Consider the following 72,089-nt stretch of genomic DNA (forward strand, 5'->3'; position numbering starts at 1 on the left):
AAGTAAGTAATGTCAATAATCTATACCAGTAATAAATTAAATTAGGCTTATTCAATTTACTACTGGTACAGTATATATATGGTAAATCAAATAAAATTACATCAATATTCTAAACTGAATTGGATTATATAGTACAAATTTAATAGAAAAAAAAATCTAAGCTATTATTTAAATTTAAACAATATTTTTTTCTATGTATCAATTATTTTTTAGATATCTATACGTATAAACATTCTATTAACATTATTTCTGAGAAAATTTTTCAAAAATATGAGACTTATACATTTAGATATATTAAACTATATATTAACGTATTAAAATTTTAAAATAAAAATAAATTTTATTTTAGAACGTAGAATAATAATTTTTTATTTTTTCCTTTTGAAAAATATTATCAAACACCTATCTACTAAAATTAATATTCATTTCAAAATGTCTCTTTTAAAAATAATCTTTTGGATTTAAATTTTGTAATTTTTATAATGAATTTTATTTACTAATATTAGAAATTCAAAATTTAAACTTAATTATAAATGACTAATATATGAAAAAATTATTTAAATGAATTAAAATAATTTTTTAATTTTCAAAACAAATAAAAAATCTTTAATTACATGAATCCATTTTTCTTTTGGGAGGACACAGATCATTCAAAATTTTGGTGATTTGCTAGACTTTTTTTAAATTTTTCTATTTTACACTATATTTATTTTTACTCTTTTTTTATTCTATATTTAAATGTTATTATAAAAAATATTAATGAGTATAGTAAAATAATTATTCAATAATATTTTTTTATAGTACTTACTAATATATTTTATTGTATTTATTAATAATTTTTATAGTATAATAAAAATATGATATAAAATAGAAGAATAAAATATTATATATGTTAAAATTTTAAAACAGAATAAATCTTAAAAGATAAAAATAAAAAAGTTGTTATGGAAACAATAATTTTTTTTATTTTATTTCAATAAAAAAATTAACACTAATAAAATACTAAAATTAAAAAAAGCGTTGCTTAATAAATAAATAAAATTGAGAGATTAATATTTTATGATTATTTTATATTTTTATTTAAAAGCATAATTTAAGTTAGTGTTAATTTTTTAAATATTAACTTTTTAAAAAGAATATAATTTTTTGACATTAATTGTTTAATAATGTTATCAATGTACAATAAAAGCTCCATTAATTATTCTTTAGAATATTGTGCCAATGCATATTATAACACTAATAATGTAAAAGAGTTTTAAAACTCCAAATAAAATAGGAGTATTGTAACATTCACCACCTATCTTCTAATAGTATAGAAAACATGAGTTACACAGTTAGTGTTGGCTCTTCAACTCTTTGGAACATAAAATACTAACGTGTCGGCTGCTCATTTTTTTTTTTGAAATAAAGTTAAAGGATAACGAATAGCATCCCTTGTTATCCCGTATAACCCAATTTTCGTTTCAAATTTAAATTTTGAGAGTCTCTTTTTTTTTTGGACAAGTTTAGGTCCCAAAACCAAGTTCGAATTGACAAAATCCGTAATTCAACTGGCTGAATATGAAAAAGAAAACGATATCTCTCCTTCATTTTTTTTATGGCTGCCGCTGCTGTTCTTTAAAGGAAGAGACCACTACTCGTCGCGCTCGTCGCCTCCTCATCTCCTCCTCGCGTGGCTAGCTTCCTATTGTTGTCAGTCGTTGTCTTTACCGTTGGTCTTCACCTTTGCCAATCGGTGGTGGGACACGGTTTTGCGGTGATGTCACGACGTCGTTGCTGAACTTGTCTCCGATGCTACCTTTAATACATCTGCCGTCCTTAGATTTAATACTTCGACTGTCGTTATTTAGTAACCATCATCGTCGTTGCTTGAAGTTAATGATCGGAACAGTTTTTTGCTGGAGTTTGTTGAAGATGATTCTGCCCTTTTGTTGCAGCACTGTTTTCTTTCTCTGCCTTTCTGCACCTCATTATTCTCTATTCAATTTGACTTCTATCCTTGTTCAACTCTCTAATGATTTTTGTCGTGGAACTCCAGCTTCAAGAATGATTTAGCCTACCCTCTAGCTCCATCACAGCAATTTTATGTGCCAGCTGATTGCCCCCTCTTGGTATCCAAGTGAACCCGATGTCGTCGTCATCTCCCTTCATTTGGAGAATATCCATGAGGATGGGATCAATGTCCGCCACTCTGCTTCCTGCCTCTAGCGCTTGCACTACTTGTGAGTTATCTGACTCATTTATATTTTATTCATTTCCAGATTTTTAATTAGAATAATTGCTTCCCTAATCGCCGTGGCTTCAGCTGCCAGACTTGAAGCAACTATAATTCTTGATGTTGAACCTGCCATCAGCTTGCCCTCTCCATCCTTTACAACAACTGCAATAGCTTTCTCTCCAGTGGTTGTTTTATAGGTTGAGTCAACATTGGCTTTCATCCATGGTTGAGGAGGAGCATACAGGTAATTTGTCTTTTTTTTTTTTTAACATTTACTCTATGTTGTGAAGTTATTTGTTCATCCTGAATAGATTATCTGTATTCCTTTTTCCACTATTCCTGCTCTTTTAATTGTTGTTGTTGGATTGACTCCTTGTCTCTGATAAATTGCAAGGTTCCTTAATTTTTATACTTTCCAAACTAGGAACATCACCTTACATATTAATCTCTCTTAATCCTCTTTGACATTCTCTCTAATCTTCTTAATGCATTCCTGTAACCATCTTCTGAAGGAAGTTACTAATTTAGCAGTAGGTAGTAATTGAATCTGTGCTCCAAACCATAATGCTCTTGTCCATGGACATAGCAAAATGACATGTTCTGTACTTTCAATTTATGATTTGTAAATCTGGCCAGTTGGTTGTGTCACGATCTTCCTTTTGGGTAGATTCAGATTTATTGGAATGATATCCTGAGACGCTTTTCATAAAAATAATTTATTTTTCTGAGGCTCTTGGACTCTCCATATTTCCTTCCATAGCTCCTTCAAATTCGTACTTGTAGATGCCGAATTGGTTTGTGATTCCATCATCTCTTTCTTAGCCACATGATAGCCAGTCTTAATTGAATACTGCCTATCTACTCTATAAAGCTAAACTATTGAGTCTTCTATATTGATTAGGCCTAGGGGCGTTTTAATGATTGTTTCTTACTTCCTGCGAAAAGATTTGATCAATTTTTGCTGTATCCCAACCCTTTCCAAGAATAATTAAGTCAGATACATGATCAATTGTATGGTCTCTGTTGCCTAACAGTTTTTTCCCCTAAAATCCATTGATCATCCCACACCCTTATGTTCCTTCTATTGCCCACTGATGATTGGATTTTTGATAGCTTAGAAATTCACTAATGAAATCTCGTTATAAAGTATAGTTTCTAAACCAAGCAATAATCCTTTCATACAAAAGATTGTTTGTCACAAGTAACAAACCCCTAAATTTATAAACCGAAGTATTGAATCTTGGGTCGTTCTCCCTAGGAATTACAATAAAGTGTCTTGTTATTGGTTATGAGTTATTTTGGGGTTTTTTGAGATTTTAGACAAGAAATATAAATGGCAAAGAAAATAAACTAACAACTAACAAAGCTCTTGGCAAGATATGAGAACTAGAAGTCCTATCCTAGTTATCCTCCTCAATTGTGACTACAAATTGCTCATTGCTACCACTTAGTTAACCTCTAACCATGAAGAAAAGTCAAGTGGATGAATCAATTTGGTTCCTCAAGTCCTAATCAACTCCTAAAGGAAAGACTAGCTTTAGAGGCATTCAAATCAATTAGCAACTTCTAATTATCAATCAATAAAGGAATTAGATAACTCAAGAGTCACTAATTACTCAACCAAAGCCAAGAGGGACAAAATTTACACTAAAACCAAAAGAAGCATTTTATCAAACACATAAGAGGCATAGAAGGAAAGCACATGAAATCTACAACAAGAATGAAATCTAACAATAATTATTGAAAGGAATTAACAACAACAATCAAAAGAAGCACAATTATTATGGATTACCTTGATTGAATTGAAAGAGAGTAGAAGAAACAAAAGTAGATCTACAACAAAACACAAGAACAACATAAAAGAGATTACAACAAAAGAATGGAAGAAGAATGAATGTAACTACAAAGAATTGAGAAGATAGAAGTAGAAGAATATGAATTAAATTCTAGATCTAAGAACTAAACCTAATCCTAATCCTAATCCTAGAGAGAAGTGAGAGCTTCTCTCTCTAGAAACTAATTCTAACTACTAAACTAAGCTAAACTAAACTAATGGTAACTAGATGTTAAAGTATGTTGATTCCCCTTCAATTCTTGGCTTAAATAGCATCAGAAATGAGTTGGATTGGGCCCACAAGGTTTCTAAAATCGCTGGCCACGAGTTGCATTAAGTGGATCATGTGCCAACATCGGCGCGTCCGCGTACCGTGCGCGTGCGCGCCCCTATGCGCAATGCAACTATGGCAAATCTTACATCATTTTGAAGCCCCAGATGTTAGCTTTCCAACCCAACTAAAACCGCATCATTTGGACCTCTGTAGCTCAAGTTATGGTCGATTAAGTGCAAAGAGGTTGGCTTGACAGCTTTTGCGATTCCTACATTTCTTCATGAGTTCTCCATTTTTACATGCTTTTCCTTCATTCTCTTGATCCAATCTTTGCCTCCTAAATCTAAAATCACTTAACAAACATATCAAGGCATCTAATGGAATCAAAGTGAATTAAATTTAGCTATTTTAAGACATAAAAAGTATGTTTTCACTCTTAAGCACAATTAAAGAAGTTATAAAACCATGCTATTTCAATGGATAAATGTGGGTAAAAGGTGATAAAATCCCCTAAATTCAACACAAGATAAACCCTAAAAATGGGGTTTATCAACCTCCCCACACTTAAACCAAGCATGTCCTCATGCTTAAACCAAGAGAAAGCAAAGGGCATCAACATTTATTCAATGGAAACTAACTAAATGCAATCTACCTATATGTAACTATCTAAATGAATGCAATTGCTTGGTCAAAATAAATTAATTCCCAAGAAGCATATATGCACAAGGGCCAAAGGTATTAACAACATGTCAAACCATAATTGAATTGGGCTATTAAATATTTTTACAAACTTGCATGAAAGGAGATGATCATTGGTGGAAGCATGTAATTTGAGCATCAAACCCTCACCGGGTGTATTTGCACTCTATTCGCTCAAGTGTTTAGGGTTGATTCTCTCAATTCTCTCCTAATCATGCTTTTCAAGATTTGTTCTTCTTCTAACAATCGACATATATTTCATGCATGCATACAAGTATCATGATGTCTTTTCTTTAGGTTGTAATGGGGTTAGGGTCAAGGTAGGATGCATATATGATCAAGTGAGCTTGAAATTTGAATCTTTGATAAGCTTAAACTTCCCACCTAACATATGACATCCTATACCATTAAATTCTAACCTAACTACCCATTTTCACCTTTTTAACATACTCATGCATTTTCTTTTCATTTCACAACACTTATGCATTGATCCTTATTGAGCTTTGCTTTGGGACATTTTGTCCCCTTTTTATTTTTCTTTTTCTTTGTTTCTTTCTTTTTCTATATTTTTTTCTTTTCCATATTATTTTTCTTTTCTTTTTCTTTTGTTTTCCTCATTTTTTTCTTTCTATATACAAGAACATCAATGCATAAGGTTTTACATTTGATCAATACATGAGCATGTGCCCAATTCCCAATAATTTCAATAAAAATACAAAACTACTCTTTTATTCCCCCAATGTCCCAAGATTCCCACACTTGAATGATGCACACACACTAGCCTAAGCTAATCGAAGATCCAAATAAGGATATTTATTGTTTTTCGCTTTAAGGCTTGTAATGTGCTAATTTAAGAACAAAGTGGGTTAATCGTAGACTCAAATGTGGCTAACAATAGAAGATAAAATGTAAGGCTATTTGGGTAAGTGAGTTAAATGAAATGATAACCTCAATCATATAAATGCATAAATACACAAAATAATGGAAATAGAGAATTAAACAAATCAAAGATCACAATCATAGAAAGAGAATAATGCACACAAGAAGAAAAATAAGTGGTTATAAGATGTAACCACACCATTAGGCTCAAAACTCACTTGCTTGTGTTCTTAGCTCAAAATTCATGTTCCACAATATATATAATTCAAGCAAGTTCTATGAAAAGTTTTCACTCAAATCAATTGGTGCCCTATAGATAGAATTCTTGAAAAATTTTATTATTTTGACTAAGCTTATTTTGTATATATATGCAAAATTAAGAGAATGCAACAAAAATCCTAAAAACCTAAAATGAAATGCAAAAGTATTGGGATTAGAAACTTGTCACCCAAAATCACCGATCGGTCGGACTACCTCCCCACACTTAAAAGTTTGCACCATCCTCGGTGCACTCAAAGATGAGCAAGGGGGTACGGTGAATCTCCGGATTGCTGCGTGTTTTTAGTCTTGCTTCCGTTATTGCTTGTGGTGCATCAATCATGAAAAACAAAAATATAACACCATAAGGTAGGGTAATACAAAAGCAAGGAAGCATAATTGTTGGAATGAGGTAAATCACTAGAATTGAGTGAGTGAATTAGTGTGACATGAAGAAATATTAGGTGTGTGAATACTAAATTGCACGGTTTAGAGCACACATCAGCATAAAAAGCTATGTCACAAAAGAATCATGCACTTCACTTATCCTAGTGTGCTTGAGATGCTTTAAGTAAACTTGTAAGGTAAAACAAGCATTAAAGAAGCATGAAAGCATTCAAGCTAAAGCATATGGATGCATATAATCATGAAACACCATGCACTAAGGTAAATGCACAACATCATCCATCAAGAAGTTGCCTAATCACAAAATAAGGCTCAAATCACATGGTGGCCAAATCATGCAATTCAAAAAGAGTTACAAGCTCGAAAGCAATTCTCATCACTTGGTATTCTCAAAAGGTAAGCATGAAGAACTCAAAACCAAGTAGCAAAATATAACCTCAATCATAGAATTCAACAAGGATTATAAACATAGTGATGTTAAGAAAACATCCCTTTTTAATACTCAGCAGCAATTAACGGTAAACAAGAATATCAATCCAACACTTACAATGAAAAAGAGAAAATGAAATGAAAACTAACTAAACTAACTAATTGACTAACTAACTAACTAATTAGTTAACTAAAATAAATGGTTATCAATGGTGTTTGGGAGTGTTGGATGAGATGTAGAAGAAGGGAAGAAGAAAGGAGGAGGAAAGAAATAGAAAGTGGAAAAGAAAAGAAATGTGGTGAAGGAAGGAAATCCGCGCGTACGCGTGCATGGTGCGCGCGCGGATGGTGGTGTAATGGACGCGACGCGTACGCGTACAATGTGCGTTCGCATCGATGGATTATTCCGAGAGTGGCTCGTACGCGTCATGTGCGCGTACGCGCGAGTGGGGTTGTGCCAAAGGCACAACGTTGGCGCAGCACAGGCACAACTCTCTGAAAAATGTATGGAATGTAGAACTTCTCAATCCACGTATACGCACACATGGCGCGCGCGCGTGGATGGTCGAAAACGCTTGATGCACGCGTACGCGCACAGTGCGCGTATGCGTGGATGATGCTCTATTTTTCAAAAAGTTTTGCTATATTTTTGCACCAATCCAAGCATTCCAAACCTCCAAACAGCTACCTAAATACCTTAAAACCTTATTTAACATACTAAACTATCAACTATACTCAACTAACTAAACAAAATATGAAATCAACTAAATTCTACACTATTTACAAAAGAGAAAATGAAAAAATGTTACCATGGTGGGGTGTCTCCTACCTAGCACTTTTGTTTATTGTCCTTAAGTTGGACTTATGGGGAGCTCCTCATCAAGGTGGCTTGTGCTTGTATTCATCTTGGAACTCCCACCAATGCTTAGTTTTCCATTGTGCCCCAAGATTTCTCATGGATTGAGCCAAGTATTGATGGAGTTCTTCACAAGCTTGGGGCTCCCAAAGTTGATCCTCTTTTTCTAATCCGGGATCCCATACTTTATTTTCACACCCGTCTTGAAATTGATCATCATTATTAGTCCAACCGGGTGGTGAGTAAGGTGAATTCTCTATATAGTGGCCAACAATCCTTCTAGACCCATCTATTTGAGCACTACTCCAACCTTTATATTTCATGTTTGATGCATCAACCATAATGAGCCTTGATTTGCAACACCCACCACAAAACCTTTTCCGCTTACGCTTCATCCCACAAAGTTCCCTAAGTTTGCCATCCGTTTCAAGCAAACCATATTCAAGTAGGATAGTAAAGCTAATAGAAATGAATTTCACCCACTCAAATGAAGGTGTAGATGGCAACCTAGGCAAAGATGATTCCAAGGTTCTTGACAAAGCGTATTTCACTCCCATCCTTCTATTTCTAAGGACTTCCACCTCCTCAAAAGATCTCTTAATCTCAATCCTTTGTTCAATAACTTTATCTAACTCTGTTCCCTTACTCAATTCATAAATGGGAGGGTGAGAAAAATTTACCTCCACATTACTTTCCATCTCATCAAGAGAAGGTTCTTCAAGTTCAAAGGATCTACCACCACTAGAATTTGATGCTTGCCCTTTGGTGCACGAAATTGTGATCATCAATGGCGCCATCAACATGGTACACTCAATTGCAATCTCAACTCTTTATCACAACTTTGCACAACTAACCAGCAAGTGCACTGGGTCGTCCAAGTAATAAACCTTACGCAAGTAAGGGTCGATCCCACGGAGATTGTTGGTATGAAGCAAGCTATGGTCATCTTGTAAATCTCAGTCGGGCAGATTCAAATGGTTATGGATGATTTATGAATAAAGCATAAAATAAAGATAGAGATACTTATGTAATTCATTGGTGAGAATTTAGATAAGCGTATGGAGATGCTTTGACCCTTTTGTCTCTCTGCTTTCCTACTGTCTTCATCCAATCCTTCTTACTCCTTTCCATGGCAAGCTGTATGTTGGGCATCACCGTTGTCAGTGGCTACAGTCCCGTCCTCTCAGTGAAAATGTTCAACGCGCTCTGTCACAGTACGGCTAATCATCTGTCGGTTCTCAATCAGGTTGGAATAGAATCCAGTGATTCTTTTGCGTCTGTCACTAACGCCCAGCCTTCAGGAGTTTGAAGCTCGTCACAGTCATTCAATCCTTGAATCCTACTCAGAATACCACAGACAAGGTTTAGACCTTCCGGATTCTCTTGAATGCCGCCATCAATTCTAGCTTATACCACAAAGATTCCGATTAAGGGATCCAAGAGATATCCACTCAATCTAAGGTAGAACGGAGGTGGTTGTCAGGCACACGTTCATAGGTGAGAATGATGATGAGTGTCACGGATCATCACATTCATCAAGTTGAGGAACAAGTGATATCTTAGAACAAGAATAAGCTGAATTGAATAGAAGAACGATAGTAATTGCATTAATACTCGAGGTACAACAGAGCTCCACACCTTAATCTATGGTGTGTAGAAACTCCACCGTTGAAAATACATAAGAACAAGGTCTAGGCATGGCCGTGAGGCCAGCCCCATGATCTAAGATAACATAAGACTACTCAAAGATAGCTACCAAGATGATCTAAGGACTAGACATCCAGAGATGAAAATACAATAGCAAAAGGTCCTATTTGTAGAGAACTAGTAGCCTAGGGTTTACAAAGATGAGTAAATGACATAAAAATCCATTTCCGGGCCCACTTGGTGTGTGCTTGGGCTGAGCATTGAAGTTTTTATGTGTAGAGACTTTTCTTGGAGTTAAACGCCAGCTTTTGTGCCAGTTTGGGCTTTTAACTCCCATTCTTGTGCCAGTTCCGGCGTTAAATGCCAGAATTCTTGAGCTGACTTGGAACGCCTGTTTGGGCCATCAAATCTCGGGCAAAGTATATACTATTATATATTGCTGAAAAGCCCAGGATGTCTACTTTCCAACGCAATTGAGAGCGCGCCAATTGGGCTTCTGCAGCTCTAGAAACTCCACTTCAAGTGAAGGGAGGTCAGAATCCAACAGCATCTGCAGTCCTTTTTAGCCTCTGAATCAGATTTTTGCTCAGGTCCCTCAATTTCAGCTAGAAAATACCTGAAATCAGAGAAAAATACACAAACTCATAGTAAAGTCCAGAAAAGTGAATTTTAACTAAAAACTAATAAAAATATAATAAAAACTAACTAAAATATACTAAAAACATACTAAAAACAATGCCAAAAAGTGTATAAATTATCCACTCATTACAACACCAAACTTAAATTGTTGCTTGTCCCCAAGCAACAGAAAATCAAATAAGATAAAAAGAAGAGGATATGCAATGAATTCCAAAAATATCTATGAAGATCAGTATTAATTAGATGAGCGGGACTTTTAGCTTTTTGCCTCTGAACAGTTTTGGCATCACACTCTATCCTTTGAAATTCAAAATGATTGGCATCTATAGGAACTCAGAATCCAGATAGTGTTATTGATTCTCCTAGTTAAGTATGATGATTCTTGAACACATCTACTTTATGAGTCTTGGCCGTGGCCCAAAGCACTCTGTCTTCCAGTATTACCACCGGATACATACATGCTACAGACACATAACAAGGTGAACCTTTTCAGATTGTGACTCAACTTTGCTAGAGTCCCCAGTTAGAGGTGTCCAGGGTTCTTAAGCACACTCTTTTTTTTTGCCTTGGATCACAACTTTATTATTTTTTTCTTTTTCTTCTTCCCCTTTTTTTCTTTTTTTTTTGTATTCACTGCTTTTTCTTGCTTTAAGAATCATTTTTTTATGATTTTTCAGATTCTCAGTAACATGTCTCCTCTTTCATCATTCTTTCAAGAGCCAACATTCATGAACAACAAATTCAAAAGACATATGCACTGTTTAAGCATACATTCAGAAACCAAAGTAATGCCACCACATCAAAATAATTAATCTGTTATAAAATTTAAAATTCATGCAATTCTTCTCTTTTTCAATTAAGAACATTTTTCATTTAAGAAAGGTGATGGATTCATAGGACATTCATAACTTTAAGGCATAGACACTAAGACACTAATGATCATAAGACACAAACATAGATAAACATAAGCATAAAAATTCGAAAAACAGGAAAATAAGGAACAAGGAAATTAAAGAACGGGTCCACCTTAGTGATGGCGGCTTGTTCTTCCTCTTGAAGATCTTACGGAGTGCTTGAGCTCCTCAATGTCTCTTCCTTGCCTTTGTTGCTCCTCTCTCATGATTCTTTGATCTTCTCTAATTTCATGGAGGAGAATGGAATGTTCTTGGTGCTCCACCCTTAGTTGTCCCATGTTGGAACTCAATTCTCCTAGGGAGGTGTTGATTTGCTCCCAATAGTTTTGTGGAGGAAAATGCATCCCTTGAGACATCTCAGTGATTTTATGATGAGGAATTTCCTCATGCTCTTGATGAGGTTCTCTTATTTGCTCCACTCTTTTCTTGGTGATGGGCTTGAGGTCATGCCTTCTTAGTTGAACCGGCTTCCCTCTTGAATCTCTCTTTCATTGAGCGCCCTCTTCACAAATGTCTATGAGGACTTGGTCCAATCTTTGATCAAAGTTGACCCTTTTTGAGTTTGAAAGGGACCTCGGGGATCACCTTCTTCTTGGCCACAACTTCATAGAAGTGGTCTTGATGCACCCTTGAGATGAATCTCTCCATCTCCCATGACTCGGAGGTGGAAGCTTTTGCCTTCTCTTTCCTCTTTCTAGAGGTTTCTCCGGCCTTAGATGCCATAAATGGTTATGGAAAAACAAAAAGCAATGCTTTTACCACACCAAACTTAGAAGGTTTGCTCGTCCTCGAGTAAAAGAAGAAAAAAGAGAGTAGAAGAAGAAGAAATAGAGGAGATGGAGGTGGCTTTGATTTTCGGCCAAGGGGGAGAAGTAGTGTGTAGGTTGTGTGAAAATGAAGGAGTGAGGATGTGTTTATATAGGAGTGGAGAGGGGGTGTTTGGTTCGGCCATTATGGGTGGGTTTGGGAGGGAAAGTGGTTTGAATTTGAATGGTAGGGTAGGTGGGGTTTTATGAAGGATGGATGTGAGTGGTGAAGAGAATGGTAGGATTTGATAGGTGAGGGGTTTTTGGGGAAGAGGTGTTGAGGTGATTGGTGAATAGAGAAGAAGAAGAGAGAGAGTGGTGGGGTAGGTGGGGATCCTGTGGGGTCCACAGATCCTGAGGTGTCAAGGATAATTCATCCCTGCACCAAATGGCGAGCAAAAATGCTCATTCTGCCAATCCTGGCGTTAAACGCCGGGCTGGTGCCCATTTCTGGCGTTTAACGCCAGCTTGATGCCCATTTCTGGTGTTAAACGCCAGTTTGGTGCCCCTTTCTGGCGTTAAACGCCCAGAATGGTGCCAGACTGGGCGTTAAACGCCCATTTACTGCCCTTACTGGCGTTTAAACGCCAGCAAAGTTTTCCTCCAGGGTGTGCTATTTTCTTTCTATTTTTTATTCTGTTTTTGCTTTTTCAATTGATTTTGTGACTTTCCATGATCATCAACCTATAGAAAACATAAAATAACAAAGGAAAATACATAAATATAACATTGGGTTGCCTCCCAATAAGCGCTTCTTTAATGTCAGTAGCTTGACAGTGGGCTCTCATTGAGCCTCACAGATACTCAGAGCAATGTTGGATCCTCCCAACACCAAACTTAGAGTTTGAATGTGGGGATTCAACACCAAACTTAGAAGTTGGTTGTGGCCTCCCAACACCAAACTTAGAGTTTGACTGTGGGGGCTCTGTTTGACTCAGTTTTGAGAGAAGCTCTTCATGCTTCCTCTCCATGGTAACAGAGGAATATTCTTGAGCCTTAAGCACAAAGGATTCTTCATTCACTTGAATGATCAATTCTCCTCTGTCCACATCAATCACAGCCTTTGCTGTGGCTAGGAAGGGTCTGCCAAGGATGATGGATTCATCTATGCACTTCCCAGTCTCTAGGACTATGAAATCAGCAGGGATGTAATGGTCTTCAACCTTTACCAGAACATCCTCTACAAGTCCATAAGCTTATTTTCTTGAATTGTCTGCCATCTCTAGTGAGATTTTTGCAGCTTGTACCTCAAAGATCCCTAACTTCTCCATTACAGAGAGAGGCATGAGGTTTATACTTGACCCTAAGTCACACAGAGCCTTCTTAAAGGTCATGGTGCCTATGGTACAAGGTATTGAGAACCTTCCAGTTCTTTGGTGAGCAAAGGGGTTTCATCCTCCCAAGTCTCATTATCAAATAACTTGTCATTTAGCTTCATGATTGCTCCAAGGTATCTAGCAACTTGCTCTTCAGTGACATATTCGTCCTCTTCAGAGGAAGAATACTCATCAGAGCTCATGAATGGCAGAAGTAAATCCAATGGAATCTCTATGGTCTCAGTGTGAGCCTCAGATTCCCATGGTTCTTCATTAGGGAACTCATTGGAGGCCAGTGGACGTCTATTGAGGTCTTCCTCAGTGGCGCTCACTGCCTCTTTCTCCTCTCAAAATTCAGCCATGTTGATGGCCTTGCACTCTCCTTTTGGATTCTCTTCTGTATTGCTTGGAAGAGTACTAGGAGGGAGTTCAGTAACTTTCTTACTCAGCTGACCCACTTGTGCCTCCAAGTTTCTAATGGAGGACCTTGTTTCAGTCATGAAACTTTGAGTGGTTTTGATTAGATCAGAGACCATGGTTGCTAAGTCAGAGTGGCTTTGCTAAGAATTCTCTATCTGTTGCTGAGAAGATGATGGAAAAGGCTTGCCATTGCCAAACCTGTTTCTTCCACCATTATTGTTGTTGAAACCTTGTTAAGGTCTCTGTTGATCCCTCCATGAGAGATTTAGATGATTTCTCCATGAAGGATTATAGGTGTTTCCATAGGGTTCTCCCATGTAATTCACCTCTTCCATTGAAGGGTTCTTAGGATCATAAGCTTCTTCTTCAGATGAAGCGTCCTTAGTACTACCTGGTGTAGCTTGCATTCCAGACAGACTTTGAGAAATCATATTGACTTGCTGAGTCAATATTTTGTTCTGAGCCAATATGGCATTCAGAGTATCAATTCTAGAACTCCTTTCTTCTGATTCGTCCCATTGTTCACAGGATTCCTTTCAGAAGTGTACATGAATTGGTTATTTGCAACCATTTCAATGAGCTCTTGAGCTTCTGCAGGCGTCTTCTTCGGATGAAGAGATCCTCCAGCAGAGCTATCCAATGACATCTTGGACAGTTCAGACAGACCATCATAAAAGATACCTATGATGCTCATTCAGAAAGCATGTCAGAAGGGCACTTTCTGATTAATTGTTTGTATCTTTCCCAAGCTTCATAGAGGGATTCACCTTCCTTCTGTCTGAAGGTTTGGACTTCCACTCTAAGCTTACTCAATTTTTGAGGTGGAAAGAACTTTGCCAAGAAGGCATTGACTAGCTTTTCCCAAGAGTTCAGGCTTTCTTTAGGTTGTGAGTCCAACCATATCCTAGCTCTGTCTCTTACAGCAAAGGGGAATAGGATAAGTCTGTAGACCTCAGGGTCAACCCCATTAGTCTTGACAGTGTCACAGATTTTCAAGAATTCAGCTAAAAACTGATGAGGATCTTCCAATGGAAGTCCATGGAACTTGCAATTCTGTTGCATTAGAGAAACTAATTGAGGCTTAAGCTCAAAGTTGTTTGCTCCAATGGCAGGGATTGAGATGCTTCTCCCATAGAAGTCGGGAGTAGGTGCAGTAAAGTCACCAAGCACCTTCCTTGTATTGTTGGCATTATTGTTGTTTTCGGCTACCATGGGTTCTTCTTGTTTGAAGATTTCTATTAGGTCCTCTACAGAGAGTTGTGCTTTAGCTTCTCTTAGCTTTCGCTTCAAGGTCCTTTCAGGTTCAGGGTCAGCCTCAACAAGAATGCTTTTGTCTTTGCTCCTGCTCATATGAAAGAGAAGAGAACAAGAAAATATGGAATCCTCTATGTCACAGTATAGAGATTCCTTGAGGTGTCAGAGGAAAAGAAGAATAGAAGGAGGAGGTAGAAGAATTTGAACTTTTCAAGGGAGATAGAGTTCGAATTGTGCATTTAAGAGGAGTGTTCGTCCATAAATAGAAGGATGTGAGAAGAGGGGAAGAAATTTTCGAAAATAAATTAAAAAGATTTTAAAAATAATTTGAAAAATACTAATTGATTTTCGAAAACTAAGAGTGGAAAAGAAATCAAGTGATTTTTGAAAAAGATTTTGAAATTAGAAATTTAAAAAGATATGATTGAAAACTTATGGTTTTAAAAAGATATGATTGGGAAGATATGATTTGAAAAACAATTTAAAAAGATTTGATTTTGAAAATTAATGACTTGGCTAACAAGAAAAGATATGATTCAGACATTAAACCTTTCTCAACAGAAAAGGCAACATACCTGAAATGTTGAATCAAATCATTAATTTTTAGCAAGTATTTTTGAAAATGGAAAGAAATTGATTTTGAAAATATATGATTGAAAAGATATGATATGAAAAAGATTTGATTTAAAAAAAATTTGAAAACTTGAAAAAAATTTGAATTAAAAACAAAATCTTCCCTCTTGTGCCATCCTGCGTTAAACGCCCAGAATGGTGTCCATTCTGGCGTTTAACGCCCAAAACACTACCCTTTTGGGCGTTAAACGCCCAGCCAGGCACCCTGGCTGGCGTTTAAATGCCAGTTTTCCTTCCTCACTGGACGTTTTGAACGCCCAGCTTTTTCTGTGTAATTCCTCTACTGTATGTTCTGAATCTTCAATTCTCTGTATTATTGACTCGAGAAGACACAAATTAAAATTTTTTTTTGGGTTTTCAATAATGAGGAATAATCAAAATGAAACTAAAATCAAATAAATAATGCATGCAAGACGCCAAACTTAGAAGTTTGTATACTACTAACACTAACAAATTGAGAATGCATATGAGACACAACAAAACACTCAAGACAAGAGAATTTAAAGATCAGAGCAAGAAAATCATCAAGAACAACTTGAAGATCAATGAAGACACATGAATGAATTCGAAAAATGCAAGAAGAAAAGAAACATGCAGTTGACACCAAACTTAAAATGAGACACTAGACTCAAACAATCCCCGGCAACGGCGCTAAAAACTTGGTGCATGAAATTGTGATCATCAATGGCGCCATCAACATGGTACGCTCAATTGCAATCTCAACTCTTTATCAAAACTTCGCACAACTAACCAGCAAGTGCACTGGGTCGTCCAAGTAATAAACCTTACGTGAGTAAAGGTCGATCCCACGGAGATTGTTGGTATGAAGCAAGCTATGGTCATTGATGAGCGGATATTTTATACGCTTTTTGAGGGTAATTTCATGTAGATTTTAGTATGTTTTAATTAGTTTTTAGTAGAATATTATTAGTTTTTAGGCAAAAATCATATTTCTGGACTTTACTATGAGTTTGTGTGTTTTTCTGTGATTTCAGGTAATTTCTGGCTGAAATTGAGGGAGCTGAGCAAAAATCTGAGTTAGGCTGAAAAAGGACTGCTGATGCTGTTGGATCCTGACCTCCCTGCACTCGGAATAGATTTTTTGGAGCTACAGGAGTCCAATTGGAGCGCTCTCAACGGCGTTGGAAAGTAGACATCCAGGGCTTTCCGGCAATATATAATAGTCCATACTTTGCGCGAATATAGATGACGTAACTTGGCGTTGAACGCCAAGTACATGCTGCTGTCTGGAGTTAAACGCCAGAAACACGTCATGATCCGGAGTTGAACGCCCAAAACACGTTATAACTTGGAGTTCAACTCCAAGAAAAGCCTCAGTTCGTGGATAGCTTTAGTCTCAGCCCCAGCACACACCAAGTGGGCCCCAGAAGTGGATTTCTGCACCAATCATCTTAGTTTATTCATATTCTGTAAACCTAGGTTACTAGTTTACTATTTAAACAACTTTTAGAGACTTATCTTGCACCACATGACATTTTCAGATCTGAATTTTATACACTTTGATGGCATGAGTCTCTAAACTCCATTGTTGGGGGTGAGGAGCTCTGCAACGTCTCGATGAATTAATGCAATTGTTTCTATTTCTCCTTTCAAACATGCGTGTTCCTATCTAAGATATTCATTTACGCTTAATTATGGAGAAGGTGATGATCCGTGACACTCATCACCTTCCTCAATCCATGAACGTGTGCCTGACAAACACCTCCGTTCTACATCAGAATGAATGAGTATCTCTTAGCTTCCTTAATCAGAATCTTCGTGGTATAAGCTAGAACTGATGGCGGCCATTCTTGAGGATCCGGAAAGTCTAAACCTTGTCTGTGGTATTCCGAGTAGGATTCAAGGGTTGAATGGCTGTGACGAGCTTCAAACTCGCGATTGCTGGGCATGATGACAAACGCAAAAGGATCAATGGATCCTATTCCAACATGATCGAGAACCAACAGCTGATTAGCCGTGCTGTGACAGAGCATCTGGACCGTTTTCACTGAGAGGATGGGAGGTAGCCACTGACAATGGTGATTCCCTACATACAGCTTGCCATGGAAGGAGCCTTGCATTTATGAAAGTGAGTAAATATTATGTTACAGGGATTCAGAGAACAAAGCATCTCCAAAAACCCCAACATATTCTCCATTACTGCACAACAAGTAACTATTTCACACTCTTTTATTTTTCTAATAATTCCAACTGATAATTTTAATTAATATCCTGACTAAGAATAATAAAATAAACATAGCTTGCTTCAAAACAATAATCTCCGTGGGATCGACCCTTACTCACGTAAGGTATTACTTGGACGACCCAGTGCACTTGCTGGTTAGTTGTACGGATTGCAAATTCGTGCACCAAGTTTTTGGCGCCGTTGCTGGGGATTATTCGAGTTTGAACAACTAAAGGTTTATTTTATTTCTTAGATTAGGAATAATTTATTTTTATTGTTATAGAGTCATTAAATTCTGATAGGATAGTTTCTTTTCAAAAATTTCTTTTCAAAAATATTATTTTTCTTAATTAATTGTCAATTTTTCGTGAGTTTAGTGTCTTGTTCTAAGTTTGGTGTTAAGTGCATATTTTATATTTTTCTTTAAAATTTTCGACTTGTGTTCTTTGTTCTTCATTGATCTTCAAGTTATTCTTGTTTATTTTTCTTGTTTGATCTTAAGTTTTTCTTGTTTTGTGTCTTTCCTTGTTTTTCTTGTGCTTTTTCAAAACATTAACTTTCAAAAATTATACTTTTATCCATAAAAATAATACATCTTTAAAATACGTTACATTTTTAGCTCAGTTGGTTATAGCGTGGGTTTATGTTTTTAGCAATTGGGCACCCTCTTTTTAAAATCCTTTTCAAAACTAATTTTTCTTGATTTAATCTTGTGCCAAACTTTAAGTTTGATGTTTTCTTGTTAATTTTAATATAATTTTCGAAAATTTATCTTGGTTTTCTAAAAATTTTAAGTTTGGTATTCTTTCTTATGTTCTTGTTGTTCTTGTGAATCTTCAAGGTGTTCTTGAGTTTTTCTTGTGTCTTGATCTTAAAATTTTTAAGTTTGGTGTTCCTTGGTGTTTTCCCTCCAAAATTTTCGAAAATAAGGAGCATTAGATCTAAAGATTTTTAAGTCTTGTGTCTTTTGTGTGTTTTTCTCTTTCATCATAAAATTCAAAATTCAAAAAAAATATATCTTTTCTAACTAATTTTAAACTATATTTTCGAAATTTTTATATAAAAATTCAGATTTCAATTTCAAAATTTTTCAGTTCTTATCTTTTTAAGTTTTAAAAAAAAAATTATCTTTTTCAAAAATATCCTAACCACTTTCTCTCTCCTCAAATTTTCAAAAATCTTCATAAAAGTTTTCAAATTTTTTATTTTTAATTTTCTTTCTTTATTTATTTTATTTTTATTTCAGTTTTTATTTTATTTTATTTTATTATTTCGAAAATCAATTTTCTTGATATAATAAATTAAATAAAATAAATAATATCAACATACATACCATCTCCTTTATTCCATCATGGAACTAAGTGGAAATGAACAGTCCAGGAGGACTCTGGGGTCATATGCTAGCCCCACTACTGCTTCATATGGGAGTAGTATCTGTATACCCTCCATTGGAGTTAGTAGCTTTGAGTTGAATCCTCAGCTCATTATCATGGTGCAGCAAAGCTGCCAGTATTCCGGTCTTCCACATGAAGAACCTACAGAGTTTCTGGCACAATTTTTACAAATTGCTGACACAGTACATGATAAGGAAGTAGATCAGGATGTCTACAGATTATTAGTGTTTCCATTTGCTGTAAAAGATCAAGCTAAGAGGTGGTTAAATAACCAGCCTAAGAACAGCATAAAAACATGGAAACAGCTATCAGAAAAATTCCTGAATCACTATTTCCCTCCAAAACGGATGACACAGCTAAGGTTAAGCATCCAAGGCTTCAAACAAGGAGATAATGAATCCCTTTATGATGCCTGGGAGAGATACATAGAGATGCTAAGAAAATGCCCCTCTGAAATATTTTCAGAGTGGGTGCAATTAGACATCTTCTACTATGGGCTTACAGAAAAAGCTCAGATTTCTCTAGACCACTCAGCTGGTGGATCTATACATATGAGAAAAACAATTGAAGAAGCTTAAGAGCTTATTGATACAGTTGCCAGAAATCAGCATCTGTACCTAAATAGTGAATCTTCTATGAAAGAAGAAGCTAAAACAGTAATTGCTGAGCTCAGTCCTGTAGATCAGGCTAATGAATTCAATCAGCAATTAGACTTTCTAACTCAGTAGCTAGCCGAATTCAAAGAAATACTACAGGAAACAAGAATGGCCAACAGGAATATGGAAGTACAGTTAAAGCAAATAGAAAAGCAACTGTCAAAACAAATAGCAGAAGAATGCCAAGCAGTTCAATTAAGAAGTGGGAAAACATTAAACACTTCACTTCAAAACAGCAGGAAGCCAAGAAATGAACAAATGGCTACTCAAAATCCCTCTGAGGATAATCAGAGCCCAGAGAGGAATAATGCTGGCGCTGAACGCCCAGCCCATGCTCATTCCTGGCGTTCAACGCCAGAAACAAGCATGAATCCGGCGCTGAACGCCCAAAGGGAGCATAGTTCTGGCGTTCAGACGCCAGTAACAAATGAGGAGGTGGCGTCTAACGCCACTCCAGCTTCCATCCCTTGCATTCAAATGCCAGTGGGGGATCAGTCACATACAAGTGCTGATAACAACCCTTCTAAAAAGGCTTCCCAACCCACTTCTATAGGTAATAAATCTGCAGCAACTAAGGTTGAGGAATATAAAGCCAAAATGCCTTATCCTCAAAAACTCCGCCAAGCGGAACAGGATAAGCAATTTGCCCGCTTTGCAGACTATCTCAGAACTCTTGAAATAAAGATTCCGTTTGCAGAAGCACTTGAGCAAATACCCTCTTATGCTAAGTTCATGAAAGAAATCTTAAGTCATAAGAAGGATTGGAGGGAGACTAAAAAAGTTTACCTCACTGAAGAATGCAGTGCAGTCATTCTGAAAAGCTTACCTGAGAAGCTTAAAGATCCTGGGAGCTTTATGATACCATGCACATTAGAGGGTACTTGCACCAAGCAAGCTTTATGTGATCTTGGGGCAAGTATCAACCTAATACCTACATCTACTATCAGAAAGCTTGGTTTAACTGAAGAAATCAAACCAACCCAGATATGTCTTCAACTTGCTGATGGCTCCATTAAATACCCATCAGGCGTGATTGAAGACATGATTGTCAAGGTTGGGCCATTCGCCTTTCCTACTGACTTTGTGGTGCTGGAAATGGAGGAGCACAAGAGTGCAACTCTCATTCTAGGAAGACCTTTCCTTGCAACTGGCCGAACCCTCATTGACGTCCAAAAAGGGGAAGTAACTTTGAGAGTCAATGAGGAGGAGTTCAAGTTGAATGTTGTCAAAGCCATGCAACATCCAGACACCCCAAATGACTGCATGAGTGTTGATATTATTGACTCTCTGGTAAGAGAGGTCAATATGGCTGAGAGTCTCGAATCAGAGCTAGAGGACATCTTTAAAGATGTTCAGCTTGATCTGGAGGAATCAGAGAGAATAGTAGAACCTCTGAAAATCCCCCAGGAAGAGGAGAAACATCCTAAACCCGAGCTCAAACCATTACCACCATCCCTGAAATATGCATTTCTGGGAGAAGGTGATACCTTTCCTGTAATCATAAGTTCTACCTTAGAGCCACAGGAAGAGGAAGCACTAATTCAAGTGCTAAGGACACACAAGACAGCTCTTGGGTGGTCCATCAGTGATCTTAAGGGCATTAGCCCAGCCAGATGCATGCACAAGATCCTATTGGAGGGTGACGCCAAGCCAGTGGTCCAACCACAAAGGCGGCTGAATCCAGCCATGAAGAAAGTGGTGCAGAAGGAAGTCACTAAATTACTAGAGGCTGGGATTATTTATCCTATTTCTGACAGCCCCTGGGTAAGCCCTGTCCAAGTCGTCCTTAAGAAGGGAGGCATGACAGTGGTTCATAATGAAAAAAATGAACTGGTTCCTACAAGAACAGTTACAGGGTGGCGTATGTGTATTGATTATAAAAGGCTCAATACAGCCACCAGAAAGGATCATTTTCCTTTACCATTCATAGACCAGATGCTAGAAAGACTAGCAGGTCATGAATACTACTGCTTCCTGGATGGATATTCAGGTTATAATCAAATTGCAGTAGATCTTCAGGATCAAGAGAAAACGGCATTCACATGTCCATCTGGAGTATTTGCATACAGAAGGATGCCATTTGGCCTGTGCAATGCACCTGCAACCTTTCAGAGGTGCATGCTCTCAATTTTCTCTGATATGGTGAAAAAATTTCTGGAAGTCTTCATGGATGACTTTTCAATGTTTGGAGACTCATTCAGCTCCTGCCTTAACCATCTAGCACTTGTTCTAAAGAGATGCCAAGAGACTAACCTGGTTTTAAACTGGGAGAAGTGTCACTTTATGGTGACTGAAGGAATTGTCCTTGGGCACAAAATCTCGAACAAGGGAATAGAGGTGGATCAAGCTAAGGTAGAGGTAATTGAAAATTTACCACCACCAGCCAATGTTAAGGCAATCAGAAGCTTTCTGGGGCATGCAGGATTCTATAGGAGGTTTATAAAGGATTTTTCAAAAATTGCCAAACCTCTAAGTAATCTGCTAGCTGCTGACACACCATTTATCTTTGATAAGGAGTGTCTGCAGGCATTTGAGACTCTGAAAGCTAAGCTGGTCACAGCACCAGTCATCTCTGCACCAAACTGGACATTACCATTTGAATTGATGTGTGACGCCAGTGATCATGCCATTGGTGCAGTATTGGGACAGAGGCATGACAAGCTCATGCACGTCATTTACTATGCTAGCCGTGTTTTAAATGACGCACAGAGGAACCACACAACCACAGAAAAAGAATTACTTGCAGTGGTTTACGCCATTGACAAGTTTAGATCCTATTTAGTAGGATCAAAAGTGATTGTGTACACTGATCATGCTGCTCTTAAATATCTACTCACAAAGCAGGATTCAAAACCCATACTTATAAGATGGGTGTTGCTTCTGCAAGAGTTTGATATAGAAATAAGAGACAGAAAAGGGACAGAGAATCAGGTAGCAGACCACCTGTCCCGAATAGAACCAGTAGAAGGGGCGTCCCTCCCTCTTATTGAAATCTCTGAAAACTTTCCAGATGAGCAACTTTTTGCCATCCAGGAAGTGCCATGGTTTGCAGACATTGCAAACTACAAGGCAGTGAGATTCATACCCAAAGAATACAGTAGGCAGCAATCAAAGAAGCTGATCACGGATGCAAAGTATTATCTTTGGGATGAGCCGTATCTCTTTAAGAGATGTGCAGACGGAATAATCCGTAGATGTGTGCCTAAAGAAGAAGCGCAGAAGATCCTTTGGCACTGCCATGGATCCCAGTATGGAGGACATTTTGGAAGTGAGCGAACAGCCACAAGAGTCCTCCAATGTGGCTTCTACTGGCCTACTCTCTATAAAGATTCCCGAGTGTTTGTACTTAATTGTGACAGTTGCCAAAGATCTGGTAATCTGCCTCACAGTTATGCTATGCCTCAACAAGGAATCTTGGAGATTGAGTTGTTTGATGTATGGGGTATTGACTTCATGGGACCTTTCCCACCATCATACTCAAACACTTATATTCTGGTGGCAGTGGATTATGTATCCAAATGGGTGGAAGCTATTGCAACACCCACTAATGACACTAAGACAGTGTTAAAATTCCTCCAGAAATACATCTTCAGCAGATTTGGTACCCCTAGAGTATTAATCAGTGATGGGGGCACTCATTTCTGCAATAAACAGCTTTACTCTGCTTTGGTTCGTTATGGAGTTAGCCACAGGGTAGCTACTCCATATCACCCACAGACTAATGGGCAAGCTGAAGTCTCAAATATAGAACTCAAAAGAATCCTGGAATGGACTGTAATTAACCGTAGAAGGGATTGGGCAAGAAGCTTGGATGATGCTCTGTGGGCATATAGAACATCATTCAAGACCCCTATAGGGACTTCTCCATACCAGCTTGTGTATGGAAAGGCATGTCACTTGCCAGTGGAACTGGAACACAAGGCCTACTAGGCAACCAGATTCCTAAACCTTGATGCCAAGTTAGCTGGAGAAAAACGATTGCTCCAGTTAAATGAGCTAGAGGAATTTAGAATCAATGCTTTCGAGAATGCAAAAATTTACAAAGAGAAAGCGAAAAGATGGCATGATAAGAAATTGTCATCCAGAGTCTTTGAGCCGGGACAGAAAGTTATGCTATTTAATTCTAGGCTCAAATTATTCCCCGGGAAATTAAAATCCCGGTGGAGAGGTCCATATGTGATTACAAGCGTATCACCATATGGATACGTAGAGCTTCAGGATAATGACTCTAACAAAAAGTTCATTGTTAATGGACAGAGAGTTAAACATTATCTTGAAAGCAATTTTGAGCAAGAATGCTCAAAACTGAGACTTGATTAAAGCTCAGTAATAGTCCAGCTAACGACATAAAAGAAGCGCTTGCTGGGAGGCAACCCAGCCATTCACAAAATTTAATTTTATTTGTTTCTGCTAATTAATTGATTTTTACAGATATATGTCAGAGTATCTTCAAAAGGTAAAATAGCAATTGATTGAATTCACAGAGTTACAGGGAAATTTGGAAGCTCACTGGCATGAAAAAGCCAGTAAGAAATGTTTTGGGCGTTGAACGCCCAAAAGAAGCACCCACTGGGCGTTCAACGCCAGTAAGGGTAGCCATTTGGGCGTTAAACGCCAGAAAGGAGCATCTTCTGGGCGTTGAACGCCAGAAAGAAGCACCTTCTGGGCGTTTAACGCCAGATTGATAGCATCCTGGGCATTTAGAAAAACGCCCAGTGACAAAGGACTTCCTGGCGTTCAACGCCAGAAAGAAGCATCAGCTGGGCGTTGAACGCCCAGGAGAAGCAACAATTGGGCATTAAACGCCCAAAACATGCACCAGTTGGGCGTTTAACGCCAGGATGGTGGGGAGGAGGTAAAATTCATTTTTCTTCAAAAATTTTCTAATTTTTATGTTTCAATTCATGATTTCTTGCATAAACATGTTTCAAAATATCATCCTTCAATTCCAAAAATTTTAACCCTAATTTCTAAAATCCCTTTTTCAAAAATATCAAATGTATCTTAATTCATAAACACAAATCTTTTTTCCAATCCAATTCTTTTTCAAAATTTTTCTCATATCTTTCTCAACTCATCTTATCTTTTTTTTCGAAACTGTCTCTCCTTCTATTCCTCTCCTTTCCTTTCTTTTGCTTGAGGACAAGCAAACCTCTAAGTTTGGTGTGATCTGCCATGATCACCACTGAGCTAAAACTCATTAAGATCATGGCACCTAAGGGAACAGGAAGAGCAAGGATGTGAACTTAAGGGAGCTGAAGCGTCAGAAATTAATTCTTGAAGGCACCCCACAGACTAGAGGAACATCCACTTCCCAAAATACAGGTTGTTAAGTTCTAATTCTAGCTTTAACTCTGTGATAGTATTATTATAGGACTTTACCTTAGAAGTTATATAGGAGTAGTAGTAATTAGCATATCTATTTTGGTTTTATTTCCAATTAAGTTATAATTTATTTTTCCCATCATCATCAAACATGAATAAAATAGTAGATTTGTAGAATAAAGAGGCAATTTAATTTTTTTTTCGAGTTCTTAATAAGGAAAATTCTAATTATTTATATGTGGTGGCAATACTTTTTGTCTTCTGAATGAATGCTTGAACAGTGCATAATTTTGATATTGAATTTTATGAATGTTAAAATTGTTGGCTCTTGAAAGAATGATGAACAAGAGAAATGTTATTGATGATCTGAAAAATCATGAAATTGATTCTTGAAGCAAGAAAAAGCAGTGAAAAAAAAAAGAGAAAAAGAAAAAAGCAAGCAGAAAAAGCCAATAGCCCTTAAAACCAAAAGGCAAGGGTAAAAAGGATCCAAGGCTTTGAGCATTAATGGATAGGAGGGCCCAAGGAAATAAATCCGGGCCTAAGCGGCTAAATCAAGCTGTCCCTAACCATGTGCTTGTGGCATGCAGGTCCAAGTGAAAAACTTGAGACTGAGTGGTTAAAGTCGTGATCCAAAGCAAAAAGAGTGTGCTTAAGAGCTCTAGACACCTCTAACTGGGGACTCTAGCAAAGCTGAGTCACAATCTGAAAAGGTTCACCCAGTTATGTGTCTGTGGCATTTGTGTATCCGGTGGTAATACTGGAAAACAAAGTGCTTAGGGCCACGGCCAAGACTCATAAAAGTAGCTGTGTTCAAGAATCAACATACTTAACTAGGAAAATCAATAATACTATCTGAATTCTGAGTTCCTATGGATGCCAATCATTCTGAATTTCAAAGGATAAAGTGAGATGCCAAAACTGTTTGGAAGCAAAAAGCTACTAGCCCCGCTCATCTAATTAGAATCTGAGCTTCACTTAAAACTCTGAGATATTATTGCTTCTTGATTTCTTTTTATCCTCTTTTATTCATCTAGTTGCTTGAGGACAAGCAACAGTTTAAGTTTGGTGTTGTGATGAGCGGATATTTTATACGCTTTTTGAGGGTAATTTCATGTAGATTTTAGTATGTTTTAATTAGTTTTTAGTAGAATATTATTAGTTTTTAGGCAAAAATTATATTTCTGGACTTTACTATGAGTTTGTGTGTTTTTCTGTGATTTCAGGTAATTTCTGGCTGAAATTGAGGGAGCTGAGCAAAAATCTGAGTTAGGCTGAAAAAGGACTGCTGATGTTGTTGGATCCTGACCTCCCTGCACTCGGAATGGATTTTTTGGAGCTATAGAAGTCCAATTGGCGCGCTCTTAACGGCGTTGGAAAGTAGACATCCTGGGCTTTCCAGCAATATATAATAGTCCATATTTTGCGCGAATATAGACGACGTAACTTGGCGTTGAACGCCAAGTACATGCTGCTGTCTGAAGTTAAACGCCAGAAACACGTCATGATCCGGAGTTGAACGCCCAAAACACGTTATAACTTGGAGTTCAACTCCAAGAAAAGCCTCAGTTCGTGGATAGCTTTAGTCTCAGCCCCAGCACACACTAAGTGGGCCCCAGAAGTGGATTTCTGCACCAATCATCTTACTTTATTCATATTCTGTAAACCTAGGTTACTAGTTTACTATTTAAACAACTTTTAGAGACTTATCTTGCACCACATGACATTTTCAGATCTGAATTTTATACACTTTGACGGCATGAGTCTCTAAACTCTACTGTTGGGGGTGAGGAGCTCTGCAACGTCTCGATGAATTAATGCAATTGTTTCTATTTCTCCTTTCAAACATGCGTGTTCCTATCTAAGATATTCATTTACGCTTAATTATGGAGAAGGTGATGATCCGTGACACTCATCACCTTCCTCAATCCATGAACGTGTGCCTGACAAACACCTCCGTTCTACATCAGAATGAATGAGTATCTCTTAGCTTCCTTAATCAGAATCTTCGTGGTATAAGCTAGAACTGATGGCGGCCACTCTTGAGGATCCGGAAAGTCTAAACCTTGTCTGTGGTATTCCGAGTAGGATTCAAGGGTTGAATGGCTGTGACGAGCTTCAAACTCGCGATTTCTGGGCATGATGACAAACGCAAAAGGATCAATGGATCCTATTCCAACATGATCGAGAACCAACAGCTGATTAGCCGTGCTGTGACAGAGCATCTGGACCGTTTTCACTGAGAGGATGGGAGGTAGCCACTGACAATGGTGATTCCCTACATACAGCTTGCCATGGAAGGAGCCTTGCATTTATGAAAGTGAGTAAATATTATGTTACAGGGATTCAGAGAACAAAGCATCTCCAAAAACCCCAACATATTCTCCATTACTGCACAACAAGTAACTATTTCACACTCTTTTATTTTTCTAATAATTCCAACTGATAATTTTAATTAATATCCTGACTAAGAATAATAAAATAAACATAGCTTTCTTCAAACCAATAATCTCCGTGGGATCGACCCTTACTCACGTAAGGTATTACTTGGACGACCCAGTGCACTTGCTAGTTAGTTGTACGGATTGGAAATTCGTGCACCAGTCATCTTGTAAATCTCAGTCATGCAGATTCAAATGGTTATGGATGATTTATGAATAAAGCATAAAATAAAGATAGAGATACTTATGTAATTCATTGGTGAGAATTTTAGATAAGCGTATGGAGATGCTTTGTCCCTTCCGTCTCTCTGCTTTCCTACTGTCTTCATCCAATCCTTCTTACTCCTTTCCATGACAAGCTGTATGTTGGGCATCACCGTTGTCAGTGGCTACAGTCCCGTCCTCTCAGTGAAAATGTTCAATGCGCTCTGTCACAGCACGGCTAATCATCTGTCGGTTCTCAATCAAGTTGGAATAGAATCCAGTGATTCTTTTGCGTCTGTCACTAATGCCCAGCCTTCAGGAGTTTGAAGCTCGTAACAGTCATTCAATCCTTGAATCCTACTCAGAATACCACAGACAAGGTTTAGACCTTCCGGATTCTCTTGAATGCCGCCATCAATTCTAGCTTATACCACGAAGATTCCAATTAAGGGATCCAAGAGATATCCACTCAATCTAAGGTAGAACGGAGGTGGTTGTCAGGCACACGTTCGTAGGTGAGAATGATGATAAGTGTCACGGATCATCACATTCATCAAGTTGAGGACCAAGTGATATCTTAGAACAAGAATAAGCTGAATTGAATAGAAGAACGATAGTAATTGCATTAATACTCTAGGTACAACAGAACTCCACACCTTAATCTATGGTGTGTAGAAACTCCACCGTTGAAAATACATAAGAACAAGGTCTAGGCATGGCCGTGAGGCCAGCCCCATGATCTAAGATAGCATAAGACTACTCAAAGATAGCTACCAAGATGATCTAAGGACTAGACGTCCAGAGATGAAAATACAATAGCAAAAGGTCCTATTTGTAGAGAACTAGTAGCCTAGGGTTTACAAAGATGAGTAAATGACATAAAAATCCACTTCCGGGCCCACTTGGTGTGTGCTTGGGCTGAGCATTGAAGCTTCTATGTGTAGAGACTTTTCTTGGAGTTAAACGCCAGCTTTTGTGCCAGTTTGGGCGTTTAACTCCCATTCTTGTGCCAGTTCCGGCATTAAAGGCCAGAATTCTTGAGCTGACTTGGAATGCCTGTTTGGGCCATCAAATCTCGGGAAAAGTATATACTATTATACATTGCTGGAAAGCCAGGATGTCTACTTTCCAACGCAATTGAGAGCGCATCAATTGGTCTTCTGTAGCTCCAGAAAATCCACTTTGCGTGCAGGGAGGTCAGAATCCAACAGCATCTACAGTCCTTTTCAGCCTTTGAATCAGATTTTTTCTCAGGTCCCTCAATTTCAGCTAGAAAATACCTGAAATCACAGAAAAACACACAAACTCATAGTAAAGTCTAGAAAAGTGAATTTTAACTAAAAACTAATAAAAATATAATAAAAACTAACTAAAACATACTAAAAACATACTAAAAACAATGCCAAAAAGCGTATAAATTATCCGCTCATCACAACACCAAACTTAAATTGTTGCTTGTCCCCAAGCAACTGAAAATCAAATAAGATAAAAAGAAGAGGATATGCAATGAATTCCAAAAATATTTATGAAGATCAGTATTAATTAGATGAGCGGGACTTTTAGCTTTTTGCCTTTGAACAGTTTTGGCATCTCACTCTATCCTTTGAAATTCAAAATGATTGGCATCTATAGGAACTCAGAATCCAGATAGTGTTATTGATTCTCCTAGTTAAGTATGATGATTCTTGAACACAGCTACTTTATGAGTCTTGGTCGTGGCCCAAAGCACTCTGTCTTCCAGTATTACCACCGGATACATACATGCCACAGACACATAACTGGGTGAACCTTTTCAGATTGTGACTCAGCTTTGCTAGAGTCCCCAGTTAGAGGTGTCCAGGGTTCTTAAGCACACTCTTTTTTTTTTGCCTTGGATCACAACTTTATTATTTTTTTCTTTTTCTTCTTCCCCTTTTTTTTGTTTTTTTTTGTATTCACTACTTTTTCTTGCTTCAAGAATCATTTTTTTATGATTTTTCAGATCCTCAGTAACATGTCTCCTTTTTCATCATTCTTTCAAGAGCCAACATTCATGAACAACAAATTCAAAAGACATATGCACTGTTTAAGCATACATTTAGAAACCAATGTAATGCCACCACATCAAAATAATTAATCTGTTATAAAATTCAAAATTCATGCAATTCTTCTCTTTTTCAATTTAGAACATTTTTCATTTAAGAAAGGTGATAGATTCATAGGACATTCATAACCTTAAGGCATAGACACTAAGACACTAATGATCATAAGCCTAAAAATTCGAAAAACAGGAAAATAAGGAACAAGGAAATTAAAGAACGGGTCCACCTTAGTGATGACGGCTTGTTCTTCCTCTTGAAGATCTTATGGAGTGCTTGAGCTCCTCAATGTCTCTTCCTTGCCTTTGTTGCTCCTCTCTCATGCTTCTTTGATCTTCTCTAATTTCATGGAGGAGAATGGAATGTTCTTGGTGCTCCACCCTTAGTTGTCCCATGTTGGAACTCAATTCTCCTAGGGAGGTGTTGATTTGCTCCCAATAGTTTTGTGGAGAAAAATGCATCCCTTGAGACATCTCAGGGATTTTATGATGAGGAATTTCCTCATGCTCTTGATGAGGTTCTCTTATTTGCTCCACTCTTTTCTTGGTGATGGGCTTGAGGTCATGCCTTCTTAGTTGAACCGGCTTCCCTCTTGAATCTCTCTTCCATTGAGCGCCCTCTTCACAAATGTCTATAAGGACTTGGTCCAACCTTTGATCAAAGTTGACCCTTTTTGAATTTGAAAGGGACCTCGGGGATCACCTTCTTCTTGGCCACAACTTCATAGAAGTGGTCTTGATGCACCCTTGAGATGAATCTCTCCATCTCCCATGACTCGGAGGTGGAAGCTTTTGCCTTCCCTTTCCTCTTTCTAGAGATTTCTCCGGCCTTAGATGCCATAAATGGTTATGGAAAAACAAAAAGCAATGCTTTTACTACACCAAACTTAGACGGTTTGCTCGTCCTCGAGCAAAAGAAGAAAGAAGAGAGTAGAAGAAGAAGAAATAGAGGAGATGGAGGTGGCTTTGATTTTCGGCCAAGGGGGAGAAGTAGTGTGTAGGTTGTGTGAAAATGAAGGAGTGAGAATGGGTTTATATAGGAGTGGAGAGGGGGTGTATGGTTCGGCCATTATGGGTGGGTTTGGGAGGAAAAGTGGTTTGAATTTGAATGGTAGGGTAGGTGGGGTTTTATGAAGGATGGATGTGAGTGGTGAAGAGAATGGTAGGATTTGATAGGTGAGGGATTTTTGGGGAAGTGGTGTTGAGGTGATTGGTGAATGGAGAAGAAGAAGAAAGAGAGTGGTGGGGTAGGTGGGGATCCTGTGGGGTCCACAGATCCTGAGGTGTCAAGGATAATTCATCCCTGCACCAAGTGGCGAGCAAAAATGCTCATTCTACCAATCCTGGCGTTAAACGCCGGGCTGGTGCCCATTTCTGGCATTTAACGCCAGCTTGATGCCCATTTCTGGTGTTAAACGCCAGTCTGGTGCCCCTTTCTGGCGTTAAACGCCCAGAATGGTGCCAGACTGGGCGTTAAACGCCCATTTGCTGCCTTTACTGGCGTTTAAACGCCAGCAAAGTTTTCCTCCAGGGTGTGCTGTTTTCTTTCTATTTTTTATTCTGTTTTTGCTTTTTCAATTGATTTTGTGACTTCCCATGATCATCAACCTATAGAAAACATAAAATAACAAAGGAAAATAGATAAATATAACATCGGGTTGCCTCCCAATAAGCGCTTCTTTAATGTCAGTAGCTTGACAGTGGGCTCTCATTGAGCCTCACAGATACTCAGAGCAATGTTGGATCCTCCCAACACCAAACTTAGAGTTTGAATGTGGGGATTCAACACCAAACTTAGAAGTTGGTTGTGGCCTCCCAACACCAAACTTAGAGTTTGACTGTGGGGGCTCTGTTTGACTCAGTTTTGAGAGAAGCTCTTCATGCTTTCTCTCCATGGTAACAGAGGAATATCCTTGAGCCTTAAACACAAAGGATTCTTCATTCACTTGAATGATCAATTCTCCTCTGTCCATATCAATCACAGCCTTTGCTGTGGCTAGGAAGGGTCTGCCAAGGATGATGGATTCATCCATGCACTTCCCAGTCTCTAGGACTATGAAATCAGCAGGGATGTAATGGTCTTCAACTTTCACCAAAACATCCTCTACAAGTCCATAAGCTTGTTTTCTTGAATTGTCTGCCATCTCTAGTGAGATTCTTGCAGCTTGTACCTCAAAGATCCTTAGCTTCTCCATTACAGAAAGAGGCATGAAGTTTATACTTGACCCTAAGTCACACAGAGCCTTCTTAAAGGTCATGGTGCCTATGGTACAAGGCATTGAGAACCTTCCAGGGTCCTGTCTCTTTTGAGGTAATCTCTGCCCAGTCAAGTCATCCAGTTCTTTGGTGAGCAAATGGGGTTCATCCTCCCAAGTCTCATTATCAAATAACTTGTCATTTAGCTTCATGATTGCTCCAAGGTATTTAGCAACTTACTCTTCAGTGACATATTCATCCTCTTCAGAGGAAGAATACTCATCAGAGCTCATGAATGGCAGAAGTAAATCCAATGGAATCTCTATGGTCTCAGTGTGAGCCTCAGATTCCCATGGTTCCTCATTAGGGAACTCATTGGAGGCCAGTGGACGTCCATTGAGGTCTTCCTCAGTGGCGCTCACTGCCTCTTTCTCCTCTCAAAATTCAGCCATGTTGATGGCCTTGCACTCTCCTTTTGGATTCTCTTCTGTATTGCTTGGAAGAGTACTAGGAGGGAGTTCAGTAACTTTCTTACTCAGCTGACCCACTTGTGCCTCCAAGTTTCTAATGGAGGACCTTGTTTCAGTCATGAAACTTTGAGTGGTTTTGATTAGATCAGAGACCATGGTTGCTAAGTCAGAGTGGCTCTGCTTAGAATTCTCTGTCTGTTGCTGAGAAGATGATGGAAAAGGCTTGCCATTGCCAAACCTGTTTCTTCCACCATTATTATTGTTGAAACCTTGTTAAAGTCTCTGTTGATCCTTCCAAGAGAGATTTAGATGATTTCTCCATGAAGGATTATAGGTGTTTCCATAGGGTCCTCCCATGTAATTCACCTCTTCCATTGAAGGGTTCTCAGGATCATAAGCTTCTTCTTCAGATGAAGCGTCCTTAGTACTGCCTGGTGCAGCTTGCATTCCAGACAGACTTTGAGAAATCATATTGACTTGCTGAGTCAATATTTTGTTCTGAGCCAATATGGCATTCAGAGTATCAATCTCAAGAACTCATTTCTTCTGATTCGTCCCATTGTTCACATGATTCCTTTTAGAAGTGTACATGAATTGGTTATTTGCAACCATTTCAATGAGCTCTTGAGCTTCTGCAGGCGTCTTCTTCAGATGAAGAGATCCTCCAGCAGAGCTATCCAATGACATCTTGGACAGTTCAGACAGACCATCATAGAAGATACCTATGATGCTCCATTCAAAAAACATGTCAGAAGGGCACTTTCTGATCAATTGTTTGTATCTTTCCCAAGCTTCATAGAGGGATTCACCTTCCTTCTGTCTGAAGGTTTGGACTTCCACTCTAAGCTTACTCAATTTTTGAGGTGGAAAGAACTTTGCCAAGAAGGCATTGACTAGCTTTTCCCAAGAGTTCAGGCTTTCTTTAGGTTGTGAGTCCAACCATATCCTAGCTCTGTCTCTTACAGCAAAAGGGAATAGGATAAGTCTGTAGACCTCAGGGTCAACCCCATTAGTCTTAACAGTGTCACAGATTTGCAAGAATTCAGCTAAAAACTGATGAGGATCTTCCAATGGAAGTCCATGGAACTTGCAATTCTGTTGCATTAGAGAAACTAATTGAGGCTTAAGCTCAAAGTTGTTTGCTCCAATGGCAGGGATTGAGATGCTTCTCCCATAGAAGTCGGGAGTAGGTGCAGTAAAGTCACCAAGCACCTTCCTTGTATTGTTGGCATTATTGTTGTTTTCGGCTACCATAGGTTCTTCTTGTTTGAAGATTTCTGTTAGGTCCTCTACAGAGAGTTGTGCTTTAGCTTCTCTTAGCTTTCGCTTCAAGGTCCTTTCAGGTTCAGGGTCAGCCTCAACAAGAATGCTTTTGTCTTTGCTCCTGCTCATATGAAAGAGAAGAGAACAAGAAAATATGGAATCCTCTATGTCACAGTATAGAGATTCCTTGAGGTGTCAGAGGAAAAGAAGAATAGAAGGAGGAGGTAGAAGAATTCGAACTTTTCAAGGGAGATAGAGTTCGAATTGTACATTGAGGAGGAGTGTTCGTCCATAAACAGAAGGATGTGAGAAGAGGGGAAGAAATTTTCGAAAATAAATTAAAAAGATTTTAAAAACATTTTGAAAAATACTAATTGATTTTCGAAAACTAAGAGTGGAAAAGAAATCAAGTGATTTTTGAAAAAGATTTTGAAATTAGAAATTTAAAAAGATTTAATTGAAAACTTATGGTTTTAAAAAGATATGATTGGGAAGATATGATTTGAAAAACAATTTAAAAAGATTTGATTTTGAAAATTAATGACTTGGCTAACAAGAAAAGATATGATTCAGACATTAAACCTTTCTCAACAAAAAAGGCAACATACCTGAAATGTTGAATCAAATCATTAATTGTTAGCAAGTATTTTTGAAAATGGAAAGAAATTGATTTTGAAAATATATGATTGAAAAGATATGATATGAAAAAGATTTGATTTAAAAAAATTTTTGAAAACTTGAAAAATTTTTGAATTAAAAACAAAATCTTCCCTCTTGTGCCATCCTGCGTTAAACGCCCAGAATGGTGTCCATTCTGGCATTTAACGCCCAAAACACTACCCTTTTGGGCGTTAAACGCCCAGCCAGGCACCCTGGCTGGCGTTTAAACGCCAGTTTTCCTTCCTCACTGGGCGTTTTGAACGCCCAGCTTTTTCTGTGTAATTCCTCTGCTGTATGTTCTGAATCTTCAATTCTCTGTATTATTGACTCGAGAAGATACAAATTAAAATTGTTTTTGGGTTTTCAATAATGAGGAATAATCAAAATGAAACTAAAATCAAATAAATAATGCATGCAAGACACCAAACTTAGAAGTTTGTATACTACTGACACTAACAAATTGAGAATGCATATGAGACACAACAAAACACTCAAGACAAGAGAATTTAAAGATTAGAGCAAGGAAATCCTCAAGAACAACTTGAAGATCAATGAAGACACATGAATGAATTCGAAAAATGCAAGAAGAAAAGAAACATGCAGTTGACACCAAATTTAAAATGAGACACTAGACTCAACAGGAAACATAAAAATATTTTTGGTTTTTATAATTTTGCAATTTTTTTTCAAAAATTGAAAGAAAATAAGGATATCAAAATTCTTAATGAGAATTCCAGGAATCATGCCATGTTAGTCTAAAGCTTTAGTCTAAAGAAATTAGACATGGCTAGCCAAGCTTCAGCAGGACATTGCATTCAAGAGCTAAGCAAAATACCTAAGCTTTGGTGATGATAAGAACATCACCTTGAAACACTAGAATTCATTCATAAGAACTCTGAAGAAAAATACCTAAGCTAAGCAACAAGATGAACCGTCAGTTGTCCAAACTCAAACAATCCCCGGCAACGGCGCTAAAAACTTGGTGCACGAAATTGTGATCATCAATGGCTCCATCAACATGGTACGCTCAATTACAATCTCAACTCTTTATCAAAACTTCACACAACTAACCAGCAAGTGCACTGGGTCGCCCAAGTAATAAACCTTACGCGAGTAAAGGTCGATCCCACGGAGATTGTTGGTATGAAGCAAGCTATGGTCATCTTGTAAATCTCAGTCAGGCAGATTCAAATGGTTATGGATGATTTATGAATAAAGCATAAAATAAAGATAAAGATACTTATGTAATTCATTGGTGAGAATTTCAGATAAGCGTATGGAGATGCTTTGTCCCTTCCGTCTCTCTGCTTTCCTACTGTCTTCATCCAATCCTTCTTACTCCTTTCCATGGCAAGCTGTATGTTGGGCATCACCGTTGTCAGTGGCTACAGTCCCGTTGGTGCGCGAAATTGTGAACAACACTTTTCACAACTCTCATAATCCCCAGTAAAGAACCCCAAAAACGTGGTGTTCAATACCATGGCATAAACACAACTTCGCACAACTAACCAGCAAGTGCACTGGGTCGTCCAAGTAATAAACCTTACGCGAGTAAGGGTCGATCCCACGGAGATTGTTGGTATGAAGCAAGCTATGGTCATCTTGTAAATCTTAGTCAGGCAAACTCAAATGGTAATGGTGATATACGAATAAAACATAAAGATAAAGATAGGGATACTTATGTAATTCATTGGTGGGAATTTCAGATAAGCGCATGAAGATGCTGTCCCTTCCGTCTCTCTGCTTTCCTACTGTCTTCATCCAATCCTTCTTACTCCTTTCCATGGCAAGCTTAAGCAAGGGTTTCACCGTTGTCAGTGGCTACCTCCCATCCTCTCAGTGGAAATGTTCAACGCACCCTGTCACGGCACGGCTATCCATATGTCGGTTCTCGATCAGGCCGGAATAGAATCCAGTGATTCTTTTGCATCTGTCACTAACGCCCTACCCTCAGGAGTTTGAAGCACGTCACAGTCATTCAATCATTGAATCCTACTCAGAATACCACAGACAAGGTTAGACCTTCCGGATTCTCTTGAATGCCGCCATCAGTTCTAGCCTATACCACGAAGACTCTGATCTCACAGAATGGCTGGCTCGTTTGTCAGGCGAGCACTCGGTTGTCAGGCGATCAACCATGCATCGTGTATCAGGAATCCAAGAGATAAACATTAGAGCTTTGTTGCTTGTAGAACAGAAGTGGTTGTCAGGCACTCGTTCATAGGTGAGAATGATGATGAGTGTCACATAATCATCACATTCATCATGTTCTTGGGTGCAAATGAATATCTTACAACAAGAACAAGCGGAATTGAATAGAAGAACAATAGTAATTGCATTAATACTCGAGGTACAGCAGAGCTCCACACCTTAATCTATGGTGTGTAGAAACTCCACCGTTGAAAATACATAAGAACAAGGTCTAGGCATGGCCGAATGGCCAGCCTCCCAATGATCTAAGAACTAGACGTCCAAAGATGATCTAAAGATTAAAAGAAATCCAAAGATATAAATACAATAGTAAAAGGTCCTACTTATAGAAAACTAGTAGCCTAAGGTTTACAGAGATGAGAGAATGACATAAAAATCCACTTCCGGGCCCACTTGGTGTGTGCTTGGGCTGAGCAATGAAACATTTTCGTGTAGAGACTCCTCTTGGAGTTAAACGCCAGCTTTAGTGCCAGTTTGGGCGTTTAACTCCCATTTTGGTGCCAGTTCCGGCGTTTAACGCTGGAAATTCTGAGGGTGACTTTGAACGCCGGTTTGGGCCATCAAATCCTGGGCAAAGTATGGACTATCATATATTGCTGGAAAGCCCAGGATGTCTACGTTCTAACGCCGTTGAGAGTGCGCCAATTGGGCTTCGGTAGCTCCAGAAAATCCACTTCAAGTGCAGGGAGGTCAAAATCCAACAGCATCTGCAGTCCTTTTTAGTCTCTGGATCAGATTTTTGCTCAGGTCCCTCAATTTCAGCCAGAAAATACCTGAAATCACAGAAAACCACAAAAACTCATAGTAAAGTCCAGAAAAGTAAATTTTAACTAAAAACTAATAAAAATATACTAAAAACTAACTAGATCATACTAAAAACATACTAAAAACAATGCCAAAAAGCGTATAAATTATCCGCTCATCACAACACCAAACTTAAATTGTTGCTTGCCCTCAAGCAACTGAAAATCAAATAAGATAAAAAGAAGGGAATATGCAATGAATTCCAAAAACATCTATGAATATCAGTATTAATTAGATGAGCGGTGCTTTTAGCTTTTTACCTCTCAACAGTTTTGGCATCTCACTCTATCCTTTGAAATTCAGAATGATTGGCTTCTTTAGGAACTCAGAATCCAGATAGTGTCATTGATTCTCCTAGTTAAGTATGATGATTCTTGAACATAGCTACTTATTGAGTCTTGGCCATGGCCCAAAGCACTTTGTCTTCCAGTATTACCACCGGATACATACATGCCACAGACACATAATTGGGTGAACCTTTTCAGATTGTGACTCAGCTTTGCTAGAGTCCCCAACCAGAGGTGTCCAGGGTTCTTAAGCACACTCTTTTTGCCTTGGATCACAACTTTATTTCTTTCTTTTTCTTTTTCTCTTTTTCTTTTTTTTTCGAAATATTTTTTTTTTGTATTCACAGCTTTTTCTTGCTTCTAGAATCATTTTTATGATTTTTCAGATCCTCAGTAACATGTCTCCTTTTTCATCATTCTTTAAAGAGCCAACATTCATGAACCACAAATTCAAAAGACATATGCACTGTTTAAGCATACATTCAAAGAACAAAAATATTGCCACCACATCAAAATAATTAAACTGTTATAAAATTCAAAATTCATGCAATTCTTCTCCCTTTTCAATTAAGAACATTTTTCATTCAAGAAAGGTGATGGATTCATAGGACATTCATAACTTTAAGGCATAGACACTAAGACACTAATGATCACAAGACACAAACATAGATAAACATAAGCACTAAAATTCGAAAAACAGAAAATAAAGAACAAGGAGATTAAAGAACGGGTCCACCTTAGTAATGGCGGCTTGTTCTTCTTCTTGAAGATCCTATGGAGTGCTTGAGCTCCTCAATGTCTCTTCCTTGTCTTTGTTGCTCCTCTCTCATGATTCTTTGATCTTCTCTAATTTCATGGAGGATGATGGAGTGTTCTTGATGCTCCACCCTTAGTTGTCCCATGTTGGAACTCAATTCTCCTAGGGAGGTGTTTAGTTGCTCCCAATAGTTTTGTGGAGGAAAGTGCATCCCTTGAGGAATCTCAGGGATCTCATGATAAGTGGGGTCTCTTGTGTGCTCCATCCTCTTCTTAGTGATGGGCTTGTCCTCATCAATGGGAATGTCTCCCTCTATGTCAACTCCAACCGAATAACAGAGGTGACAAATGAGATGAGGAAAGGCTAACCTTGCCAAGGTAGAGGACTTGTCCGCCACCTTATAGAGTTCTTGGGCTATGACCTCATGAACTTCTATTTCTTCTTCAACCATGATGCTATGAATCATGATAGCCCGGTCTATGGTAACTTCGGACCGGTTGCTAGTGAGAATGATTGAGCGTTGGATAAACTCCAACCATCCCCTAGCCACGGGCTTGAGGTCATGCCTTCTCAATTGAACAGGCTTTCCTCTTGAATCTCTCTTCCATTGGGCGCCCTCTTCACATATGACTGTGAGGACTTGGTCCAACCTTTGATCAAAGTTGACCCTTCTAGTGTAAGGATGTTCATCTCCTTGCATCATAGGCAAGTTGAATGCCAACCTTACATTTTCCGGACTAAAATCCAAGTATTTCCCCCGAACCATAGTAAGCCAATTCTTTGGGTCCGGGTTCACACTTTGATCATGGTTCTTGGTGATCCATGCATTGGCATAGAACTCTTGAACCATTAAGATTCCGACTTGTTGAATGGGGTTGGTAAGAACTTCCCAACCTCTTCTTCGGATCTCATGTCGGATCTCCGGATATTCACCCTTTTTGAGTGAAAAAGGGACCTCGAGGATCACCTTCTTCAAGGCCACAACTTCATAGAAGTGGTCTTGATGCACCCTTGAGATGAATCTCTCCATCTCCCATGACTCGGAGGTGAAAGCTTTTGCCTTCCCTTTCCTCTTTCTAGAGGTTTCTCCGGCCTTGGATGCCATAAATGGTTATGGAAAAACAAAAAGCAATGCTTTTACCACACCAAACTTAAAAGGTTTGCTCGTCCTCGAGCAAAAGAAAAAAGAAGAGAGTAGAAGAAGAAGAAATGAAGGAGATGGAGAGGGCTTTGTGATCGGCCAAAAGGGAGAAGAAGTAGTGTTTAGGTTGTGTGAAAATGAAGGAGTGAAGAAGGGTTTATATAGGAGAGGGGGGAGGGTGATTTTCGGCCATGTATGGGTGGGTTTGGGTGGGAAAGTGGTTTGAATTTGAATGGTGAGGTAGGTGGGGTTCTATGAAGGATGGATGTGAGTGGTGAAGAAAAAGATGGGATTTGATAGGTGAAGGGTTTTTGGGGAAGAGGTGTTGAGGTGATTGGTGAATGGGTGAAGAAGAGAGATAGTGGTAGGGTGGGTGGGGATCCTGTGGGGTCCACAGATCCTGAGGTGTCAAGGAAAAGTCATCCCTGCACCAAATGGCATGCAAAATTGCGTTTTTAGCCAATTCTGGCGTTAAACGCCGGGCTGGTGCCCATTTCTGGCGTTTAACGCCAGTCTGGTGCCCCTTTCTGGCGTTAAACGCCCAGAATGGTGCCAGACTGGGCGTTAAACGCCCAACAGCTAGCCTTACTGGCGTTTAAACGCCAGCACGCTTTCCTCCAGGGTGTACTGTTTTTCTTCCTGTTTTCATTCTGTTTTTGCTTTTTTCATTGATTTTGTGACTTCTCATGATCATCAACCTACAAAAAAAAAGATAAAATAACAAAAGAAAATAGATAAAATATAACATTGGGTTGCCTCCCAACAAGCGCTTCTTTAATGTCAGTAGCTTGACAGAGGACTCACATGGAGCCTCACAGATACTCAGAGCAATGTTGGAACCTCCTAACACCAAACTTAGAGTTTGAATGTGGGGGTTCAACACCAAACTTAGAGTTTGGTTGTGGCCTCCCAACACCAAACTTAGAGTTTGACTGTGGGGGCTTTGTTTGGCTCTGTTTTGAGAGGAGCTCTCCATGCTTCCTCTCCATGATGACAGAGAGATATCCTTGAGCCTTAAACACAAAGGATTATTCATTCACTTGAATGATCAATTCTCCTCTATCAACATCAATCACAGCCTTTGCTGTGGCTAGAAAGGGTCTGCCAAGGATGATGGATTCATCCATGTACTTTCCAGTCTCTAGGACTATGAAATCAGTAGGGATGTAATGGTCTTCAACTTTTACCAGAACATCCTCTACAAATCCATAAGCTTGTTTTCTTGAGTTGTCTGCCATCTCTAGTGAGATTTTTGCAGCTTGTACCTCAAAGATCCCTAGCTTCTCCATTACAGAGAGAGGCAGGAGGTTTACACTTGACCCTAAGTCACACAAGGCCTTCTTGAAGGTCATGGTGCCTATGGTACAAGGTATTGAAAACTTCCCAGGATCTTGTTTCTTTTGAGGTAATTTCTGCCTAGACAAGTCATTCAGTTCTTTGGTGAGCAAAGGGGGTTCATCCTTCCAAGTCTCATTTCCAAATAACTTGTCATTTAGCTTCATGATTGCTCCAAGGTATTTAGCAACTTGCTCTTCAGTGACATACTCTTCCTCTTCAGAAGAAGAATACTCATCAGAGCTCATGAATGGCAGAAGTAAGTCCAATGGAATCTCTATGGTCTCATTTTGAGCCTCAGATTCCCATGGTTCCTCATTGGGGAACTCATTGGAGGTCAGTGGACGTCCATTGAGGTCTTCCTTAGTGGCGTTCACTGCCTCTTCCTCCTCTCCAAATTCGGCCATGTTGATGGCTTTGCACTCTCCTTTCGGATTTTCTTCTGTATTGCTTGGAAGAGTACTAGGAGGGAGTTCAGTAATTCTCTTGCTCAGCTGACCCACTTGTGCCTCCAAGTTTCTAATGGAGGACCTTGTTTCAGTCATGAAACTTTGAGTGGTTTTGATTAAATCAGAGACCATGGTTGCTAAGTCAGAGGTATTCTACTTAGAACTCTCTGTCTGTTGCTGAGAAGATAATGGAAAAGGCTTGCTATTGCTAAACCTGTTTCTTCCACCATTGTTATTGTTGAAACCTTGTTGAGGTCTCTGTTGATCCTTCCATGAAAGATTTGGATGATTCCTCCATGAAGGATTATAGGTGTTTCCATAGGGTTCTCCCATGTAATTCACCTCTTCCATTGAAGGGTTCTCAGGGTCAAAAGCTTCTTCCTCAAATGAAGCTTCCTTAGTACTGCTTGGTGCATTTTGCATTCCAGACAGACTTTGAGAAATCATATTGACTTGTTGAGTCAATATTTTGTTCTGAGCCAATATGGCATTCAGAGTGTCAATCTCAAGAACTCCTTTCTTCTGACTAGTCCCATTGTTCACAGGATTCCTTTCAGAAGTGTACATGAATTGGTTATTTGCAACCATTTCAATCAGTTCTTGAGCCTCTGTAGGCGTCTTCTTCAGATGAAGAGATCCTCGAGCAGAGCTATCCAAAGACATCTTGGACAGTTCAGACAGACCATCATAGAAAATACCTATGATGCTCCATTCAGAAAGCATGTCAGAGGGACACTTTCTGATTAATTGTTTGTATCTTTCCCACGCTTCATAGAGGGATTCTCCTTCCTTCTGTCTGAAGGTTTGGACTTCCACTCTAAGCTTACTCAATTTTTGAGGTGGAAAGAACTTTGCCAAGAAGGCATTGACTAGCTTTTCCCAAGAGTCCAGGCTTTCTTTAGGTTGTGAGTCCAACCATGTCCTAGCTCTGTCTCTTACAGCAAAAGGGAATAGCATAAGTCTGTAGACCTCAGGGTCAACCCCATTAGTCTTGTCAGTATCACAGATTTGCAAGAACTCAGCTAAAAACTGATGAGGATCTTCCAATGGAAGTCCATGAAACTTGCAATTCTGTTGCATTAGAGAAACTAATTGAGGCTTAAGCTCAAAGTTGTTTGCTCCAATGGCAGGGATAGAGATGTTTCTCCCATAGAAGTCGGGAGTAGGTGCAGTAAAGTCACCCAGCACCTTCCTTGCATTGTTGGCATTGTTGTTGTTTTCGGCTGCCATGTGTTCTTCTTCTTTGAAGATTTCTGTTAGGTCTTCCACAGAGAATTGTGCCTTAGCTTCTCTGAGTTTTCGCTTCAAGGTCCTTTCAGGTTCAGGGTCAGCCTCAACAAGAATGCTTTTGTCTTTGCTCCTGCTCATAAGAAAGAGAAGAGAACAAGAAAATGTGGAATCCTCTATGTCAAAGTATAGAGATTCCTTGAGGTGTCAGAGGAAAAGAAAATTAGAAGGCAAAAGTAGAAAATTCGAACTTATCAAAGAAGATGGAGTTCGAATTTTGCATTAAGGGATAGTGTTAGTCCATAAATAGAAGGATGTGAGAAGAGGGGAAGTAATTTTTGAAAATTAAGTAAAGAATTTTGAAAACACTTTGAAAAATACTAATTGATTTTCGAAAACCAAGATTGAGAAGGAGGTAAAGTGATTTTTGAAAACGATTTTGAAATTAGAAATCAAAAAGATCTGATTGAAAACTATTTTGAAAAAGATGTGGTTAAGAAGATATGATTGATTTTAAGAAAATGTGATTGAGAAGATATGATTTGAAAAATATTTTAAAAAGATTTGATTTTAAAAATCAATGACTTAGCTATAAAGAAAAGATATGATCCAAACATTAAACCTTTCTCAACAGAAAAGGCAACATACTTGAAATGTTGAATCAAATCATTAATTGATAGCAAGTATCTTTGAAAATAGAAAGAAATTGATTTTGAAAAAGATTTGATTGAAAAATTGATTTGAAAAAGATTTGATTTTGAAAAACTTTGAAAACTTGAAAAAAATTTGATTTGAAAACAAAATCTTCCCTCTTGTGCCATCCTGGCGTTAAACGCCCAGAATGGTGCACATTCTGGCGTTTAACGCCCAAAATACTACCCTTTTGGGCGTTAAACGCCCAACCAGGTACCCTGGCTGGCGTTTAAACGCCAGTCTGCCCTTCTTCACTGGGCGTTTTGAACGCCCAGCTTTTTCTGTGCAATTCCTCTGCTGTATGTTCTGAATCTTCAATTCTCTGTATTATTGACTTGAAAAGACACAAATTAAAAATATTTTCGGATTTTTACTAATAAGGAATAATCAAAATGCAACTAAAATCAAATAACAATGCATGTAAGACACCAAACTTAGCAGTTTGTATACTACTGACACTAACAAAATGAGAATGCATATGAGACACACAAAACACTCAAGTCAATAGAATTCAAAGATCAGAGCACGAAAATCATCAAAAATTACTTGAAGATCCTTAAGACACATGCATGAATGCAACAAGAACAGAAACATGCAATTGACACCAAACTTAAAATGAAACTCTAGACTCAAACAAGAAATATTTTTGGATTTTATGATTTTGTAAAATTTTTTTTTTGTGCTTTTTTCGAAAATTAAGTGGAAAAGAAAATAAAGGTATCAAAATTCTTAATGAGAATTCCAGGAATCAGTGCAATGCTAGTCTAAGACTCTGGTCCAGGAATTAGACATGGCTTCACAGCCAGCCAAGCTTTCAAAGAAAGCTTCGGTCCAAAACACTAGACATGGCCAATGGCCAGCCAAGCCTTAGCAGATCACTACTCCAACAGTAAGATTGATAGAAATTAACAAGCTCTTATGATGATAAGTTGAAACCTCGGTCCAATGAAATTAGACATGGCTTCACAGCCAGCCAGACTTCAACAAATCATCATGAAACTCTAGAATTCATCTTCAAGAATTCTGAAAAAAAAATACCTAATCTAAGCAACAAGATGAACCGTCAGTTGTCCAAACTCAAACAATCCCCGGCAACGGCGCCAAAAACTTGGTGCTGTTGCCGGATCAGAAATTTGGCACTGATGTTACCGGACCAAAAGCTTGCCGAAAACTCGAACAATCCCCGGCAACGGCGCCAAAAACTTGGTGCGCGAAATTGTGAACAACACTTTTCACAACTCTCATAATCCCCAGTAAAGAACCCCAAAAACGTGGTGTTCAATACCATGGCATAAACACAACTTCGCACAACTAACCAGCAAGTGCACTGGGTCGTCCAAGTAATAAACCTTACGCGAGTAAGGGTCGATCCCACGGAGATTGTTGGTATGAAGCAAGCTATGGTCATCTTGTAAATCTTAGTCAGGCAAACTCAAATGGTAATGGTGATATACGAATAAAACATAAAGATAAAGATAGGGATACTTATGTAATTCATTGGTGGGAATTTCAGATAAGCGCATGAAGATGCTGTCCCTTCCGTCTCTCTGCTTTCCTACTGTCTTCATCCAATCCTTCTTACTCCTTTCCATGGCAAGCTTAAGCAAGGGTTTCACCGTTGTCAGTGGCTACCTCCCATCCTCTCAGTGAAAATGTTCAACGCACCCTGTCACGGCACGGCTATCCATCTGTCGGTTCTCGATCAGGCCGGAATAGAATCCAGTGATTCTTTTGCGTCTGTCACTAACGCCCCGCCCTCAGGAGTTTGAAGCATGTCACAGTCATTCAATCATTGAATCCTACTCAGAATACCACAGACAAGGTTAGACCTTTCGGATTCTCTTGAATGCCGCCATCAGTTCTAGCCTATACCACGAAGACTCTGATCTCACGGAATGGCTGGCTCGTTTGTTAGGCGAGCACTCGGTTGTCAGGCGATCAACCATGCATCGTGTATCAGGAATCCAAGAGATAAACATTAGAGCTCTGTTGCTTGTAGAACAGAAGTGGTTGTCAGGCACTCGTTCATAGGTGAGAATGATGATGAGTGTCACATAATCATCACATTCATCATGTTCTTGGGTGCAAATGAATATCTTACAACAAGAACAAGCGGAATTGAATAGAAGAACAATAGTAATTGCATTAATACTCGAGGTACAGCAGAGCTCCACACCTTAATCTATGGTGTGTAGAAACTCCACCGTTGAAAATACATAAGAATAAGGTCTAGGCATGGCCGAATGGCCAGCCTCCTAATGATCTAAGAACTAGACGTCCAAAGATGATCTAAAGATTAAAAGAAATCCAAAGATATAAATACAATAGTAAAAGGTCCTACTTATAGAAAACTAGTAGCCTAAGGTTTACAGAGATGAGAGAATGACATAAAAATCCACTTCCGGGCCCACTTGGTGTGTGCTTGGGCTGAGCAATGAAACATTTTCGTGTAGAGACTCCTCTTGGAGTTAAACGCCAGCTTTAGTGCCAGTTTGGGCGTTTAACTCCCATTTTGGTGCCAGTTCCGGCGTTTAACGCTGGAAATTCTGAGGGTGACTTTGAACGCCAGTTTAGGCCATCAAATCTTGGGCAAAGTATGGATTATCATATATTGCTGGAAAGCCCAGGATGTCTACTTTTCAACGCCGTTGAGAGCGCGCCAATTGGGCTTCTGTAGCTCCAGAAAATCCACTTCGAGTGCAGGGAGGTCAGAATCCAACAGCATCTACAGTCCTTTTTAGTCTCTGGATCAGATTTTTGCTCAGGTCCCTCAATTTCAGCCAGAAAATACCTGAAATCACAGAAAAACACACAAACTCATAGTAAAGTCCAGAAAAGTGAATTTTAACTAAAAACTAATAAAAATATACTAAAAACTAACTAGATCATACTAAAAACATACTAAAAACAATGCCAAAAAGCGTACAAATTATCCGCTCATCACAACACCAAACTTAAATTGTTGCTTGTCCTCAAGCAACTGAAAATCAAATAAGATAAAAAGAAGGGAATATGCAATGAATTCCAAAAATATCTATGAAGATCAGTATTAATTAGATGAGCGGTGCTTTTAGCTTTTTGCCTCTGAACAGTTTTGGCATCTCACTCTATCCTTTGAAATTCAGAATGATTGGCTTCTTTAGGAACTCAGAATCCAGATAGTGTCATTGATTCTCCTAGTTAAGTATGATGATTCTTGAACATAGCTACTAAAAACTAACTAGATCAAACTAAAAACAATGCCAAAAAGCGTACAAATTATCCGCTCATCACCCGTCCTCTCAGTGAAAATGTTCAACGCGCTCTGTCACAGCATGGCTAATCATCTGTCGGTTCTCAATCAGGTTGGAATAGAATCCAGTGATTCTTTTGCGTCTGTCACTAACGCCCAGCCTTCAGGAGTTTGAAGCTCGTAACAGTCATTCAATCCTTGAATCCTACTCAGAATACCATAGACAAGGTTTAGACCTTCCGGATTCTCTTGAATGCCGCCATCAATTCTAGCTTATACCACGAAGATTCCAATTAAGGGATCCAAGAGATATCCACTCAATCTAAGGTAGAACGGAGGTGGTTGTCAGGCACACGTTCATAAATGAGAATGATGATGAGTGTCACGGATCATCACATTCATCAAGTTGAGGAACAAGTGATATCTTAGAACAAGAATAAGCTTAATTGAATAGAAGAACGATAGTAATTGCATTAATACTCGAGGTACAGCAGAGCTCCACACCTTAATCTATGGTGTGTAGAAACTCCACCGTTGAAAATACATAAGAACAAGGTCTAGGCATGGCCGTGAGGCCAGCCCCATGATCTAAGATAGCATAAGACTACTCAAAGATAGCTACCAAGATGATCTAAGGACTAAACGTCCAGAGATGAAAATACAATAGCAAAAGGTCCTATTTGTAGAGAACTAGTAGCCTAGGGTTTACAAAGATGAGTAAATGACATAAAAATCCACTTCCGGGCCCACTTGGTGTGTGCTTGGGCTGAGCATTGAAGCTTCTATGTGTAGAGACTTTTCTTGGAGTTAAACGCCAGCTTTTGTGCCAGTTTGGGCGTTTAACTCCCATTCTTGTGCCAGTTCCGGCGTTAAACGCCAGAATTCATGAGCTGACTTGGAACGCCTGTTTGGGCCATCAAATCTCGAGAAAAGTATATACTATTATACATTGCTGGAAAGCCCAAGATGTCTACTTTCCAACGCAATTGAGAACGCGCCAATTGGTCTTCTGTAGCTCCAGAAAATTCACTTTGAGTTCAGCGAGGTCAGAATCCAACAGTATCTGCAGTCCTTTTCAGCCTCTGAATCAGATTTTTGCTCAGATCCCTCAATTTCAGCTAGAAAATACCTGAAATCACAGAAAAACACACAAACTCATAGTAAAGTCCAAAAACGTGAATTTTAACTAAAAACTAATAAAAATATAATAAAAACTAACTAAAACATACTAAAAATAATGCCAAAAAGCGTATAAATTATCCGCTCATCACAAAACCAAACTTAAATTGTTGCTTGTCCCCAAGCAACTAAAAATCAAATAAGATAAAAAGAAGAGAATATGCAATGAATTCCAAAAATATCTATGAAGATCAGCATTAATTAGATGAGCGGGACTTTTAGCTTTTTTCCTCTGAACAGTTTTGGCATCTCACTCTATCTTTTGAAATTCAAAATGATTGGCATCTATAGAAACTCAGAATCCAGATAGTGTTATTGATTCTCCTAGTTAAGTATGATGATTCTTGAACACAGCTACTTTATGAGTCTTGGCCGTGGCCCAAAGCACTCTGTCTTCCAGTATTACCACCGGATACATACATGCCACAAACACATAACTGGGTGAACCTTTTCAGATTGTGACTTAGCTTTGCTAGAGTCCCCAGTTAGAGGTGTCCAGGGTTCTTAAGCACACTCTTTTTTTTTTGCCTTGGATCACAACTTTATTATTTTTTCTTTTTCTTCTTCCCCTTTTTTTTCGTTTTTTTTTGTATTCACTGCTTTTTCTTGCCCTCAAGAATCATTTTTTTATGATTTTTCAGATCCTCAGTAACATGTCTCCTTTTTCATCATTCTTTCAAGAGCCAACATTCATGAACAACAAATTCAAAAGACATATGCACTGTTTAAGCATACATTCAGAAACCAAAGTAATGCCACCACATCAAAATAATTAATCTGTTATAAAATTCAAAATTCATGCAATTCTTCTCTTTTTCAATTAAGAACATTTTTCATTTAAGAAAGGTGATGGATTCATAGGACATTCATAACTTTAAGGCATAGACACTAAGACACTAATGATCATAAGACACAAACATAGGTAAACATAAGCATAAAAATTCGAAAAACAGGAAAATAAGGAAAAAGGAAATTAAAGAACGGGTCCACCTTAGTGATGGCGGCTTGTTCTTCCTCTTGAAGATCTTATGGAGTGCTTGAGCTCCTCAATGTCTCTTCCTTGCCTTTGTTGCTCCTCTCTCATGATTCTTTGATCTTCTCTAATTTCATGGAGGAGAATGGAATGTTCTTGGTGCTCCACCCTTAGTTGTCCCATGTTGGAACTCGATTCTCCTAGGGAGGTGTTGATTTGCTCCCAATAGTTTTGTGGAGGAAAATGCATCCCTTGAGACATCTCAGGGATTTTATGATGAGGAATTTCCTCATGCTCTTGATGAAGTTCTCTTATTTGCTCCACACTTTTCTTGGTGATGGGCTTGAGGTCATGCCTTCTTAGTTGAACCGGCTTCCCTCTTGAATCTCTCTTCCATTGAGCGCCCTCTTCACAAATGTCTATGAGGACTTGGTCCAACCTTTGATCAAAGTTGACCCTTTTTGAGTTTGAAAGGGACCTCGTGGATCACCTTCTTCTTGGCCACAACTTCAGAGAAGTGGTCTTGATGCACCTTAAGATGAATCCCTCCATCTCCCATGACTCGGAGGTGGAAGCTTTTGCCTTCCCTTTCCTCTTTCTAGAGGTTTCTCTGGCCTTAGATGCCATAAATGGTTATGGAAAAACAAAAAGCAATGCTTTTACTACAACAAACTTAGAAGGTTTGCTCGTCCTCTAGCAAAAGAAGAAAGAAGAGAGTAGAAGAAGAAGAAATAGAGGAGATAGGGGTGGCTTTGATTTTCGGCCAAGGGGGAGAAGTAGTGTGTAGGTTGTGTGAAAATGAAGGAGTGAGGATGGGTTTATATAGGAGTGGAGAGGGGGTGTATGGTTCGGCCATGATGGGTGGGTTTGGGAGGGAAAGTGGTTTGAATTTGAATGGTAGGGTAGGTGGGGTTTTATGAAGGATGGATGTGAGTGGTGAAGAGAATGGTAGGATTTGATAGGTGAGGGGTTTTGGGGGAAGAGGTGTTGAGGTGATTGGTGAATGAAGAAGAAGAAGAGAGAGAGTGGTGGTGTAGGTGGGGATCCTGTGGGGTCCACAGATCCTGAGGTGTCAAGGATAATTCATCCCTGCCCCAAGTGGCGAGCAAAAATGCTCATTCTGCCAATCCTGGCGTTAAACGCCGGGCTGGTGCCCATTTCTGGCGTTTAATGCCAGCTTGATGCCCATTTCTGGTGTTAAACGCCAGTCTGGTGCCCCTTTCTGGCGTTAAACGCCCAGAATGGTGCCAGACTAGGCGTTAAACGCCCATTTGCTGCCCTTACTGGCGTTTAAACGCCAGCAAAGTTTTCCTCCAGGGTGTGCTATTTTCTTTCTATTTTTTATTCTATTTTTGCTTTTTCAATTGGTTTTGTGACTTTCCATGATCATCAACCTATAGAAAACATAAAATAACAAAGGAAAATAGATAAATATAACATTGGGTTGCCTCCCAATAAGCGCTCCTTTAATGTCAGTAGCTTGATAGTGGGCTCTCATTGAGCCTCACAGATACTCAGAGCAATGTTGGATCCTCCCAACACCAAACTTAGAGTTTGAATGTGGGGATTCAACACCAAACTTAGAAGTTGGTTGTGGCCTCCCAACACCAAACTTAGAGTTTGACTGTGGGGGCTCTGTTTGACTCTGTTTTGAGAGAAGCTCTTCATGCTTCCTCTCCATGGTAACAGAGGGATATCCTTGAGCCTTAAACACAAAGGATTCTTCATTCACTTGAATGATCAATTCTCCTCTGTCCATATTAATCACAGCCTTTGCTGTGGCTAGGAAGGGTCTGCCAAGGATGATGGATTCATCCATGCACTTCCCAGTCTCTAGGACTGAAATCAGCAGGGATGTAATGGTCTTCAACTTTCACCAAAACATCCTCTACAAGTCCATAAGCTTATTTTCTTGAATTGTCTGCCATCTCTAGTGAGATTCTTGCAGCTTGTACCTCAAAGATCCTTAGCTTCTCCAACACAGAGAGAGGCATGAGGTTTATACTTGACCCTAAGTCACACAGAGCCTTCTTAAAGGTCATGGTACCCATGGTACAAGGTATTGAGAACCTTCCAGGGTCCTGTCTCTTTTAAGGTAATCTCTGCCCAGTCAAGTCATCCAGTTCTTTGGTGAGCAAAGGCGGTTCATCCTCCCAAGTCTCATTATCAAATAACTTGTCATTTGGCTTCATGATTGCTCCAAGGTATTTAGCAACTTGCTCTTCAGTGACATATTCGTCCTCTTCAGAGGAAGAATACTCATCAGAGCTCATGAATGGCAAAAGTAAATCCAATAGAATCTCTATGGTCTCAGTGTGAGCCTCAGATTCCCATGGTTCCTCATTAGGGAACTCATTGGAGGCCAGTGGACGTCCATTGAGGTCTTCCTCAGTGGCGCTCACTGCCTCTTTCTCCTCTCAAAATTTAGCCATGTTGATGGCCTTACACTCTCCTTTTGAATTCTCTTCTGTATTGCTTGGAAGAGTACTAGGAGGGAGTTCAGTAACTTTCTTACTCAGCTGACCTACTTGTGCCTCCAAGTTTCTAATGGAGGACCTTGTTTCAGTCATGAAACTTTGAGTGGTTTTGATTAGATCAGAGACCATGGTTGCTAAGTCAGAGTGGCTCTGCTTAGAATTCTCTGTCTATTGCTGAGAAGATGATGGAAAAGGCTTGCCATTGCCAAACCTGTTTCTTCCACCATTATTGTTGTTGAAACCTTGTTAAGGTCTCTGTTGATCCTTCCATGAGAGATTTAGATGATTTCTCCATGAAGGATTATAGGTGTTTCCATAGGGTTCTCCCATGTAATTCACCTCTTCCATTGAAGGGTTCTCAGGATCATAAGCTTCTTCTTCAGATGAAGCGTCCTTAGTACTGCCTGGTGCAGCTTGCATTCCAGACAGACTTTGAGAAATCATATTGACTTGCTGAGTCAATATTTTGTTCTGAGCCAATATGGCATTCAGAGTATCAATCTCAAGAACTCCTTTCTTCTGATTCGTCCCATTGTTCACAGGATTCCTTTCAGAAGTGTACATGAATTGGTTATTTGCAACCATTTCAATGAGCTCTTGAGCTTCTACAGGCGTCTTCTTCAGATGAAGAGATCCTCCAGCAGAGCTATCCAATGACATCTTGGACAGTTCAGACAGACCATCATAGAAGATACCTATGATGCTCCATTCAGAAAGTATGTCAGAAGGGCACTTTCTGATTAATTGTTTGTATCTTTCCCAAGCTTCATAGAGGGATTCACCTTCCTTCTGTCTGAAGGTTTGGACTTCCACTCTAAGCTTACTCAATTTTTGAGGTGGAAAGAACCTTTCCAAGAAGGCATTGACTAGCTTTTCCCAAGAGTTCAGGCTTTCTTTAGGTTGTGAGTCCAACCATATCCTAGCTCTGTCTCTTACAGCAAAAGGGAATAGGATAAGTCTGTAGACCTCAGGGTCAACCCCATTAGTCTTGACAGTGTCACAGATTTGCAAGAATTCAGCTAAAAACTGAGAGGATCTTCCAATGGAAGTCCATGGAACTTGCAATTCTGTTGCATTAGAGAAACTAATTGAGGCTTAAGCTCAAAGTTGTTTGCTCCAATGGCAAAGATTGAGATGCTTCTCCCATTGTAGGTGCAGTAAAGTCACCAAGCACCTTCCTTGCATTGTTGGCATTATTGTTGTTTTCGGCTGCCATGGGTTCTTCTTGTTTGAAGATTTCTGTTAGGTCCTCTACAGAGAGTTGTGCTTTAGCTTCTCTTAGCTTTCGCTTCAAGGTCCATTCAGGTTCAGGGTCAGCCTCAACAAGAATGCTTTTGTCTTTGCTCCTGCTCATATGAAAGAGAAGAGAACAAGAAAATATGGAATCCTCTATGTCACAGTATAGAGATTCCTTGAGGTGTCAGAGGAAAAGAAGAATAGAAGGAGGAGGTAGAAGAATTCAAACTTTTCAAGGGAGATAGAGTTTGAATTGTGCATTGAGGAGGAGTGTTCGTCCATAAATAGAAGGATGTGAGAAGAGGGGAAGAAATTTTCGAAAATAAATTAAAAAGATTTTAAAAACATTTTGAAAAATACTAATTGATTTTCGAAAACTAAGAGTGGAAAAGAAATCAAGTGAATTTTTGAAAAAGATTTTGAAATTAGAAATTTAAAAAGATATGATTGAAAACCTATGGTTTTAAAAAGATATGATTGGGAAGATATGATTTGAAAAACAATTTAAAAAGATTTGATTTTGAAAATTAATGACTTGGCTAACAAGAAAAGATATGATTCAGACATTAAACCTTTCTCAACAGAAAAGGCAACTGATGAGCGGATATTTTATACGCTTTTTGGGGGTAATTTCATGTAGATTTTAGCATGTTTCAGTTAGTTTTTAGTAGAATAATATTAATTTTTAGGCAAAAATCATATTTCTGGACTTTACTATGAGTGTGTGTATTTTTCTGTGATTTCAGGTATTTTCTGGCTGAAATTGAGGGAGTTGAGCAAAAATCTGAGTTAGGCTGAAAAAGGACTGCTGATGCTGTTGGATCCTGACCTCCCTGCACTCGAAATGGATTTTCTGGAGCTATAGGAGTCCAATTGGCGCGCTCTCAACGGCGTTGGAAAGTAGACATCCAGGGCTTTCCAGCAATATATAATAGTCCATACTTTGCGCGAAGATAGACGACGTAACTTGGCGTTGAACGCCAAGTTCATGCTGCTGTCTGGAGTTAAACGCCAGAAAAACGTCATGATCCGGAGTTGAACGCCCAAAACACGTTATAACCTGGAGTTTAACGCCAAGAAAGGCCTCTACTCGTGGATAGCTTTAGTCTCAGCCCCATCACACACCAAGTGGGCCCCAGAAGTGGATTTCTGCACCAATTATCTTAGTTTATTCATTTTCTGTAAACCTAGGTTACTAGTTTACTATTTAAACAACTTTTAGAGACTTATCTTGGACCTGATGACATTTTCAGATCTGAATTACATACTTTGTGACGGCATGAGTCTCTAAACTCCATTGTTGGGGGTGAGGAGCTCTGCAGCGTCTCGATGAATTAATGCAATTGTTTCTATTTCACTCAAACGTGTGTATGGTCCGATCTAAGATGTTTATTCGCGCTTAATTGTGAAAGAGGTGATGATCCGTGACACTCATCACCTCCTTCAATCTATGAACGTGTGTCTGACAAACACCTCCGTTCTACATCAGACTGAATGAACTTCTCTTAGATTCCCCAACAGAATCTTCGTGGTATAAGCCGGATTGATGGCAGCATTCATGAGAATCCGGAAAGTCTAAACCTTGTCTGTGGTATTCCGAGTAGGATTCTGGGATTGAATGACTGTGGCGAGCTTCAAACTCCTGAAGGCTGGGCGTTAGTGACAGACGCAAAAGAATCAATGGATTCTATTCCAACCTGATTGAGAACCGACAGATGATTAGCCGTGCTGTGACAGAGCATAGGAACGTTTTCACTGAGAGGATGGGAAGTAGCCACTGACAATGGTGACACCCTACATGCAGCTTGCCGTAGACGTGCTTTACAAACAATTGAGTTAAATATTACATTGTAGGAATTCAGAGGACAAAGCATCTCCAAAACTCCAACATATTTCTCATTACTGCATAACAAGTAACACTATTATTCTCTCTTATTTTTCTTACGATCTTAAATATTTTGACTTCTTAAAATTAAATCCAAATAACCTTATTGACCTCCTGACTAAGATTAATAAAATAAACATTGATTGCTTCAAACCAATAATCTCCGTGGGATCGACCCTTACTCACGTAAGGTATTACTTGGACGACCCAGTGCACTTGCTGGTTAGTTGTGCGAATCACAAATTCGTGCACCAAGTTTTTGGCGCCGTTGCCGGGGATTATTGAGTTTGAATAATTGAAGGCATATTTTATTTCTTAGATTAGGAATAATTTATTTTTATAGAGTCATTAAATTCTGGTAGGATAATTTCTTTTCAAAAATATTATTTTTCTTAATTAATTGTTAATTTTTCGTGAGTTTAGTGTCTTGTTCTAAGTTTGGTGTTGATTGCATATTTTATATTTTCCTTTAAATTTTTGAACTTGTGTTCTTTGTTCTTCATTGATCTTCAAGTTGTTCTTGTTTATTTTCCTTGTTTGATCTTGAGTTTTTCTTGTTTTGTGTCTCTTCTTGTTTTTCTTGTGCTTTTTCAAAACATTAACTTTCAAAAATTATACTTTTATCCACAAAAATAATACATCTTTAAAATACATTACATTTTTTGCTCAGTTGGTTATAGCGTTGGCTTATGTTCTTGGCAATTGGGCATCTTCTTTTAAAAATCTTTTTCAAAAACAATTTTTCTTTGATTGAATCTTGTGCCAAACTCTAAGTTTGGTGTTTTCTTGTTAATTTTTCTTTAATTTTCGAAAATTTGTCTTGGTTTTCTAAAAATTTTAAGTTTGGTGTTCTTTGGTGTTTGTTCTTGGTGTTCTTGTGAATCTTCAAGGTGTTCTTGAGTTTTTCTTGTGTTTTGATCTTAAAATTTTTAAGTTTGGTGTTCCTTGGTGTTTTCCCTCCAAAAATTTTCGAAAATAAGGAGCACTAGATCTAAAAATTTTAAGTCTTGTGTCTTTTGTGTGTTTTTCTCTTTCATCATAAAATTCAAAATTTAAAAATTTTTATATTTTCTAACTAATATTGAACTACTTTTTCGAAATTTTTTTTACATAAAATTTTTGATTTTAATTTCAATTTTTTTTCAAAAAAAATTTTAACTTCTTTTTATATATTTTGTTTTTACTTATTCCATTTTTTTTAAATCAACATATAAATTATCTCTTGTAATCCAATATGGAAGCAAGTAGGAATGAACAGTCCAAGAGGACTCTGGGGTCATATGCTAACCCCACTACTGCTTCATATGGGAGTAGTATCTGCATACCCTCCATTGGAGTTAGTAGCTTTGAGCTGAATCCTCAGCTCATTATCATGGTGCAGCAAAACTGCCAATACTCTGGTCTTCCACATGAAGAACCTACAGAATTTCTGGCACAATTTCTGCAAATTGCTGATACAGTACATGATAAGGAAGTAGATCAGGATGTCTACAGATTATTACTGTTTCCATTTGCTGTAAAAGATCAAGCTAAGAGGTGGTTAAATAACCAACCTAAGAACAGCATAAAAACATGGAAACAGCTGTCAGAAAAATTCCTGAATCACTATTTCCCTCCAAAACGGATGACACAGCTAAGGCTAAGCATCCAAGGCTTCAAACAAGGAGATAATGAATCCCTTTATGATGCCTGGGAGAGATACAGAGAGATGCTAAGAAAATGCCCCTTTGAAATGTTTTTAGAATGGGTGCAATTGGACATCTTCTATTATGGGCTTACAGAAAAAGCTCAGATTTCTCTAGACCACTCAGCTGGTGGATCTATACATATGAGAAAAACAATTGAAGAAGCTCAAGAGCTCATTGATACAGTTGCCAGAAATCAGCATCTGTACCTGAGTAGTGAATCTTCCATGAAAGAAGAAGCTAAAACAGTAACTGCAAAACTCAGTCCGGTGGATCAGGCTAATGAAATTAATCAACAATTGGACTTTCTAACTCAGCAGCTAGCCGAATTCAAGGAAATATTACAGGAAACAAGAATGGCTAACAGGAATATGGAAGTGCAATTAAAGCAGAAAGAAAAGCAACTGTCAAAACAAATAGCAGAAGAATGCCAAGCAGTTCAATTAAGAAGTGGGAAAATATTAAATACCTCACTTCAAAGCAGCAGGAAGCCAAGAAATGAACAGATGTCTACTCAAAATCCCTCTGAGGACAATCAGAGCCCAGAGAGGAATGATGTTGGCGCTGAACGCCCAGACCATGCTCATTCCTGGCGTTCAACGCCAGAAACAAGCATGAATCCGGCGTTGAACGCCCAAAGGGAACATGGTTCTGGCGTTCAAACGCCAGTAACCAACAAGGAAGTGGCGTCTAACGCCACTCCAGCTTCCACCCCTGGCATTCAAATGCCAGTGAGTGATCAGTTACATACAAGTGCTGATAACAACCCTTCTAAAAAGGCTTCCCAACCCACTTCTGTAGGTAATAAACCTGCAGCAACTAAGGTTGAGGAATATAAAGCCAAAATGCCTTATCCTCAAAAACTCCGCCAAGCAGAACAGGATAAGCAATTTGCCCGCTTTGCAGACTATCTCAGGACTCTTGAAATAAAGATTCCGTTTGCAGAAGCACTTGAGCAAATACCCTCTTATGCTAAGTTCATGAAAGAAATCTTAAGTCATAAGAAGGATTGGAGGGAAACTGAAAAAGTTTACCTCACTGAAGAATGCAGTGCAGTCATTCTGAAAAGCTTACCTGAGAAGCTTAAAGATCCTGGGAGCTTTATGATACCATGCACATTAGAGGGTACTTGTGCCAAGCAAGCTTTATGTGATCTTGGGGCAAGTATCAACCTAATACCTGCATCTACTATCAGAAAGCTTGGTTTAGCTGAAGAAATCAAACCAACCAGGATATGTCTTCAACTTGCTGATGGCTCCATTAAATACCCATCAGGAGTGATTGAAGACATGATTGTCAAGGTAGGGCCATTTGCCTTTCCTACTGACTTTGTGGTGCTGGAAATGGAGGAGCACAAGAGTGCAACTCTCATTCTAGGAAGACCTTTCCTAGCAACTGGCCGAACCCTCATTGATGTCCAAAAAGGGGAAGTAACCTTGAGAGTCAATGAGGAGGAGTTTAAGTTGAATGTTGTCAAAGCCATGCAACATCCAGACACCCCAAATGACTGCATGAGTGTTGATATTATTGACTCTCTGGTAAGAGAGGTCAATATGGCTGAGAGTCTCGAATCAGAGCTAGAGGACATCTTTAAAGATGTTCAGCCTGATTTGGAGGAATCGGAGAAGATAATAGAACCTCTGAAAATCCCTCAAGAAGAGGAGAAACCTCCAAAACCCGAACTCAAACCATTACCACCATCCCTGAAATATGCATTTCTGGGAGAAGGTGATACTTTTCCTGTAATTATAAGCTCTACCTTAGAGCCACAGGAAGAGGAAGCACTAATTCAAGTGCTAAGGACGCACAAGACAGCTCTTGGGTGGTCCATTAGTGATCTTAAGGGCATTAGCCCAGCCAGATGCATGCACAAAATCTTGCTGGAGGATGACGCCAAGCCAGTGGTTCAACCACAAAGGCGGCTGAATCCAGCTATAAAAGAAGTGGTGCAGAAAGAGGTCACTAAATTACTAGAGGCTGGGATTATTTATCCTATTTCTGACAGCCCCTGGGTGAGCCCTGTCCAAGTTGTCCCTAAGAAAGGAGGCATGACAGTGGTTCATAATGAAAAAAATGAACTGGTTCCTACAAGGACAGTTACAGGGTGGCGTATGTGCATTGATTATAGAAGGCTCAATACAGCCACCAGAAAGGATCATTTTCCTTTACCATTCATAGACCAGATGCTAGAAAGACTAGCAGGTCATGAATACTACTGCTTCCTGGATGGATATTCAGGTTATAATCAAATTGCAGTAGATCCCCAGGATCAAGAGAAAACGGCATTCACATGTCCATCTGGAGTATTTGCTTACAGAAGGATGCCATTTGGCCTGTGCAATGCACCTGCAACCTTTCAGAGGTGCATGCTCTCAATTTTCTCTGATATGGTGGAAAAATTCCTGGAAGTCTTCATGGATGACTTCTCAGTATTTGGAGACTCATTCAGCTCCTGCCTTAACCATTTAGCACTTGTTCTGAAAAGATGCCAAGAGACTAACCTGGTTTTAAACTGGGAAAAATGTCACTTTATGGTGACTGAAGGAATTGTCCTTGGGCACAAAATTTCGAACAAGGGAATAGAGGTGGATCAAGCTAAGGTAGAAGTAATTGAAAAGTTACCACCACCTGCTAATGTTAAGGCAATCAGAAGCTTTCTGGGGCATGCAGGATTCTATAGGAGGTTCATAAAGGATTTTTCAAAAATCGCCAAACCTCTGAGCAACCTGCTAGCTGCTGACACGCCATTTATCTTTGATAAAGAGTGTCTGCAGGCATTTGAGACTCTGAAAGCTAAATTGGTTACTGCACCAATCATCTCTGCACCAGACTGGACATTACCATTTGAATTGATGTGTGATGCCAGTGACCATGCCATTGGTGCAGTGTTGGGACAAAGGCATGACAAGCTTCTGCACGTCATTTACTATGCCAGCCGTGTTCTAAATGATGCACAGAAGAATTACACAACCACAGAAAAAGAGCTACTAGCAGTGGTTTACGCCATTGACAAATTCAGATCCTATTTAGTAGGATCAAAAGTGATTGTGTACACTGATCATGCTGCTCTTAAATATCTACTCACAAAGCAAGATTCAAAACCCAGACTCATCAGATGGGTGTTGCTTCTGCAAGAGTTTGATATAGAAATAAGAGACAGAAAAGGGACAGAGAATCAAGTAGCAGATCACCTGTCCCGAATAGAACCAGTGGAAGGGGTCACTACAATATTTTTGGCCTAAGGTAACCCTTATTCGAAACAACATTTAACAAAAGTTGCCTTAGATAAGCAAAGACAACATTTTTTATAAGTTGTCTTTGAGTAAGGCAAAGATAACAAAATTTTTTGTCACCCATAAAAAGAGTTATCTTTAATATCTAAAGTAACATTTATAAAATGTTACAAAATAAAAACTTTAAGACAACTTTTTTAAATAAAAATACAACATTTTATAAGAGTTATAAAAAAAATTAAACAAATAATATTTATAAAAAGTTGCCTAAAGTTGTTTATAGTTAAAAATTAAAAAAAAATCTTTTAATCATATTCCCATCAATTATTTTTTTAATAAAAAAATAACTTAAAACACAAAAAGGAAAAAAGAGCTTCAGTAGTTCCACTTCACGCACATACACAATCAAAAGCCCTAACCTTGCTCCCCTGCAACAACGTACACAACATACCCTTTTTCCCCTTCCTAACGGCGATAGAAGTCAGCAGCATTCAATCGCGCGCACTCCTCCACGCACGGCGACGGCGCGGTGCTCTCCTCGACAGGCAACGGCGCGGTGCTCTCCACAATCCCTAATATAGCCACTGCAACAACACACCCTTTCTCCCCTTGCTAACGGCGACAGCAGCGTTCAATCGCGGTGCACTCCTCCTCGTACGGCGACGGCGCGGTGCTATCCTCGACGGGCGACGGCGCGGTGCTATCCTCGACGGGCGACGGCGGGTTTCTCTCCACATGCCCTAACATAGCCGCTGCAATAACGCACAGACCCTTTCTCCCCTTCCTAACGGCGACAACAGCGCTCAATCGCAGTGCTCTCCTTGACGGGCACGGGGCTCTCCTTGACAGGCGCGGTGCTCAATCGCAAGAAACCCCACTCCCTTCTCTTCTCCTTCTCGTTCTTCCTCTGTTCCTTCGTTTCCAGGTATTTGAGAAAACTAATTTTGATGTTCTTTGAATTAATTCATTACAGTTTAGTTAGAATTTAATATTTAGTTAGTAAATTACTTTGCTATTGTCTGATTTGCTGTTCTGTGATTTGTTGTTGTACAGATTATTATTACTATTTCTAAAAGTTTGTTATATATATATATATATATATATATATATATATATATATATATATATATATATATATATATATATATAAGAGCAAATAAAAAATAAGTTTATAGAGTGATATAGAGATTGTTGAGCTGAGAGGCTAAAAGGCTGCGCAAATATTGTAAAACAATCTTGCTGTATAGGGCAACATTTGACTTGGTTCATGATACAAGAACGATTTTGGTGCATTCATATATTTTGTTAAGGACATAGATAGTCTACTCCTCATTTTAGGTTCGTACTATGTGTGTTTGCATTAGCAAATTAGTTATGATAAACCCGGAGAAATCTATGGAAGAGTTCCGAGCAGCTAGTCAAAAACTTGGTGATGGCGTGGGTGTAAAGTCTTTAATACAAAGCATGGGACTTGGAATGATTGCTGACCAGGTAGTTTCTGCTTTTAATTATGAGTGTTTCTTAATCTAGTGTTAAGTTCTAAGCATTTTTAGAGGCTAATAGTTTGCTGTATATATTACACCCCCTATGATAATCACATGAATAAATGTCTACATACTTAGCTTAGAATATTCTTCGTTACTATCAAAGTAAAACTCATATTTTGCTACTATTGACGGTTGCTAAAGGAGCAAATCAGGAATTGCTAAAACATCTTTGAAGATTCTTAAAATTGAGAAATTCTCTTAGAGTTTGGTAATATGAATCGCATTGTTTGTCTCGTCATGCAAGTTAGCAAACCATAATACTTTTATATCCATTTTAGTCCATGTTTCTTTCTTGTCTGCATTAGGATACAGTGACTCAATGTCGAATGTTGGCATAACATTCCTTTGTCTTCTTTAATGGAATTGCCAAAGTTAGGGGATTTGAAGCTGGAAGAGCTCCTGAGCACTCCTCCACCTGGAACAGATGAAATTGTTGCAATTTCTAAGGTAGGCTAGTTTCCTCTCTCCCCTCCTCCCCAAAAAAAACCAAAGTCAATATGCTTTATGAAATACTAATCAAGTCAATATGCTTTATGAAATACATAGAACAATTAATCACTATTATAGCCTCCCCCACCCCCCCAAAAAAACCAAAGTTTTGGCTTCAATGTAAAGTCTCTGCCATACAAAAGTTGACCTGTCGAGATATAAATGATGTTTCTTCCCTTGCTAACTTTCAGGCAATTATAAAGCTGGACAATGATGAATCTTTCTACATTAAAAACTTTGGCAAGACTACAATATTGGTGAATAACAAAGAAGTGCAGACTGGTCAGTCTCAAAGACTACACTCCAATTGTTTGATCGAGGTATGATTCTATAGCCTGTTATTTCAGATTTGGTTATTCACTGCAGAGGCTTCTGCTAAGGTGATTGATGGGAAGTCAGTGGCACAGTAAATCAGAACTGAGATAACAGCAGAAGTCTGTAGGATGAAGATGCTATCGAAGTGACTCCTGGGTCGGAGATAGGAAAGACTCTCCAACTTATGTGCGCAAGAAGGAGGCTTGTGAATCTGTGGGAATCATTTCTTTTGAAGCTAATTTCCCCAAGGATTCCACAGAACAACAAGTGTGATCCTTCGGTTCATGGCGTCCTTTACCTTCTTGTATGCTTCTAAATCTCTTAACTGCAGTTCCATTTTTCTTGAATCCATAATAAGAGCTTTTTGTGCTATGCTAAGTTATATTTTAGTAGCAACTGTTTTCAAGTGCTTAGGTATATGTGTGCTAAATTGTTGTAACACTTGAGTATACACGTTATTGTATAGCTAATGTTTTTACTATAATTTTTTTTCATTTAAATTTGACTGCAGCTTTCTTATTGTTGGATGAAGTTCTCTGAAGACATGAAGGCAATTCTTGGCGCAATGGTGAAGCACCAAGTCTTTTTGGTTCCAAGTCGAAAACTTAGTTTCTTTTTGGTTTAAGTTCGTCATCAGAAAAACATGTATTTTGCTTACTTATGTTTATTATTTATTTGACTTAGTAATTTGGCAAGTATGTTAATTGGCACTTGGTAGACCTTTCTATATATATGCAATATATATTATTAGCTTATTCAAATGTGGGTGTTACATATCCTTCAAATGTCATATAAATATAACAAAGGTAAAAAATATATTGTTTTAGATATTAAAAAAGAGAACATAAGGGAAACTCAATAAGGTGTTGCTTTAGGTATTAAAAAAAGACAACTGCAAATACACTTACATAAGTGTTGCATTAGCTCTATAAAAAAGGCAATTTAAAAAATCTTGGGCAAGTGTTGCTTTAGGTATATGAAAAAGGTAACCTAAAAAAATCTGGCCAAGGGTTACTTTAGGTATAAAAAACAACTAGAAAAAACTTGCACAAGTGTTGCTTTAGATATATGAAAAGGCAACTTAAAAAACTCAGGACAAGTGTTGCTTTATGTATTAGAAAATACAACTCGTAAAAAGTGTTGCCATAACGTCTCATCTCAAGCGTTGTGTTTGGGTGCTCTAAGGCAACCCTTTTGCGGAGTTGCTTTATTTGCAGAAAAGGCAACGTTTATTGAAGGTTGCCTTAAAAAGGGTTCCCTTTAATACACAAAAACGTTGCCTTAGACCAAAGGTAACGGCCGTATAGCCAACCCCCCAAAAAGCGTTGCTTTTTGTCGAAAAGTGTTGTCTTTTATCGAAGGCAACACTTTTCCTTATTATAGGCAACATTTTTAAAGGGTTGCCTCAGCCCGAATTTGTTGTAGTGGGTGTCTCTCCCTCTCACTGAGATCTCTGAAACCTTTCCGGATGAGCAACTGTTTGCCATCCAGGAAGTGCCATGGTTTGTAGACATTGCAAACTACAAGGCAGTGAGATTCATACCCAAAGAGTACAGTAGGGTGCAATCAAAGAAATTAATCACAGATGCAAAGTACTATCTTTGGGATGAACCATATCTCTTTAAGAGATGTGCAGACGGAGTAATCCGTAGATGTGTGCCTAAAGAAGAAGCACAGAAGATCCTTTGGCATTGCCATGGATCACAGTATGGAGGACATTTTGGAAGTGAACGAACAGCCACAAGAGTCCTCCAAAGTGGCTTCTACTGGCCTACTCTCTATAAAGATTCCCGAGCGTTTGTGCTTAATTGTGATAGTTGCCAAAGATCAGGCAACCTACCTCACAGTTATGCCATGCCTCAACAAGGAATCTTGGAGATTGAGTTGTTTGATGTATGGGGCATTGACTTCATGGGACCTTTCCCACCATCATACTCAAACACTTATATTCTGGTGGCAGTGGATTATGTATCCAAATGGGTGGAGGCTATTGCAACACCCACTAATGACACTAAAACAGTGTTAAAATTCCTCCAGAAACATATCTTCAGCAGATTTGGTATCCCTAGAGTGTTAATCAGTGATGGGGGCACTCATTTCTGTAATAAACAGCTTTACTCTGCTCTGGTACGTTATGGAGTCAACCACAGGGTAGCTACTCCATATCACCCACAAACTAATGGGCAAGCTGAAGTCTCAAATAGAGAACTTAAAAGAATCCTGGAACGGACTGTAATTAACCGTAGAAGGGATTGGGCAAGAAGCTTGGATGATGCTCTGTGGGCATACAGAACAGCATTCAAGACCCCCATAGGGACCTCTCCATACCAGCTTGTGTATGGAAAGGCGTGTCACTTGCCAGTGGAACTGGAACACAAGGCCTACTGGGCAACCAGATTCCTGAACCTTGATGCCAAGTTAGCTGGAGAAAGACGATTGCTCCAGTTAAATGAGCTAGAGGAATTTAGACTCAATGCTTTCGAGAATGCAAAAATTTACAAGGAGAAAGCAAAAAGATGGCATGATAAGAAATTGTCATCCAGAGTCTTTGAGCCAGGGCAGAAAGTTCTGCTATTCAATTCCAGGCTCAAATTATTCCCTGGGAAATTAAAATCCCGGTGGAGAGGTCCATATGTAATTACAAGTGTATCACCATATGGATACGTAGAGCTTCAGGATAATGAATCTAGCAAAAGGTTCATTGTTAATGGACAGAGAGTTAAACATTATCTTGAAGGCAACTTCAAGCAAGAATGCTCAAAACTGAGACTTGATTAAAGCTCAGTGGTAGTCCAGCTAAAGACAATAAAGAAGCACTTGCTAGGAGGCAACCCAGCCATTTACAAAGTTTATTTACTAATTAAATAAATTTTCTTTTTTTACAGGTATGAGTCCAAGTATCTTCAAAGGTGAAATAGCAATTGGTTGAAGTCACAGAGTTACAGGGAAATTTGGAAGCTCTCTGGCGTGAGAAAGCCAGTAAGAAATACTTTGGGCGTTGAACGCCCAAAAGAAGCACCCACTGGGCGTTTAACGCCAGTAAGGGTAGCCATCTGGGCGTTAAACGCCAGAAAGGAACATCTTCTGGGCGTTAAACACCAGAAAGAAGCACCTTCTGGGCGTTTAACGCCAGTCTGCTAGCATCCTGGGCGTTCAGAAAAACGCCCAGTGACAAAGGACTTCCTGGCGTTTAACGCCAGAAAGAAGCATCAGCTGGGCGTTGAACGCCCAGGAGAAGCAACAATTGGGCGTTAAACGCCCAAAACATGCATCGTTTGGGCGTTTAACGCCAGGATGGTGGGAGGAGGTAAAACTCCTTTTTCTTTATAATTTTTCTAAATTTTTATCTTTCAATTCATGATTTCTTGCATAAACATGTTTCAAATTGTCATCCCTCAAATCAAAATTAGTTTTCTAAAAATCCTAATTTCTAAAATCCCTTTTTCAAAAGTATCAAATATATCTTAATTCATAAACACAGATCTTTTTTCAATCCAAATCTTTTTCAAATCTTTTTCAACTCATCATATCTTCTGGATTTCGAAATTGCCTCTCCCTCTATTCCTCTCCTTTTCTTTCTTTTGCTTGAGGACAAGCAAACCTCTAAGTTTGGTGTGAGTTGCCATGATCACTGAGCTAAAACTCATCAAGATCATGGAACCTAAGGAAACAGGAAGAGCAAGGATGTGAACTGAAGGAACTAAAGCGTCAGAAGCTATTCCTTGAAGGACCAAGCACCCCACAGACTAGAGGAACATCCACTTTCCAAAAATACAGGTTGTTAAGTTCTAATTTTAAGCTTTAACTCTGTGATAGTATTTTTATAGAAATTTACATTAGAAGTTATATAGGAGTAGTAGTAATTAGTATCTCTATTTTGATTTTATTTCCAATTAAGCTATAATTTATTTTTTCTCATCATCATCAGGCATGAATAAAGTAGTAGATTTTTTTAGAATAAAGAAGTAATCTATATTTTTCGAGTTCTTAATAATAAAAATTATAATTAATTATATGTGGTGGCAATACTTTTTGTTCTCTGAATGAATGCTTGAACAGTGCATAATTTGTACTTTGAATTTGATGAATATTGGCTCCTGAAAGGATGAGGAACACGAAAAATATTATTGATGATCTGAAAAATCATGAAATTGATTCTTGAAGCAAGAAAAAGTAGTCAAAAAAAAAAGCCATGAGCACTAGGCAAGAGTAAAAAGGATCCAAGGCTTTGAGCATCAATGGATAGGAGGGCCCAAGGAAATAAAATCCAGGCCTAAGCGGCTAAACCAAGCTGTCCCTAACCATGTGCTTGTGGCATGCAGGTTCAAGTTACAAACTTGAGACTGAGTGGTTAAAGTCGTGATCCAAGGCAAACAGAGTGTGCTTAAGAGCTCTGGATACCTCTGACTGGGGACTGTAGCAAAGCTAAGTCACAATCTGAAAAGGTTCACCTAGTCATGTGTCTGTGGCATTTATGTATCTGGTGGTAATACTGGAAAACAAAGTGCTTAGGGCCACAGCCAAGACTCATAAAATAACTGTGTTCAAGAATCAACATACTACACTAGGAGAGTCAATAATACTATCTGAATTCTGAGTTCTCAAGGATGCCAATCATTCTGAAATTCAAAAGATACAGGGAGATGCCAAAACTGTTCAGAAACAAAAAGCTACAAGCCCCGCTCATCTAATAAAAATCTGAGCTTCATTTAAAACTCTAAAATATTATTACTTCTTAATTTCTGTTAGAACCTATTTTATTCATCTAGTTGCTTGAGGACAAGCAACAGTTTAAGTTTGGTGTTGTGATGAGCGGATATTTTATACGCTTTTTGGGGGTAATTTCATGTAGATTTTAGCATGTTTCAGTTAGTTTTTAGTAGAATAATATTAGTTTTTAGGCAAAAATCATATTTCTGGACTTTACTATGAGTGTGTGTATTTTTCTGTGATTTCAGGTATTTTCTGGCTGAAATTGAGGGAGTTGAGCAAAAATCTGAGTTAGGCTGAAAAAGGACTGCTGATGCTGTTGGATCCTGACCTCCCTGCACTCGAAATGGATTTTATGGAGCTACAGGAGCCAATTGGCGCGCTCTTAACGGCGTTGGAAAGTAGACATCCAGGGCTTTCCAGCAATATATAATAGTCCATACTTTGCGCGAAGATAGACGATGTAACTTGGCGTTGAACGCCAAGTTCATGCTGCTGTCTGGAGTTAAACGCCAGAAAAACGTCATGATCCGGAGTTGAACGCCCAAAACACGTCATAACCTGGAGTTTAACGCCAAGAAAGGCCTCTACTCGTGGATAGCTTTAGTCTCAGCCCCAGCACACACCAAGTGGGCCCCAGAAGTGGATTTCTGCACCAATTATCTTAGTTTATTCATTTTCTGTAAACCTAGGTTACTAGTTTACTATTTAAACAACTTTTAGAGACTTATCTTGGACCTGATGACATTTTCAGATCTGAATTACATACTTTGTGACGGCATGAGTCTCTAAACTCCATTGTTGGGGGTGAGGAGCTCTGCAGCGTCTCGATGAATTAATGCAATTGTTTCTATTTCACTCAAACGTGTGTATGGTCCGATCTAAGATGTTTATTCGCGCTTAATTGTGAAAGAGGTGATGATCCGTGACACTCATCACCTCCTTCAATCTATGAACGTGTGTCTGACAAACACCTCCGTTCTACATCAGACTGAATGAACTTCTCTTAGATTCCCCAACAGAATCTTCGTGGTATAAGCCGGATTGATGGCAGCATTCATGAGAATCCGGAAAGTCTAAACCTTGTCTGTGGTATTCCGAGTAGGATTCTGGGATTGAATGACTGTGGCGAGCTTCAAACTCCTGAAGGCTGGGCGTTAGTGACAGACGCAAAAGAATCAATGGATTCTATTCCAACCTGATTGAGAACCGACAGATGATTAGCCGTGCTGTGACAGAGCATAGGAACGTTTTCACTGAGAGGATGGGAAGTAGCCACTGACAATGGTGACACCCTACATGCAGCTTGCCGTAGACGTGCTTTACAAACAATTGAGTTAAATATTACATTGCAGGAATTCAGAGGACAAAGCATCTCCAAACTCCAACATATTTCTCATTACTGCATAACAAGTAACACTATTATTCTCTCTTATTTTTCTTACGATCTTAAATATTTTGACTTCTTAAAATTAAATCCAAATAACCTTATTGACCTCCTGACTAAGATTAATAAAATAAACATTGATTGCTTCAAACCAATAATCTCCGTGGGATCGACCCTTACTCACGTAAGGTATTACTTGGACGACCCAGTGCACTTGCTGGTTAGTTGTGCGAATCACAAATTCGTGCACCAAGTTTTTGGCGCCGTTGCTGGGGATTATTGAGTTTGAACAATTGAAGGCATATTTTATTTCTTAGATTAGGAATAATTTATTTTTATAGAGTCATTAAATTCTGGTAGGATAATTTCTTTTCAAAAATATTATTTTTCTTAATTAATTGTTAATTTTTCGTGAGTTTAGTGTCTTGTTCTAAGTTTGGTGTTGATTGCATATTTTATATTTTCCTTTAAATTTTTGAACTTGTGTTCTTTGTTCTTCATTGATCTTCAAGTTGTTCTTGTTTATTTTCCTTGTTTGATCTTGAGTTTTTCTTGTTTTGTGTCTCTTCTTGTTTTTCTTGTGCTTTTTCAAAACATTAACTTTCAAAAATTATACTTTTATCCACAAAAATAATACATCTTTAAAATACATTACATTTTTTGCTCAGTTGGTTATAGCGTTGGCTTATGTTCTTGGCAATTGGGCATCTTCTTTTAAAAATCTTTTTCAAAAACAATTTTTCTTTGATTGAATCTTGTGCCAAACTCTAAGTTTGGTGTTTTCTTGTTAATTTTTCTTTAATTTTCTTGAAAAGATATGATATGAAAAAGATTTGATTTAAAAAAAATATTGAAAACTTGAAAAAAATTTGAATTAAAAACAAAATCTTCCCTCTTGTGCCATCCTGCGTTAAACGCCCAGAATGGTGTCCATTCTGGCGTTTAACGCCCAAAACACTACCCTTTTGGGCGTTAAACGCCCAGCCAGGCACCCTGGCTGGCGTTTAAACGCCAGTTTTCCTTCCTCACTGGGCGTTTTGAACGCCCAGCTTTTTCTGTGTAATTCCTCTGCTTCAGCAGGACATTGCATTCAAGAGCTAAATTGATGAGAATCAATCAGCTTTGGTGATGATAAGAACATCACCTTGAAACACTAGAATTCATTCTTAAGAACTCTGAAGAAAAATACCTAAGCTAAGCAACAAGATGAACCGTCAGTTGTCCAAACTCAAACAATCCCCGGCAACGGCGCTAAAAACTTGGTGCACGAAATTGTGATCATCAATGGCGCCATCAACATGGTACGTTCAATTACAATCTCAACTCTTTATCACAACTTCGCACAACTAACCAGTAAGTGCACTGGGTCGTCCAAGTAGTAAACCTTACGCGAGTAAGGGTCGATCCCACGGAGATTGTTGGTATGAAGCAAGCTATGGTCATCTTGTAAATCTCAGTCAGGCAGATTCAAATGGTTATGGATGATTTATGATAAAGCATAAAATAAAGATAGAGATACTTATGTAATTCATTGGTGAGAATTTCAGATAAGCGTATGGAGATGCTTTGTCCCTTCCGTCTCTCTGCTTTCCTACTGTCTTCATCCAATCCTTCTTACTCCTTTCCATGGCAAGCTGTATGTTGGGCATCACCATTGTCAGTGGCTACATTCCCGTCCTCTCAGTGAAAATGTTCAACGCACTCTGTCACAGCACGGCTAATCATCTGTCGGTTCTCAATCAGGTTGGAATAAAATCCAGTGATTCTTTTGCGTCTGTCACTAACGCCCAGCCTTCAGGAGTTTGAAGCTCGTCACAGTCATTCAATCCTTGAATCCTACTCAGAATACCACAGACAAGGTTTAGACCTTCCGGATTCTCTTGAATGCCGCCATCAATTCTAGCTTATACCACGAAGATTCCGATTAAGGGATCCAAGAGATATCCACTCAATCTAAGGTAGAACGGAGGTGGTTGTCAGGCACACGTTCATAGGTGAGAATGATGATGAGTGTCACGGATCATCATATTCATCAAGTTGAGGAACAAGTGATATCTTAGAACAAGAATAAGCTGAATTGAATAGAAGAATGATAGTAATTGCATTAATACTCGAGGTACAGCAGAGCTCCACACCTTAATCTATGGTGTGTAGAAACTCCACCGTTGAAAATACATAAGAACAAGGTCTAGGCATGGCCGTGAGGCCAGCCCCATGATCTAAGATAGCATAAGACTACTCAAAGATAGCTACCAAGATGATCTAAGGACTAGACGTCCAGAGATGAAAATACAATAGCAAAAGGTCCTATTTGTAGAGAACTAGTAGCCTAGGGTTTACAAAGATGAGTAAATGACATAAAAATCCACTTCCAAGCCCAGTTGGTGTGTGCTTGGGCTGAACATTGAAGCTTCTATGTGTAGAGACTTTTCTTGGAGTTAAACGCCAGCTTTTGTGCCAGTTTGGGCGTTTAACTCCCATTCTTGTGCCAGTTCTGGCGTTAAACGCCAGAATTCTTGAGCTGACTTGGAACGCCTGTTTGGGCCATCAAATCTCGAGCAATACATTTTTGGAAAGCCCAGGATGTCTACATTCCAACGCAATTGAGAGCGCGCCAATTGGGCTTCTGTAGCTCCAGAAAATCCACTTCGAGTGCAGGGAGGTCAGAATCCAACAGCATCTGCAGTCCTTTTCAGCCTCTGAGTCAGATTTTTGTTCAGGTCCCTCAATTTCAGCCAGAAAATACCTGAAATCACAGAAAAACACACAAACTCATATTAAAGTCCAGAAAAGTGAATTTTAACTAAAAACTAATAAAAATATAATAAAAACTAACTAAAACATACTAAAAACATACTAAAAACAATGCCAAAAAGCGTATAAATTATCCGCTCATCACCCTTCATTGCCATGGGAACTTAATTCTTGTTCTATCCCATCCAAGTCTTCATATGGAATATGCCTTGGAGGTTGTGCACATCCTTCCTTAACATCAATTTCAATCTTCTTGGAGGGGTCTTCTTCAACTCTAGGTTTCCATGGAGGTTCCGCATCTCCTTAGTCTTCAACCATTTCTTCCTTTTCTTCGATAATCCTAGCTTCCTCCAATTGTTCCAACACAAAGCAAACTCCCTCATTTCCCACCGGAGTTTCCAATCTCTCCTTCATGCTATGTTCTTCATTCGATTCTCCACATGTAGCCATCGGAATTCCTTGAGTGTTCAAGCATTGGGAGGCTAATTGATTTGTTACCGCATCCAAGATGGCCATGAAATTTTGCACATCCCTTTTCATCTCTTCTTGCCCTTGAACAAGAACACTAAGGGTTTCATCCATTAGAGATTGGGGTGGGTGGAAGGGTTCACCATTTTGGGGGAAGGGTTCATAGTAGGAAGGTGGTTCTTCTTGGTAGAGTTGTGGTGGTTCAATGTTTTCCACTCTTTCCACTTGTTGCACAACACACTCCATGGTTGCTTAAAATTGATCCAATGCTTCCTTGAGATGATCCCTTGACTCTTGTTCCTCTTGGATATCATGAGTAGGATCGTAGGGCTCTTGGATCGATGGAAATGAGTATTCTTCCATGGGAGGTTGTGTTGGAAAGTAGTATTCATCTTGTGGTTGAAAATTTTCATATATTAGAGGTGGTTCTTGGAAGTATTGATGTTGGAATGGTGGTGGTTCTATGTATGGCTCATATGGCTCATATGATTGTTGGTAGGATGGATAAGGATTAGGGTCATATGAAGGTGCTTGGTGGTAGAGGGCTTGTGAGCATGGTAGTTCAAAGCTATGTTGAGAAGGGGGTTCATAGGCATATGGTGGTGGTTCTTGAAAGTCACAAGGGGATTCACCATAGCCATTGGATTGGTATGCATCATAGAATGGCTCTTCTTCATAGTAGATTGGTGGAGGTTGTTGCCATGAAGATTAATCATATGCATATGGCTCCTCCCACCTTTGGTCATCCCATCCTTGATGCATCTCTTCATTGTAATCTCCACTTCCTACAACATAGTTGTAATCATACTCATAGCCAAAGTGAGAAGTCATGATGAAAAGAGAAAAAAAATCAAAAGCAATCTACAGTTTCTCATTAGAAAATTCCTCCCATTTAGTAGACTCCGCCATAATCATGATGCTTTCTTATGGTTTTTAGCTTCCTAAAAAGGGAAATTTGGGAAATATATAGCTTTGAGGGTTTTCACCCAAAGAGCATCTAGATTTTGTAACACTCTCCATGCCTGTTTTGCTAGATGAGCCAAATTTTGTGTTTAAAAAATTCTTGAATCCTAGTCCGCCATCATTCTTACTCATAGTCATTGACTCCCACTTTTTTCTAGTGTATTCTTCGATCCTTTCCTGAAGACGCCCACTAGAACTTAGCCAATTTAGCACTCAATCTTTGACAAAAAATTTTTGGAAACAACACCATATTCATAGCATAGGTGGGTATCGTCTGGACAACTGCCTTGATCAATTCTT

General features: G+C 38.8%; 3 non-coding genes across 3 annotated transcripts; all 3 read left to right on the top strand.

Moving 5' to 3' along the window:
- The first annotated feature begins 14,293 nt into the window (after nucleotides 1–14,293).
- Nucleotides 14,294–14,401, top strand: LOC112799387 (small nucleolar RNA R71). Its single transcript, XR_003200969.1, has one exon. It is a non-coding gene; the product is annotated as a small nucleolar RNA R71 (small nucleolar RNA).
- Nucleotides 14,402–33,174: 18,773 nt separating this feature from the next.
- On the top strand, nucleotides 33,175–33,278 carry LOC112798510 (small nucleolar RNA R71). The gene has a single exon (XR_003200120.1). It is a non-coding gene; the product is annotated as a small nucleolar RNA R71 (small nucleolar RNA).
- Nucleotides 33,279–51,835: 18,557 nt separating this feature from the next.
- LOC112798415 (small nucleolar RNA R71) lies at nucleotides 51,836–51,939 on the top strand. The gene has a single exon (XR_003200027.1). It is a non-coding gene; the product is annotated as a small nucleolar RNA R71 (small nucleolar RNA).
- Nucleotides 51,940–72,089: the final 20,150 nt, after the last annotated feature.

The sequence above is a fragment of the Arachis hypogaea genome, chromosome 4 (assembly GCF_003086295.3).
Source record: "Arachis hypogaea cultivar Tifrunner chromosome 4, arahy.Tifrunner.gnm2.J5K5, whole genome shotgun sequence".
Classification (NCBI taxonomy): domain Eukaryota; kingdom Viridiplantae; phylum Streptophyta; class Magnoliopsida; order Fabales; family Fabaceae; genus Arachis; species Arachis hypogaea.